Source organism: Talpa europaea (assembly GCF_964194135.1).
Source record: "Talpa europaea genome assembly, chromosome: 11".
NCBI lineage: Eukaryota > Metazoa > Chordata > Mammalia > Eulipotyphla > Talpidae > Talpa > Talpa europaea.
In genome coordinates, this window is record NC_140078.1 from 255,096 (window position 1) to 320,225 (window position 65,130).

Below are 65,130 nucleotides of genomic sequence, written 5' to 3' on the forward strand. Positions count from 1 at the left end.
CTGAGACTCGCCCCCAGGGAGGCCCTCTTGATCCGTTTAAAGGTGTCAGGTCCGAGACACCGCATCGCCCGTCAGGGAGCGAGCAGAGATGCCCGTTAATGCTGCTGAGTCGCCAGCGCTCCTAGGCCGCCTCTCGGCCTCGGTGATTTCGCCGCACCCGCCACCTCTCCGCAGGCGGCGCCATGGGAGGCCAGGCAGGCCCCGCGTGGCTGCTCCCGCACAGTGTTGCTCTGGCCTCCCGACCGCTGCCCACCACGCTCCCGAAGCTGGTCAGACTGTGGTTTGAGGGACAGCCCTCTGTCGTGGGGAGAGCTGCTCACCCTGGCATTGGTGGGGGCACCCCCGCCGGGGCATCCTCGCCCTTCCCCAGGACGGCTTGGGTCTGGGTGGTCACGGTCCCCGTCCTCGCCCGCAGGTATGGACGACCAGGGTGACCCGAGCGCTGAGGAGACGCCCAGGGCCGTCAAGCCCACGAGCAAGGAGTTCCGGAAGACGTGGGGCTTCCGCAGGACCACCATTGCCAAGCGCGAGGGGGCCGCGGATGCCGAGCTGGAGGCGCTGGAGCAGCAGCCCCCGCAGCAGAGCCTGTCCCTGCGGCGCAGCGGGCGGCAGCCCAAGCGCACGGAGCGCGTGGAGGAGTTCCTGACCACCGTGCGCCGCCGCGGCCGGAAGAGCGCGGCTGTGTCCCCCGAGGACTCCGGCGAGCCCACGTCCTGTCCGGTCACCGACGCGGAGACCGCCTCGGAGGGCAGCGTGGAGAGCGCGGGCGAGTTGAAGAGCGGGCTCCCGCCGGCGCCTCGGGGGGCCAAGGCCTCCCCAGAGTCCGCGGCAGCCAAGGCGGGCGGCGGCGAGGAGGACTCCTCAGACAGCGACAGCGACGGGCTGACGCTGAAGGAGCTTCAGAACCGCCTGCGGAGCAAGCGAGGGCAGGAGCCCTCTGAGAGGCCCCCGAAGGGCGGTGTCCAGAACCGCCTGCGGAGGCGGCGGCGCGAGGAGGATCCGCCGGAAGCCGAGGGCGGCGAGGCCGGGCGGCCCGCGGAGAACTCGGCGCCCGACCAGCCGGAGCCCGAGGCTGATCAGGGGCCCGGGGCCCAGGCGGCCCAGGAGGGCGGGGAGAGCCCAGCGGACGGGCAGGCGAGCCCAGGGCCGAAGGACGGAGAGGCCAGCAGGCCCAAGCCGGAGTGCGAGGCCTCCGACCCCGGCGCCCTGTACTGCATCTGCCGGCAGCCTCACAACAACAGGTGGGTGCGCGGGCATCCGCCGGCGCGGGGCAGCCTATGCAGAGGAGGCAGGTCCCGTGGAGGGCCACGGCCTGGCTGCTTTCTGGCGCGCGCGGGGGCCTGCCACGGGATGGTGGGGAAGGGTGGGGCGCTCACCCTGCGGAGGGCGCGGGCTGGCTTGGGCCCCCTCCCGCGTCTTCCCACGAAGGTGGCACCGGGCTGATGCGGTCTTCTGTTCCTGGAAACGCGTGGTGTGATTGCAGGTTCATGATCTGCTGCGATCGCTGTGAAGAATGGTTTCACGGCGACTGCGTGGGTATCTCCGAGGCCCGAGGCCGACTCCTGGAGAGGAACGGGGAGGACTACATTTGCCCGAACTGCACCATCCTGCAGGCGCAGGATGAGGCGGACCCCGAGGGTGCAGACCCGCAGGGGCCCAGGGCCGGGCCCACGGCTGCCGATGGCAGCGACGTCACGAGCATGGGGACCGTGGAGCAGAAGTCTGGCGAAGACCAGGGCATAAAGGGCAGGATCGAGAAAGCTGCAAATCCCAGTGGCAAGAAGAAGCTCAAGATCTTCCAGCCTGTAAGTGCTTGTCCCCGGGGGCTCTGGGCTCGGACATCAGCGCCCGCCTGCGAAGGGGGCACTGCCACCTGGGCCTGTGTGCTGTGGGCTGTGCTGGCCGTGGACGTGTTGGTCCGGCACCTGCAGGACCCGAACCTGCCTCCTAGGCTGTTGCGGCCGACTCGAGCCCCTGTAGTCAGTCAGTCTCTGCACAGAGGGCGGTGCCTGTGGGTCTTGGGCCTGTGTCTGCGCGCCCCAGGATAGTCAGAGCAGCTGCTACCAGGAGGATCTCGGGTGCCCTCGCACTATAGGTTGACGTCACCCATTTGCAGACATGTTCCCGTCAGCGCCTGCGTCGCGTGTCTTGAACCTGCAGAGCCTGGGTGGGGCCCTGGCAGGGGAGTCCAGTGGTTCAAGGGTGGCCTGGGACCTGCACCGTGGCCCAACGCAGCCCAAGCCCTAGTGTTCTGGGACTGCCTTATGGGAGACCCAGGTGTGCTGCGGACTGAGGAGGGGGCGAGAGGAGTTCCCCAGGGGCACCCCAGCACCTGAGGCCTCTGGCTGCCACTCTCACGTCCTCTGGGCCCCAGTGGCTCCTGCCCAGTCGTGTCCTCGGCCCGCACTCGTCTGTGCCCTTGGGGCCCTGGTCAGCGCCTTCTTCAGGCCTGTGGGAGCCCCACTGCAGGGGCGGGGCCTACCCTGGCGTAGGCCACTGCGGGTGGGAGTGCAGCCGGGCCACTATCCCATCCCACTGGCCGTAAAGGACTTGTGGGAGCAGGCGGGACTGGCCACTTCGTCCCATGCTTTCGTGCTCACGTGTGACACCGTGCAGGCTTAATCTTGGATTCTGAGCGCAGCTCGGTTTCACGGGCAGGAAGATAACGGCCGCAGAGACCTGGGAAAAGAGACGTTGCTTGAGCGCGTCTGAGGAATGCGCTCCATGGCAGTCCGAGCGGCGGGTCACACCTTGGCCGTCGTGGATAGAAGCAGCCGTGGTTGGCGCTGCGGTGTGCTGGCCTCCCCTGCGGCGGGCAGGCAGCTGTCATCTGGGGGCAGTGTTGGGGCAGCGGAGCTGGGGTTTGGCCTGGCCTCTCTGCAGGGTCTGCCCAGAAGGGTGTCCTGGCCCCGTGTGGCGCTCTCAACGCCATTCATCAATTCTCCAAAAGCAGATGCCCGGGGTCTTCTCTGGCACACTGCTCAAGGCGGGCCGTGGGCAGCCCTTGTCCCCGGGCCATTTGCTGCTTTAAAACCAGCAGCGGGGTCTCCTCTCTGGAAGGTCTGGGCCCACCGGACGAAGCCAGGTCTTTTTGATGGATTCAGGATCCCTTGGGCCTGAATTGTGGCACATGTGCCGGTCATGGACCCGAGCGTGGCCGACAGCCCATCGGGTCCACAGAGCATGGGGGCGCACCAGGCAGCCCTGGAGCCCTGCCCCAGAGGAGCAGAGGGGCGGGAGGGGTAGAGGTCCATCTCGCTCGTGGTCACGTACTTGGCTCCATCTCCGCTTGAAAGCGGGGGACTTGAAGCTACAGGAGGCGGCTCGCAGAGGGCCTCCTCGCTGAACCCGGCGAGTCGTGGTCCGAAGCCACGTGTCTCTCCACAGGCTGTCGAGGCTCCTGGCACCGCTCGGTGCATCGGGCCTGGGTGCTCGAGCGCGGCACAGCCTGACTCCGTGTACTGCAGCAGCGACTGCATCCTGAAGCACGCCGCGGCCACCATGCGCTCCTTGAGCTCGGGTAGAGACCAGAAGCCAAAACAGAAGGAGAAGAGCAAGGCGAAGCCGGAAAAGCCGAGTCTCCTCAAGTGCAGCGTCCAGGTGCGTGTCTGGTGGGACCGGTAGGGACGCCGGGTGGATGCCCCCCCAGCATGGCTGGGGGCCCCATGCCATCCCCGGTGGGAGACACTCGTGATGTGAGAAGGGGAACGGTGGAGGCGGGCGGCCGCTGCTCATCGACTTCCCCGTCGCGCTGACTGCGGCCGTGTCCATGGCTGGGGCCGTGGAGCCACTGTTTCAAGTGTGGTCTTAGCCTGCGTGGCCAGTGGTTGTGAGTTAGCGCTGTTGCTGCTGCTGCACTCAGCGAGCGGTGCCGGCCCCCAGCCCTTGCGGGAGCACGGTGCACCCACCTGCCCGGGACCCTGGGCTGTGCTCAGGCCTCGGCTGCACTGGCTGCCCCGTGCCTCAGCAGTGGCGGGTGGTTCTGGGTCTGCAGTCTAGTGTCGCTCAGATGGTGGGGGTGGGTGCCACGTAACTATGGCATCAGGGTGCTGGGGTCCCCAGGTGCGCCCGGCAGCACCCCAGCTCAGGAGGCGGGGGCTCGAAATGTTCTTCGTTGTAAAGTGAAACGAGTAGAGACGTTCTTCCGACCCTGACCTTTGGGGTTTTGCTGCTTTTCTAGGCAGGTGTTAAAGTTTCTTCTGTGCACAAGAGACCAGCTCCAGACAGGAAAGAAAATGCCATGAAGAAGGCGGTGGTGGCTCTCCCAAGGAACGAGGGCCTTGTGAAGGAGGCCCCCTGCGAAAGCAGCACCCCGTCCTGGGCAAGCGACCACAACTACAACGCTGTCAAGCCAGAAAGGACCCCCGCCCTCTGGCCGGCCCTGGTGTGCGCATGTATGTATCTCCCAGGGCGCCCTCCCAGACCCCTCCCACCGCGGCCGGCCACTCGGCCCGTCCAGCACATGCCCAAGCCCCATCTGCCGCCACTGCTGCCTGTGCCCTGAGGCCGTGCCCGGCTTCTGCTGGCTCGTCCCTGGCCCTGGGTCTCTCTAACCTGTTTTTGTTACCAGGCTGCGGTAAGTATTCGGATTCCTGCCAGCAGACCGAGCAGGCCCGCGGCCCGGCTCCTCGCCTGCCTCCCCAGGGGCCGTGCGGCCTGGAGCCAGCCCCGTGGCAGGAGCGTCCCCACAGCCTGCCCCAGCACATGCATCTGCTCTGTCGAGTGTGGCGGGCCTCCTCCAACACGCACCTTAGTCAGGCCCCCGCGGCCCAGCTACATTTGGTGGGACAGGATAGTTTCAGTTCAGTTCACATGCTGCGCCCACGCGCGCGCGCACACACACACACACACACACACACACACTTTCCCTCCGCTCCCCGGGGCGAAGGTAAGTGGGCATGGGCGCAGGCTTCCCAGGCGTGCCCTGACCACGGGCAGCTGCCAGGAGAGGGGCCTTGTGGCTCCCCCAAGTGTGGGGCTGTGAGCCCAGCCCTGCCCAAGTGGCCACGAGCAGGCTTGAGCTATTTCCCGTAGATCGTGTGATGTTCTAGAGCGGGCCTGCGGCTTGGGTTTGTCTCCTTGTTTCTCAGCCTAACTTTCCGAGATTAAATTACATAAATTTAAATTGACCTGTGGGACACTCTCATTCTGCTAAGATGGCTTCCTACTCAGCGTTACGCGCTCTGTACCGTTTGTGCCTTTTTAAAAAGCACAAGTGACTAGGCGGGCCCGCGTGCCAAGGCTGGGAGGTGCTGCTGTCCCCCCCCCTCCCCGCCCCACTACGGCCTTGCCTGGGGAGGCGCTCCTGCAGGGCGCTGGACCTGGCGACATCAGCGCCGGACACCACGCTGTCCTCGAGCGACTAAGTGGACAAGGTCAAGACCTCAGAAATGGAGTCTCGCGCGAATGGCAGGGGAGCTGGGGGCGGGGGGGGCTTTGTTTTTGTACTTCTAGGAGTGAGGTGTTAAACACAGTCATGACCGCCGTGCGGGGGCTCGGCACGCGGTAGGGTTAGCCCCCCGCAACACGCCTCGCCTCCGCCAGCCCAGCCCCTCTGCACGGTGACCGAGCACAAATGACACACTTAAACATAAGCCTGGCCTGCTGCGCGCGGGCGGGGTGCTGCCTCGGACCACGGTGCCGGTGTGCCCCGAGCTCGCTGTGGGCGCGCAGACGAGGGGACGCGGCCCAGCCACAGTCCAGGTAACGGCGGGTCGAGCTCAGCCCCACTTGCCTCTGTGTGGACCAGACCCCCGGCTGCCACAGACTCGTGGGTGGCGCGCTAGGAGGCGCGGGGCCCAGCGGGGGCAGGAGGAACCTGGGCAGATGGGAAGGGTGGGTGCTTGCCTCTGGAAGTCCAGCCCTGTCTCCCTGGGGGGCGGGGGGCTGCGGAGGCCTGTGTCGGCTCCCTGGGGGGCCTCTGACCCTCACTATGGAGGCAGACATCCCTGCCCCCCACACCATTCCTTGCACTCAAGGCAGCGACTGCGCTGGGCAGGGGTGGGCAGGCACCGCACACACTGAGCAGGACCGGCACCCCCAGGAGAACCTTGGCGCACCCCTGCCCATCCCATGGGCTGCAGACAACCCCTTCCCCTCATCAGCTCCTCCCTGAAGCTGCTGCGTGCGATTTGAGGTGGCAAATTTGGGACCAAGGACACTTGTCACTCTCCAGGGCAGGCCTGCCCAGCCGGGGGGCTGCAGGAGACCACGGCACAGCGCACAGGAGGGGCCTTGCTTTGGACTAGCAGCTGCTGCCCAATTTTTTGTTGTCCCAGAAAGGTCCTTTTCCCTAGAGATGGCAGGGCTGGGGGCATAGGGTGGGGGCTGGGTCCCTTTGGCAGGGGTGGGTGGTGCACAGCGGGTCTCTGAGGTGCGCTCCATGCTGCTCCTGGGGCTCTCTACCCACGTCCACTCAGAGAAGGGGTAGGCTTTTCTCTCCCCCCAGGATCATGCTGTTAACTCTGGGGTCCTACAGTCATCCTTTACGGTGTTCATCGCTGCTCGGTGCCCGCCGCGGCTGCAATGCCCAAGGAGGGGTGCAGGCGGGTCTAGGACATGGGCCCCTGACAGGCTCATAGGGCAACCTCAGACACTGGGGAGGCACTAATGCAGCTCCATGTGGCCTGAGGGTGGAGCAGACCCTGAGCCCGCGGGTAGCTTGGGTGCTGGCAGGCCTGTCCCTGGGCTGAGGCCCCGGCCTGGGTGGAGCGCATGGTCCTGGGCTAGCAGCCCCAGGAGTGGGCCCAAGGTTGAGGCCTGCCCTTGGCCATCAGGGAGCCGCTCGAGATGGCGCTGACACCAGTCGCCTCAGGGGTGCCCAGGTTGTTGCTGAGGGAAGGACACGGGCCTTGTCAGGCCTCTGTGTGGGGTTTCTCTCCTGTCAGCGACACGCTAGTGCCCCAGAGTGCACTTTCCACGAATAACAGCCACCAGCTGAGGCCAGGCTAGGCGGCTTCACATGCACACAGACCTCATGCAGGGAAGCGTGTGCTGCCACACACTGACCTCCAGGCCCTCCTGGAAGGACCCAGCCTCAGAAGTGGCCAGGGGTGTCCTGGGGCCTTGTAGAACTGGGTCCTTCCTGGGCAGTGGAAGGTGCCGTCACCCCCCACCTGGCATAGTGGCGCCCTCCGCAGAGCGTCTAGCTCGGGCTTGTGTGTCCATGCCCTGTGCAGTTCCAGCCGTAGCTCCTGGAAATTAAGAGTAGAAGTGTGACGAGCACATTTGCCACTTTCACTTAATGAAGGTTGGGGCAGCTTTGAGGCCGAGGCCCAGTGGGTTCAGCAAGGGCCTGGAGGTGACCATGTAGCCGTGGCCAGGCCACTCACTGCCACCAGCGGGGTTTGTGCTGAGGCAGACCCTGGGGGCTCAGTCCTCCCAGGGGAGAGTAGACGGGCCTCCCACCTGGGCCTGTACTTGCGTTGTCGCTCGGAGCTGTGGCTGGGCGCCTGGCCCCGGGGCCCCTCGGGCCTCGACCGCCTTCCATTCCGGTGGCCGACGAAGCACACCGGCCAGTCCATAGGCAGCCAGCCCAGCCGGGCGTTGCTTTACCTTGAGCCGTGTACGCATGTCAAGGTGCAGGCGGCGCCCAGCGCAAGGGTACAGTCCCCTGGTGGGATGAAAGCCGCTTGGACCGGACGCCAGGAGGAACAGCGCCCGCTGGGGAGCACCCGCAGCCCCAGCTACCATGCCCTGGTGGGGAGCCTCCAGGCTGTAGCGCCCGCGGTGTCTGGAATCACATCTTGGAGGTAAAAGCAAGTCAGTTCTTGCGTGTGCTTCTAGAAGAACAATCCACCTCAGCGCGTGTCAGCCAGGGCACGGGAGCAAGATGGTTGCTGCTGCCTGTACGCTAGGGCAGACCTGGTGGTCATGGGGAGGGGCCATGCTGCCCGCGAGCCCCTCTGGTCCAGGCACTGGGGAACTTCACCCCGCGGAGGGGGATGGGGGCACTGGTGCCCCACAGTGGCCACTGCAGCCTCATGTTTGGGCTGCCCAGGGTGAAGGGGCGGGTGCCAGGGAGACACAGCTAGGGGACCGCGTGCCGTCCTGAGCTGCCTCTGCAGCTGCAGGCAGCGGGGGCTGGGCAACCGGCTCCTGCTGTCACCTCGGCCTGCAGGGCCTCCACCCAGGAGGCGGCCGCAGTCCCTGTGGCGCCCTGTGTCCACACGTTGTATGTGAGGCCCGCCAGTGCCACCCAGTGGCCACGGGCTGCAGCGCCCCCAGCCTCGCCTGCCAGGCCCAGGTCTGCTGCTTCTGCCCCCTACGCGGCCTGCGTGTGCTCTGCTGGCATCAACCCAGCAGCTCACTCCCGTTGCTGACAGGCAGGCGCGTATGTGAGCCCCTCCGCGGCAGCTCGTCCTCCGAGCGCACGGGCTCCCCCGGCTGGCCCAGCACGTGGCTGCCCAAGGAGCCCGCACTGGACGGCAGCCAGGGCCCTCTCCCAGGCCTGGCCTTGGGCCCTCCAGGACCACCACAGGCATGGAACGTGGGGCGGCAGCGCCCTCTGCTCTGGTACCAATCTAGTGCCCCCTCCCCTGCACAGAGCACTGGGCCCCTGGAGCCCCCAAGGGCCGTGCCACACTGCTCTAGCACAGGCTCTTGTGGCTGGTCACCAAGATGCCTTGTCCTGCCGTTTTATTCATGACTTCGTACAGCACAAGTGGGTTTGCGTGGTCTTGCAGCTGGACGCAGTTCTCCTGGCAGCGCTGGGTTTCTCCCCCACGGGATACCTGGCACTAGTGGGTGGTGGCGGCAGCTCACGTAGTTCCAGTCGGGACCAGACGGACTGAATTCCGACTAGTGTCTGCATCTTAGCTGCTGCTGCGTGAGACACACAAGGGTGTGCCCGTGCGATGCCAGAGCCCCCGCCCTCAGGGTTTGCCACAGGTTTATCTGGCTCATTTTCCCACTTGTGGGTTCAGCTGGGATGGGTGAAGAAAGTTGACTTTAAAGACAAGCAATTCATTGTGGAAAGGCCAGAGGCTCAGGGAAGTCACCCGTGCCTGTTGGGCCCAGGGTTGAGGCCTATGGCGTGCCCTGCTGTTAGGCCCAGCTGGGCCCCCCTGCGTGGGGAGCGGGCTTGGATGTTGCTGGGGGTCATGGGCGCAGACCTGGAGCGAACGCCCTAAAGGCAGCGCGGAGCCTGCAGTCTGGAGCCTGGGGTGGGGCCGCTAGGCCAGTCGGGGTCCTCGCACTGCCTCCTGCCTGTCTGGAGTCGGTTGCGTTGTCGGGGTTTCTGGGGGCATCTAGGCCGGCTTTTAAAGTTACAAAAGGACACCACTAGACCCTCAGCAAAGACGAGCTTGTCGGCAGTGAGCAGGCCAAGGTCAGCCCCGGCCGCTTGCTTTTCCTGCCCGAGGTCAGCCCCCGCCGGCGCCTACCATTCTGCCCGGTGCCGCGGGGCTTCAGGCGTGAGCTCAGCCCCGCCCTCCGTCCTTGCCCCAGGAGAGGGGTGTCTGGAAATTTGGTGGAGGCTGAACACTAGCAGTACCTGGAGCTAGAGGCCACGGGCCTTGCAGGCCAAATCTGAGGGTAAAGGTACGTCGGCATGGACAGGCGTCGCGGCCTCAGTCGAAGCATCTGCGCAGGAGCGGGGGGGGGGGGGTTACCCTTCAGGCCCTGGTTTCCACTGTCAGGGTTTCGAGTCTCCATTTGTGCAGACGGCCGAGCCCCACACAGCCCTGTCTCGCATCCTGTTGCTGCTGTGGATCTTGTAAAGCTCAGTGACATGTGCACGCACACAGGAACATGGGCCCTGCACACGTGCTGGGGCCCTGGGGCACGGCTGCTGTTAGGGCCCTGCAGAACCTGGCCGCAGGCCCCCCACTTCGCAGGAGACTGGAGGGTTATGGTTGCTGGTGCTTGGTGTTTTAAGCCTTGGGGGAAAGTGAGGGTCTCTGTGCCGGCACAGCCACCTCCCTAGACGGCCACCCACGGGCGTGCCACGGCCCCCGTCCTGCACCGCAGCTGCTCTGAGGGCACCCCTGGGGCCTCAGTCCTTGCTCCAAGACATAGTTAGATTCAGCCACAGAGCGAGCTGCTGCGTGAAGGTCTGAGCAGGTCGAGGGGCTCTGGTCCCATAGGCTGCGGCGTGACCAGAGCCCCTGTCGGAGCAGCGCGGCGTCAGTGAAGGCCTCCACGCGCTGGCCCCACATAATTGCCGTCGTGCGTTTCCCACCAAGGTGGGCACCCTCCCCAGTTGGGATTCCCGTTGGTGGCCCTGGCGGCATGTGCTCTGCCGACCCCTATCCGAGGCAGTCGCCAGGCCTTCCGGAGGCCAGGCCTCCAGCCGGCCTTTGGTGCACACGCGACCCGCGCCAAGAGGACTCTCTCCCCGCCCTGAGCAGAGCCGCAAGCTTGTGCGTGAGAAATACTTTTTTTTTTTAAGATTCACTTTTATGTATGTATGCATACAAGAACTGGGGTGTAGGCCAGAGGTGTGGGGAGGGGTTGAGAAGACTTCCCAGAGACGGTGGGAAGCAGAACAGGAGGATCCACTGAAATACACAACTGAGGGGGCAGCGGGGAGACGGGAGAGGTCTGCCGTGCCCTTTGGGTCAGCTCCCTGGCCCGGGATGGATGCAGGCTGCAGTGGCTGCTGATCGCTCTACAGCGCTGAGACTCACCCCTTGGGCCTCCCCTGGTGGTGCAGGCGGTTGAGCACAGCGCTGTGGAGCTGTCCACAACCTCTGTAGCGCTGGTTCGATCCCGGCCAGCCGGCGAGGGTCCCACGTGGCGCGGCAGACCTCTCCTGTCTCATCCGCGGCTCCCCTCAGCAGTGTATTTCAGTCCATCTGCCTGTTCTGTTCCTCGCTCTGTCTCTGGTGAATCCTCACCCTCCCGAGCATCTGGCCTGTACCGATTCTTGTATAAATAAATAAATAAATCTTTAAAAAAGACAATAAAGAGGGAGCCTCAGCTTCGGTTAACTTTCACTGACGATGTAGGTGAGGCCTCGGGAGCTGGTCCCAGTGTCCTTCCCTCTGGTCTGCGCCCGGGCAGGACCTGGGGGCTGCCGCAGGCCCGCGGTGCGTGTCCGCATGCTGGAGCCACGCTCATGCAGTCTGTGGGTTTCCTTTGCAGCCACAAAGGACGACAGGCGAGCGGAGGAGACCTCAGCCGTCGCAGCAGCGGTGCCCAAGAAATTGGCCCCTCCAGGATCCTCGGCGGGCGGGAAGCAAGCTTCACCCAGAAATCTCCTCCCAAAGAAGACGCCTCTCACCAGCGTGGCTACAGCCAAACCATCCTTAAAGAAATCGCCGTCTGGGTTCACGGGCGCCATCCCCAAGAGGCCATGGCTGTCGGGAGGGGCCGGCGGGGCCAGGCCGGCGGGGCTGGCTCCGGGGGCCACCGCGTCTGCTCCCCGGAAGTTGCCTGCTTCTGCTGCTGTGGTGGGGGCCGCACGGAAGTCCGGGGCCGCCACCACGCCCTTGGCGTCTCCAGCTCCTGGACGCCTGGGGGGCTCGGGCCCAGCCCCCTCACAGCCAAATTCGCAAATTCGGCAAAATATCAGGCGCTCCCTGAAGGAGATTTTGTGGAAAAGGTGGGCTCTTTGTCCTGAGCGTGTCCATTAACAGGGCAGGCTTGCCCGGGGCCCGGGTCGGGGTGAGGGACCCTGACGTGGCGTGTCCCCCCAGGGTCAGCGACAGCGATGACCTGGCCATGACGGAGGCGGAGGTGGGCAAGGTCGCGCTGCACATCGAGAAGGAGCTGTTCAGCCTGTTCCGCGGCACCGACACCCGCTACAAGAGCAAGTACCGCAGCATCATGTTCAACCTCAAGGACCCAAAGAACCAGGTGTGCGCTCCGCCCAGCCCTGGGCGCCCCACACCCTCCCCGCTGCACCTCGCCAGGAGCCTCTCCCTGGCCCTGGCGTCCACCCCACTTCACCAGGTGACCCCTTCTGAGCGGGCCTGGGGACCGACTCCCTGCACGGCCAGTGGGCCTGCACGCGGCGCCCTTGGCTTCCTGACGGGGACCTTGGGGAGGGGGCGCGGCCTCGGGGCGGCTGGTGGTGGATGGGAAAGGCGCGCTGGAGAAGGGCCGGGACCTGCCGGCCTGGCTTCCATGTCCTGCGCCCGTTGCCCTCAAGCTGGGTGGTGCATGATGACCGTCCCCGCGCCGGCGTCCTGCCTCTGTCCCCGCCACGCGCCATCCAGAGTGGGTCTCGTCTCCTCGGGGGTGGCCTCTTTAGCCACCTGGCCTGGAAGCCCAGCTCTGGTCTCTGCTGTCCCGCAGGGGCATCTGGGGGAGCTGGGCAGCACCCCCCGCCCAGCATGCCCCAGGCACCGCGTCCCCAGCCCTGTCTGGGGAGCCCGTGCAGCGCCTGAGGGCAGACCCCGGGTGGAGTGGTGACAAGGTGCTCATCCCCAGGGCCTCTTCCATCGCGTCCTGCGCGAAGAGATCTCCTTGGCCAAACTCGTGAGGATGAAGCCAGAAGAGCTGGTGTCCAAGGAGCTGTCCATGTGGAAAGAGAGACCCGTGAGATCCGTGAGTGCGGGTGGGGCGGCGCTGTTGGGGCCCCCAACGCCCCTGTTCTGGGGGTGGCTCCCCTGGAGAGCGGGGCTGACACGGGCATGCCTTCTCCCGTAGGTGGCAGAGCCCCGAGCCCGGCCGCGCGGGGAGAGCAGGAAGACGGCCGCCAAGCCGGAGCCCCTCCCCGACATGGAGGACTCGCCGCCTGTGTCAGACTCCGACGTAAGCCTGGGGCCCGGCCGTGGCCACCCAGCCAGACGGGCGGCCCTGCGGGTGGGCGCTCGCCACAATGGGGTTCTGGGCTGTGACTGCCTGGCGGGCGGATGGCGCCATGTGACCGGCTGGCGTTTGTGTCCCTGGCCAGGAGCAGGAGTCCGCCCGGGCAGCCCCCGAGAAGAGCGCGGCGCCCGCCCTGGACGTCTTCAGCAGCATGCTGACGGACACCACAGGCCAGCACCGGGCGCATCTGTTCGACCTGAACTGCAAAATCTGCACCGGTGAGCGTGGCCGGCGTGCGCGTCCTCCCTCCCCTGGCAGCGGGCCTGGCCGCACACTGGGGCTGTGCCGCGGCCTTGTCCTGGCGGCCGTGCCCACCTAGCGCAGCTGCGTTGGGAAGAGGCCGGGCCTGGAGCCGTTGTTGTTTGGAAGATGAGAAAGTAAAGACAAGGGGCCCGCCCCCAGGGAGGCCTTTCTCGGCCGCCTGTGCGTGGCCACCCCAACCGGTGTGTCTTCTGGCTGCCCCGCTTCTCCTCGGCCGCTGCACATGGGCCCCTACTCGGGACGGAGCAGCGGCCACAGCTGTGAACCCTGGCGCCCGAGCGGGGCCCCGGCCCCGGGTCGAGTGTGGCCGCGGCAGGGACACGGGCCGCTCTTCGATAAGGCGTTCACAGGCTGAGGCTGAAGTGGGTCCTGTGGCCAGTCCCCGGCCTGTGGCGGAGCGTGTGTCAGCCATGCCCTGCCCAGTGTTGCTCCCTTACCATGCCATTCCTGTGTCTTAGGCCAGCTGCCCTCCTCGGAAGACGAGCCAGCTCCCAAGAAGCAGAAGCTCTCCATGCCTGCCAGGAGGGAGGACTCGAGGCCCAAGCGGGAGGGCCACACCCCGGAGCCTGGGCTCAGCCCTGCAGACGACGCACCGCCGGAGACCACAGCCGAGAGCGCCCCCGAGCCCGATCGGAGCAGTGCACCCCGGCCACTCCTGGAGAAGAAGGCCTTCCCTGGTCCACCGGGGGACCCCGAGTCCTCCACCCCGGAAGGCGCCTCCTGCGGGGCTGGGGTGCTCACCACCGTCACGGTGTCGGGCCGGGACCCCAGGACAGCCCCCGGCAGCACGTGCGCGGCCCCGGCTCCCTCCGCCGCCCGCCCAGACGGCACCCACGCAGTAGAGCCCCGACCTGACGCAATGAAGCCTCCCGTGACCTCTGTGACGCTGCCCAAGTCCATCCTGGCCAAGCCATCGTCCTCGCCCGAGCCTCGATACCTGCTGTCCGTGCCCCCGTCGCCAGGCCTCGGGTGCGTCCCCGTGCAGCCACGGGGCTGGGGGTCAGGCGGCCTGCCCCTGGGGTAGGGGCCTGGGGCTCGGCTTCCTGGCCACTTTCTTGGTGCCAGCTTTTCCTCCTGAGCCAGAACGTTCACTTCATCATGATGGGTTGATTTGAAGAAGCGAACCCCCACGGCTCACCGGGCTCAGGCCCTGACGTGCCGCCCCACGCTGGAGGGCTTTTACCAGAGAGGCTGACCGGCCCCCTCTGCTTTCCACAGAGCCTCGGAGCCTCGGTCCCCGCCCGAAGGGGACACGACCCTCTTTCTGTCTCGACTCAGCACCATCTGGAAGGGCTTCATCAACATGCAGAGTGTGGCAAAGTTCGTGACGAAGGCATACCCCGTGTCCGGGAGCTTCGACTACCTCAGCGAGGTCAGCAGGGTCTGGCTGTGGGTTCCCCAGGGCCCGAGCTTGGCCCAGACGCAGACTTTCCCGAGGGCAGGTGGAGGGCCCTGTCCCGGGGGTGCGGGCGCCCCTGTGGGGGGCCCATGGCGCTGTCCTGCCCTTACTGCAGGGACACTGGGCTCTGGGGGCTTGTGACACGGCTCCGGCCTTTGTGGCGAGTAGTGCAGGGCCAGTGCTGTGGGGGCAGGCGGGCGAGTCCCCCCCGGGGGGCCGGCGCTGAGTGCCACCGGCCTGGAGTCCGCTCCTGTGCCCGCCCGGAGCTGGCCCGTTCCTGACCCGTGCCCGTGTTCAGGACCTGCCCGACACCATCCACATCGGCGGGAGGATCGCCCCGAGGACCGTCTGGGACTATGTTGGCAAGCTCAGGTCTTCCGTGTCTAAGGTACCTGCTCGGCTGCCCGCCCCCATGGAAGGTGGCATCTGTCGTCCTGCTGGGGACGCGGGCACCTGGGCGTGCTGGCCGGGGGCGGTGGGTGCGGCCGGAGCCCCTTGCCCGCCCTCAGCCCTGGGAGCCAGGCCAGACCCGCTGGCCAACGCTCTGCCCTGTCTGTGTCGTAGGAGCTGAGCCTGGTGCGCTTCCACCCCGCCACTGAGGAGGAGGAGGTGGCCTACATCTCCCTCTACTCCTACTTCAGCAGCCGCGGCCGCTTCGGCGTGGTGGCCAACAACAGCCGGCACGTGAAGGACCTCTACCTGATCCCGCTGAGCGCCAAGGACCCCGTCCCCTCCAAGCTCCTGCCCTTCGAGGGCCCAGGTGAGCATGGGCGAGGCGGCGCAGCGTCCTCCTGGCCGAACGCGAGGCTCTGTCTCGGGGCTGGCTCCGGGCGGCGTCCCGGCGCGGCACCATGCGCTGTGGAATGGCTTCCAGCGGGCGGCTCAGGGGGCCGTCCTGGCGGCGTCAGCTGTCTCAGACGCGCTCGGTGCAGAAGGACGCCTCACGAGCCTGGCCTCCGCGAGGCTGGGCTGCCGTCCCGCCCGAGAGTGCGCCTGTCGCAGAGCAAGGGCCGTGGCCACGGCCCCTAGTCTCCAGCTGAGGAAGACGCGGCGTCCCCTCCCTGCAGCGCTGGCCCGTGGAAAGGCCGGGGGCAGTGGCGAGGCGTCCTGCTCGCTCTCCCTGGGGCGCCACTCCCTGGCCTCGCAGGCTGTCTTGCCCCGAGGCGGTGGGTGCTGGCACGCGCAGCAGCCACCCTGGCCCTCTGGCCGGGCCCCACCTCTCCCTGCTCTTTGGGATGCGCCGTGCAGGGCTGAGTGGTGTCGGGGCTGTGGGGCGCCTTTCACAGCATGACCTGAGGGGTCTTGGTGCCAGAGACCCAGTAATGGCAGGCCCTCCAGAGGGCCCCTCACTGTCCCTTGGGCGAGCGCCTAGTGGACGGCACTGGCCAGCCCCTGGGGGAGCATGAGGGGGGCAGCCAGCGTGCTGGGCAGAGCACAGAAGAGCTCACTCCCTCAGACCGGGAAGTCCTGGCCCAGAGCTTGGGCTGGCCCTGGGCATGTGGTCGATCCTCCATGGGGCAGGGCGGTTTCTTGTCTCTGGAAATTCACGCCAGGGGAGCCGGCCTCTCTGAGAAAGCGGAAGTCCCTTCCCTTTGGGGCGTGCGACAGGTGCTGGTGGGGTGGCTGCGTCATGCCTTATGAGGGTGGAGTGTGGGGGTGAGCTTCGGAGATGGGCCTGGCCATTGGGCCACTTGCCGCCTGCAGCCCCAAGGTCTGTACCTCCCAGTCGGGCACCCAGAGGCCCCACTGTCAGCACCAGGCGGCGTGAGCGTCTGGCTGCAGCCGCCAGGGCCTCGGAGCTGTGGTGGGCGCCACTGCTCCCGCTCTGCAGGTTTCTCTAAGGGCTTCTTAGACCCGAGCTTGCTGCCACAGTGCCTTTAAACTCCCCACTGTGCCTGCTTGTGCGACGCTTACGCCCTTCCCAGCCTAGCACCTGCTCTCCCGGTGGGCGCCCGCCCGGCCTTGCTGTGCGGCGTGCCTGTGTGTCGTGGGAGGGCGCAGGGCAGGCATGGGCCTGCCCTTGTATAGCACGCCTGGGCAGCCCTGCAGACAGCAGGTGCGGTACCCACTGCCCAGTGAGCTTTGGCAAGGTGCCGTCGCCCGAGGTCAGTGGGGCCTGGCTTCAGGGCGGCCCCCGCGTGACAGGTGAGCATGTCCGTGGCCTGGGAGCGGTAGCCGCATGCAGACTCTGACCCAGGCCAGGAGGCGCGTGCCGAGGCCAGAGGGCCCTTCCTCCTGCTTCGAGATCAATAAACGCATTCCTGCAAACCGGTCGTGGCGTGTCTGAATCCGAACCCCTCTGTAGCTCCCGGTGCCTGCCACGCCCCCCACAGAGGACGGTGTCTCCGCTCTCGCCGACTGTGCCGGGCCCACAGGTGGGGCTGCTTGCAGGGCCGGCTGGACACGTGTGGTTCTCGCAGTGAGTCGGCGCTGCGGGGCCAGTGGGCGTGGGGGCAAGAGCAGCTTTGTGTCGTGGGCCTCAGGGTTGAGCGGTCCCTTGAGGCATCTGCCCAGGGCACAGCTCCTTCCCCGCGAGACCATGCAGGGCCGCACGCCTTGCACGCCCTGCTGCCGCCCTGCCTGCCTCTGGGCCTGCCTCAGCCGTCAGCGCCTTTCTGGTGGATCCCTGTTCCTGGCGTCCCCACACCCCCTCAGGGCCCCTGAAGACTCGGCCCGTCCACGCAGCCAGAGGCCGCCTTCGACCCCAGCACGGCTGTGAACACATGCGCCCCCACCTGTGAGGGCGTCACGCCCACGCCCTGTCCCAAACGGCCCCTCGCCTTGGATGGAGGCCGGCACATGCACTCCTGCTGCCCGGTGCTCCCTGCTTGCAGCGCCCTCCCGCCGGCCCAGAGCAGTGCCTGGCTGCCTGGCTGCGGTGGGCCCCGCTCTCTGCCCGGCCTCACGCCCCGCCGCTGCACGTCTGAGGCCACGCTTCCCGGGTGCCCTTGCAGGGGCCCAGACGGCCCTGGTCGGGGCCTGGCTGTGTGCCTGCTGCTCAGGTGTCTGCCTGCCCAGCAGGGCTGCCCAAAGGCCAAGGCCCGGGCGCCGGGCCCCAGGCACTGCTGACTTTTTGGACCTCCCGCAGCCGCACACGCGCCCTGCCTCGGGTGCCGCCTGTCTGGGGCGCACCCACGTGGCTGTGTGCTCGTGGCCCTGGGGCTCTGCGCGGGCGCCGGCATCGCTGGCCTTTGTTCTCCACGCAGAGGTGACCGCACAGCTGGCGTGGCCTCGCCCGCGGTGAACTTGAGGACGGCCTGTTTGCTCAGAGGTGCCTGGGAGCCCAGGCCGTGGAGGGTGTCTTCAGGGTGGGGCTTCCTCACCAGGGGCCTGCCCCACCCTGGCCTTCTGCCCGCTGGGCAGCATTGCTTGGCTCTGGGCACCCCGACAGCCCGACGCTGGCCCAGAAGGCCAGAGCTTTTCCGAGCCAAACCGCCCTTAGTTCACACTCGGGGGAATTGATGGCTCGCCCGGCTGCTGCTGAGGGCTGGGGGGATGCTGTCCAACGAGGCGGGGTGAGGGTGTGTCAGGGGTGCACCGCGGGAGGGCGATGCCACCCACTGTCCTCCCGGGCCGGGCCTCTGCCTGTCAGCCGCCCGCTGGCCTCGGGGAGGCCGGGCGCCCCGTCCCTCGGACCGCGCCTCAGAGCCGGGCGCGGCGCCAAGGAATGGGGAGTTTGGCCTGTTTTCCTTTTTAGTGACTGAAACGGCAAAGGGCCACCCGTGTGTCTCGGCAGCACGGCGGGCGCCCCGAAGCCATAGTGTGGCTGCCCTAGGCGGCCTGAGGCTGCCCGAGGCGGCCTGCCCTCTGTGCTCTGGGAGGGGCGCGCCGGGCCCACCCTGGAGTTCTGGGCTCGTGAATGGGGCTGGAAACGGACAGTCCCGGCAGGACGGCTGGTGGAGTGACCGCCTGTGTGGACGCCAGCCCCGCTCCTCCCGCTCCCGCCGGCCGCCTCTCCGCGGGCGCCCCCGGTGGCAGCTGGCGGCTGCGCAGCCTCAGGGCGGGGCAGGCCTCTGACCCTGCGGGCACCGCTGTCTTCCTGCCTCCGGTGGAGGCCCGGGGCTGTCTGCCTGGCGGGCAGCGAGGGAAGCCATGGCTTCACCGCGTTCCAGGTTGAGCTGCGGGCCACCAGGGGCCCCCCGGCTGCGCCTCTGCTCAGGGTCACGGGCCGCGTGGACCCTGGCTCTGGCCTCAGCTGCTCCCCAGAAGAAGCCCGTCGAGGTGGGCAGCTGGGCATGCTCGCGGCCCGCAGGACCCTTCCGGCTCTCGCTTCTGTCTTGCCGCAGGATTTCGCCCCTGCCTGGGGACGCGCCCCCGGGACGCCTGGCCGGCGCCTCTAAAGTGGCCACAAATGTTTTGTTTTTCAGGCCTTGAGTCACCACGTCCAAACCTGATCCTGGGGCTGGTGATCTGCCAGAAAACCAAGCGTCCCGCGGCCGCCGGAGAGCCGGACAAGCCAGATGAGAAGCGGGCCCGGCCGCAGGTGCCTGAGGACGCAGACACCCCCAAAGCGCCAGTCGCCCCGCCATCTGACAAGAAGGGCCCCAAGTACCAGCTTGGTCCTGGGGAACCGGCCAGCAGCACCCCCCCACAGTCCCCACCCCCGCCGCCGCCTCTCCCAGAACCACCCACGCCTGCCCCCTCGTCGGTGCTCAAGTTCCTGTCGTCCCTCAAGCCCGGTGCCTCCAGCGCCGCTGCACCGCCCACCACGCCGCCTGCGGCCCCCGCGGCCGCGTCCTCCACCACCGCTGCCCCCAAGACGGCCTCCCCGCTGGAGCACATCCTGCAGACGCTCTTCGGGAAGAAGAAAGCCTTTGACCCTTCCGCCAGGGAGCCTGTGGACTCGGCCCCGGCCTCCCACCCCGACGGCAAAGGCAAGGCCGAGGGCGGGCTGCCTGCAGCGCCCCTGCTCGACCCCATCGTCCAGCAGTTCGGCCAGCTCTCGAAGGACAAGGCTCTGGAGGAGGAGGAGGACGACCGGCCCTATGACCCCGAGGAGGAGTACGGGCCCGAGCGAGCCTTTGGGGTCCCGCTTGGCGATGGGGGGCGGCGCCCCGACACCGACCCGGCGCCCGAGCCCGCGGAGCGCGAGGAGGTGGCCTATGACCCTGAGGACGAGACCATCCTGGAGGAGGCCAAGGTGACCATTGACGACCTGCCCGGCCGCATGTGCGCCGACCTGCGCGGGGGCCCCGCCGCCCCCTCGCTCGTGGAGCAGCAGCAGATGCTGGAGGAGCTGAACAAGCAGATCGAGGAGCAGCAGCGGCAGCTGGAGGAGCAGGAGGAGGCGCTCCGCCAGCAGAGGGCCGCCGCCGGCGCCTCCATGGCCCACTTCTCCGTGTCAGACGCGCTCATGTCCCCGCCGCCCCGGCCGGCCCTGCCTAGGGCCGAGCTCTTCCCACCAGAGCAGCCGGCCGCAGGCAGGCCTGCCGCGCTCCCCGCCCCCGGGCCACCCGCCGGAGACTCCAGACCCAGCAGGGACCCCCGGCAGGCCCGGCGCCTGGCGGCCGAGAGCAGCGAGGCCGAGGCTGGCCCCAAGGCTGCCGCCAGGGAGGCACCCGGAGCGGCCGCCCAGGACGAGCAGGAGCTGGGGCCCCCGCCCTGGGCGCCAGGCGACGGGGCTCTGCCGCCCGCCCAGCAGGACGGGTCCGCGGGCGTGCCCATGGAGAGCCCCCCCGCCCCGCTGCCTGGCGATCCCCCTCACCCCCCGGCGGGGGAGGCGGCAGCTCGGCCCGCCCGTAGGGTGCTGCTGCCCACGCCCCCCAGCACGGCCTTCCAGCCCAGCCCCCCACTGCAGCCGGATGGCCCCGGGGGGAGGCCCCCGTTCCCTGGCCCTGGGCCAGCGGCGCAAGAGGGGGCACTCGGCCCCTCCCCGTACGACGGTCCACGACACCCTCATTTTGCCGACAGAAGCGATGGTCCCGTCCCCGACGCTGAAGGGGACAGAGGCAGACCCGGGGAGGGACCCCCTCTGTTCCTGCCCTCCGGGCCCAAGGGGGGAGGGCCTCTGCCCCAGCTGCAGGGCTCGCGAGAGCCAGCCCCACGCCCCTTCGGGGTGCCAGGGCTCCACAGCCCCGCTTTCCCAGGACCCAGGGGCCCGGCCCCTCCGTTCCCAGAAGACAGCGTGACTCCTAGTAACGACGGGCCCAGGGGGCCCCTGCCGGCCAGGTTTGGGGCCCAGAAGGGGCCCATCCCGTCCCTGTTCTCAGGGCAGCACGGGCCATCTCCTTATGGAGACCCTAGGGGCGCTGCCCCCTCCTACCTGGGGGGCCCCAGAGGAGCAGTACCCCCCACATTGGAGGAACGCAAGGACCCCCACGGGGACAAGCGGGAATTCCAGGACCCCCCTTATAATGAGGTGGCAGGGCCTCCTGGCCAGTTTGAAGGGCCTGAGCCGGCCCAGTTCCTGGGGAGCAGAGGGCCCACCCCCTTCCAGTTTGGAGGCCAGAGGCGGCCTCTGCTGTCTCAGTTTAAAGGGCCCCGGGGGGGGCCTCCTCCCGCTCAGTTTGGAGGTCAGCGGGGCCCCCCACCTGGCCACTTTGTGGGCCCCCGGGGGCCACACCCCCCTCAATTTGAAACTGCCCGGGGCCCCCACCCCAATCAGTTCGAAGGACCCAGAGGCCAAGCACCCAGCTTCATGCCGGGGCCCCGGGGGATGCAGCCTCAGCAGTTCGAGGAGCAGAGGGTCAACTCGCCCCCGCGGTTCGCGAATCAGAGGGCGCCCGCGCCCCTTCCCTTCGGGGGACCCAGGGCCTCGGCTCCGTTTCCCGAAGGCAGCGAGCCGGCACCCCCACGCTTCCACTTCCAGGGCCCTCCGGCGGGGAAGCTGGGCCCTCGGCCCCTGCTGGAGCTGCCCAGCCACCCCCCGCAGCACCGCAAGGACCGCTGGGACGAGGGGGGCCCGGCCCCTGCCCCTCCCACAGGTGCCCCCGGGCCGGGGCCCGGGCCCGAGACCGACGCCCAGTGGGCCGCAGCCGAGTGCCGCGAGGGCCAGGGCCACGAGTACCGGGGCCAGGCCTTCGAGGGGCGGCCGCGGGAGCGCTTCGAGGCGGCGCCCAAGGAGAAGCCGGCGGAGGAGCCCGAGGGCCCGCTGCCCGACTGCCGGCCGGGCCGGGCCCTGGAGGAGCGCAGGCGCGACCGGGAGCACGGCAAGCCCTGGGAGCGGGAGCGCAGCCGGGCCTGGAGCCGGGAGCGGGACTGGGACCGGGGCCGCGAGTGGGACCGGCACCGGGAGAAGGACGCGGGCCGCGAGTGGGAGCGGGGCAAGGAGCGGGGCGCCGGCCGCGACAAGGACCGCGAGTGGGGGCGCAGCCGGGAGCACAGCCGGAACCGGGAGCGGGACCGGGACCGCAGGCGCGGCCGGGACAGGTCCCGCAGCAGGGACCGGGACCGGGACGGGGACCGGGGCCGGGCCCGGGAGCGCGAGCGGGGCCGCGACCGCCAGGACCGCAGCAAGAGCAAGGAGGGCGCCCGGGAGCCCAAGGCCGAGGCGCCCCGGGCCGCCGCCGCCGCCCCCGCCCCGAGCTAGGCGGGCCGGGGCGGCGACTCTGTAAATGTCGTGTATGACGGTTTCCTACCAGGATTTTACACCTTTGTGGCCACGCTTTTTTAAAAACAGAAAACACAACAGTATTTCCATTTGAAGTCACTGAAATGGGAAGTGTCGACAGAAGCATATTGCTTTCTCCGGGTTCCGGGCCGTCTGCGGGGCGCGGGGCTGGCGCGGGCTTTCCCCTCTCGTGGGCGTGGGTCGCAAATTCCAGTCGAGAAAGCAGACGCCTCCGAGTCCCGCTCGGTTCCCGCGCGCGGCCGTGGCGCGGCCTTCAGGAGCGAGGCGCCGCCTGGCCCCAAGAGACGCTCCCGGCGCGCCGCTGGCGGGGGATGCGTTGTTGTCATTGAAAATGACGCCGGGTCCGTGTCCGGGCGCGGCAGGGCGAGCGCCGGGACCTCCGCCTGCCCCTGCGCGGGTGCGTCCTGAATGTGAAACGTGGGAACCTAATTTATTCGACTGTACAAATACACTTTGGTCCTTTTTTTTATGTTTTCATAAACTTACTTTTGCAAATGTAACATCAGAGACTCCGTTTGTCCTGTGGCGCCCTCGCCGTGCCCGTCGCTGCGGGTCTCTCAGCCCGGCACCGGCGGGCACGCGGAGGGACGGCCGCCCGCCCGGCCCCGCGACCAGCCAGCCGGCAGGGCACGCCGGGTCGAGCGCCAGCATCTAATAGGATGGGAGGTTTTTACATGTGAGACAGATTTTTCTAATTTAAATACACAAATGGAAAACTCGTGTTTCCGTAGGGTTATTGGTGGGGATTCCTGGGAGCTGTGTTTTCTATGGCAGAGTCTTCTAGCAGCGCACCTTGCGAGGAGGCGCAGCCTAGGTTTTGTTACTTGAGGTAGAATAAACCTCTCAGAAGGCCGTCGGTCTCCGCGTGTCCCTGGGGCTCTCCGTGGGCACCCCCAGCTCGGGGCCAGCTTAACCCGCAGCGCCCATGGCACAGCCTCCCTCCACCCATCAGGCCCTTCTGGGCACCGCCAGGCGCTGCCGACCCTGGAGCTGCAGCTCCAGCAGCCCGGGGCTGTGCAGGGAGAGCGGGGAGTCAGCAGCCAGTGCTGGGCTCTCCCCAAAGTCCACTGCTGCTGGGCTCAAAGAGCGCAGGCTCCGCCCTGAGCCGACTAGCGCCCGGGGGTGGGGCAGTGGTGGACAGGGCCGTCAGGCCCAGGGGAGCAGCTGCTCCCATGCCGGCACGGCCGCTGCGGACGGAGAGGACTCTCGCGGTGCTGGCCTTGGCTTTCAGACGGTCAGTGGCTCCGCGCGCTGGCCTCAAGCTGGCAGCCAGTGCCAGGGGGTAGCTTCTTAACAGCACCTGCGCCCCTCCCTGCCAGGAGCCGAACCCGCAAGCACCAGCAGCCAGGCCCAGGGCTTCTAACGGGGGGCACAGCGGACGAGGGGGAGTCCTCGAAAGGAGGCAAGCGAAGGGGGGCCGGCAGGGCCAGCACAGGGCCGCTGCACCGCCCACAGACTATTGTCAGAGAAACTGCTGTCCAGGTGCGCGCTGGAGCCCCCAAAGCCACGGAGGCCGGCCCCGGCCGAATGCAGCACCAGGGAGCCTGAGCACACGGGCCCTCGCAGTCTACAGCCAGGGCCCCGGCCAGCGGCTCCCCTTCAGCAGCCCAGGTGCCCCGAGAGCACAGGCCCCCACCAGCCATGTGCACCCCAAGGGGGTCTGGGCACCTGGTACTGCCCCCCCCCCCTTTCTCTTTCTCTCTGGTGCGGGTGCCCTGCGGGTTCAAGGCCAGGCTTTGCTCCTCTGGGCCAGCCGCACCCATGCAGGCTCTCTGCCCCTGTGGCCTCTGACCTGCGGGAGCTCGCAGGTGTGCCTTCAGCTGCCAAGTGTGTGAGGGTTGTCCCAGCAGCTTCAGCGACCTGTGATGGGCTCAACCTGTGGTTGAGGGTGTGTGGGCCGCTGGGCCTGGAGCTCTGGGGCCGAGCGCGCCTGCTGGGCGCTAGGACGGTGGGCACATCGCTGGGAGCCCCAAGCTGGCTGCGCTGGACCAGCTCCCGCGGGCGCCTCAGCCTCAAGGTTGCCCTGGCAGCACCTTGGTCTTGGGGGCAGGCAGGTTGGAAGATGGGCAGGTCAGGTTGGAGGGGGCGTCCCCTGAAGGGGGCTACGAGCAGAGACCTCAGGGGGATGCTCAGCCTGAGGAGGAAAACCATCGAGACGCGTGGGCTGCCTGGGGAGGCACGAGAGGCTGGACAGGCCCTCTCAGCCTGGGGGCCTTGGCAGGAGGCCGACCTGGGCTCCAGGTGTGTGGCTGGGCCAGGCGGCCTCCATAGCCTGGACACCCTGTGGCCACAGGTTGGGGATCCCGGCGCTCCAGGCCCCTCCTGCCACCAGGTCGGGCTCCACTGCTGGGCTTTGCCTGTTTCTCCTGGCCCGGAATTGGCATCTGGCTTCCCTGCCCCACAGAGCCCCCCACCCCCCACCCCCCACCCCCCACCTCGCTGAGGCTGCACTGACCCCCGCACGCCTGGAAACGCCTTTATTTGCTGCTGCTGCTGCTGCTGCTGCTGCTGCCACTGGGAGGGGCGGGCGGGCAGATTTCTTCCCTCGGCTCCACAGGGCCAGCCTGTCCTGCCCGTTGCCAGCTGGGGCTGGCCCTGCCCCTCCGACGTCTCTGATGCCGAGTGTTTGTGACGAGATGGTGTCTTTCTCTTCGTGTTCTTGCACAGGAGGCCTCATGGCTGGGTCTGTGGGTTTGCAGCTTTCACAACACTTGGGAGACTTTGCACCACGGTCCACGGTGCCCTCCTCCTGCACGTCTAGGCCGGCACCCTGGGCCACCCACCTGCCGGCCTCTCCCGTGTCACCCTGGACAAGTCCTTTCATGCTGCGAGTCCACCCGTTTTGCCCTGAACAATGCACCGCATGCAGGCGAGGAGCCGAGGTGGCCACGGCCACCCTGCAGGGAATGGAGCCTCAGCGGGGACGGGCCGGCCCGGGCGTGGTTGGGAACGGGCCTGGCTTAGCGGCGGCTGGTCGTGAGCAAGGACGGCTCAGCTCCTGGGAGATGAAGGGGGCCTTGGGGGTCCTTGTCACTGCAGGAGTCTTCTTTTTTTTTTTTTTTAAGATTTATTTATTTATTCATACAAGCCCTGGTTACAGTCAGAAGAGCGGAGGGCGAGAGAATCCACCAGAGCCAGAGCGGGAGCAGAGCAGGCAGAGGGACCGAAGGACACTGCTGAGGCGGCAGGAGGGGTCTGCGCGCCATGTGGGACCCTCGCCCGGTGGCCGGGATCGAACCGGCGCTGCAGAGGCCGTGGGCAGCTTCGCAGTCCAGCGCTCAACCGCTGTGCCACGGGGGGAGGCCTCTGCCTGAATCTTCTTGGAGAACTCTGGGTTTTTGTCAGATCCTGGTGCATCGGGGATGAGCATGGGCAGGTGGGGCCTCTCACCTGGTGCCCCTGCCCCTCACCTGACCCCCCACTCCTCACCTGACCGCCCACCCCGCCCCTCTCACCTGAGCTCTGCCAGAGCTGCAGAGGGGCCTGCCCAGGGCGTCACCCAGTTGGCCTGGGAAGGCCCTTCTGCTGTTGTCCTCACGTTGTCTTCTTTCTATTCAAATGGGGTGCACTGGGCAGCAGCGCCACGCCGGGGCTGGGGCTCACGAGCACCAGGGCTCAGGGTCCCCCAGCTTGCCGACCGCTCCCCAGGAAGGTGGCGGGCGGCGCGGGTGTCCTGCTGAGAGCTCTAGGAGCCCATCAGTGGCGCTGGCCTCGCGGTGACCGCACAACCTTGCCCTGTAGCGCAGGCGTTTCAGTCCCTGGAACCACCTCGCGCGTGGGGGTGACGGGCGCTCGGGCAATTTTCCCGCGGGGCTCCCGCCGCCCTGACGCGCTCCGTGGACCGAGGGGCACGTGCGCTGGGAGACGGGAAAGCGGCCGACGACATGCGAGGGTGCGCTTGCGTCTGCCGGAAAAAAAGACACCGCAAAAGCGGGGGTTGCGCCCCAAAGACAAGTGGGTCCCGGGGTCACGGGCGAGCAGAGGCAGCGCTGGCCAGCGCGGGCCCCGAGGACGGCGGCGGGGGGGAGCGAGGGGCGGCCCCCGAGGACGGCGGGGGGGGGGCGAGGGGCGGCCCCCGAGGACGGCGGGGGGGGGCCGCGCGGGGCGGGCGGGCGCGGGGCGGCTCACCTGGCGCCCGCGGGTGTCCCCGCCGGTGTCCCCAGCCGCCCGCTCCGCCCCGGCCCGCGCCTGGCTCTGGGCTGTCACTGGGCGACCCTGGGGGCGTGGGAGACTCGGAGACCCCGGCCGGGCCCCCGGCCCCCTCCCCCCCTCCCCGCGGCTCGCCCCGCCCACGCCCCTCCCGCGCCCCGCCCACTCCCCGCCCACTCCCCGCCCCGCCCCGGAGCTGCGCGCGCACCCGGCGGCGGGCGGGCGGTTGGCCGGGCGGGCGCGCCGGGGGCGGGGCGCCGGGCGGGCGGGGCGGGGCTACCGTTGCGGGGCGGGGCGGCGCCTGCGCACTGCGCGGCCAGCGGTTTCCGCCCCCAACGGCGCCCCGGAGGCCGCGCCGTCCCGCTGGGCGTCGCCCGCCCCTCCGCGCCCTCGGGCCGCGCCGCGCGCCCCGCCGTTGGCCGGCATGTCGGCGCCCGGGCCGCGGGAGGCGCCGCAGGCGGGCGGGCCGGCGGGCCCCGAGGGCGCGGACGCGGCGCCGGGCGAGGCGGGCGCGGCGGCCGACCTGAGCCTGGTGGAGATGACGGAGGTGGAGTACGCGCAGCTGCAGCACCTGCTGTGCGCGCACCTGGACGCCGACGCCGAGCTGGACGCGCGCCTCGGCCCGGCCTTCCTGGCGGCCGCGCCCGGGGCGGGGGGCGCGGGGCCCGCGGCGGGCGCGCCGCTCTTCCCGGTGCTGTGCCCGCCCGCGCTGGCGGACGGCGGCTTCGCGGGCGCCGCGCCCTGCCTGGGCCACGTCGACTTCCAGGAGCTGCGCATGATGCTGCTGAGCGAGGCGGGCCCCGCCGACCGCGCGCCGCCCGCGCCCCCCGCGCCGCCCGCGCCGCCCGCGCCGCCCGCGCCCGCCCGCGCCCGGCCCGACGCCGCCTGCAAGGAGAACGCGGCGGCCGACGCGCCCGAGGCGCGGGCCAAGCCGGCCGTGCGCGTCCGCCTGGAGGACCGCTTCGGCAGCCCGGCCGAGCCCGCGCCCGCGCCCGCGCCCGCCCCGCGCGCCGCCGAGGCCCCCGAGCCCGGCCTGGCGCTCGGCAAGTGCGTGCGCCCCGCGGCCCCGGGCGGCGCTGCGGGGAGCGGGGGACGGGGGGGGCGGCGCTGCGGGGAGCGGGGGACCCCGGGGGCGGCGCTGCGGGGAGCGGGGGACCCCGGGGGCGGCGCTGCGGGGAGCGGGGGACGGGGGGGGGGGCGGCGCTGCGGGGAGCGGGGGACCCCGGGGGCGGCGCTGCGGGGAGCGGGGGACGGGGGGGGGGGCGGCGCTGCGGGGATGGGGGACCCCCGGGGGCGGCGCTGCGGGGAGCGGCCCCCCACATGCGGCCCGGGAGAGTGGGCCCCCCAGAGGGCGGCGTGGGAGAGTGGGGGCCCCCCAGGCGCGTCGTGGGAGAGCGGGGCCCCAGAGGGCGGCGCTGCCAGGGAGCCTCTCCTCAGAGGGCAGCTCTGCCGGGGGTCCTCCCCCCAGGGGGTGGTACGGGGGCTCGGGGGCCCCCAGAGGGCAGCTCCGCCAGGGGGCAGGGAGGACAGCCTTTTTCACAGAGGGCGGGCGGGCGGGCGCCGTCCTGCAGGGGGACCCGGGACCAGCCAGCCGCCCGGCCCTCACCTTTGGGGTGCTTTGTCTCGGCAGCTTGGTGACCCTCATTCGGCACCCGTCGGAGTTAATGAACGTTCCTCTGCACCAGCCGCAAAGCAAGTGCACGACGCTGGTGAAGAACAAGACGGCCGCGGCCACCGCCGCCCTGCAGTTCACCTACCCGCTCTTCTCCGCCAACGCCTGCTCTGCCGGCGCCTCCGGCCTGCCCCAGGCTCAGGTGGGGCCCGCGGCCCGGGGTCGCCCTCCCGGCCGGTGGCGGCGCCCTCGCCGGTCACGTGCGGAGGCAATTCTGCTGCTTCGCCTTTTCCAGAGTTCTAGCAGCTCGTGCTCCATACTTGAGGCTGCCAAGCACCAGGACCTCGGGCTGCCCAGAGCGTTTTCGTTCTGCTACCAGCAAGAGATCGAGTCCACCAAGCAGGCTTTGGGCGGCAGGAACAAAGCGCTGCCCGAGCAGGTTTGGATTAAAGTGGGAGGTAAGCCACGCAGCAGGGGCCGGGGCGGCTTCTGGAACGGGGCGTGAGCTTTTGTCTGGGGCCCTGCCAGCCTCCCCGCAGCCCCATGTGGACACTCGCTGCGGGCACGGGGCGGGGCTGCTCTGTTTTAGGGCCTACAGACACAGGGAGGAGCCCCCGCCACCCGCCTTGGCGGTGCTGTCCATCAGCCCTGTCAGTTTACACTGGGAGGGCGAGGCGGGGCCCGGAGCTCGCAGCCCCAGGAGACCCTCCGCAGGGCCAGGGTTGTGCTGGGAGGGTGAGACCCTCGGGGTTTGGGAAGCTTCCGAAGTGAAGAAACCGCCAAAGGCGAGCTCGACTTACCCGGACAGGACCCCTCGGCCCCTCTCTCCTTGCAGCCAAGTCCCCTTCAGTCGCTCAGACGCAGCAGCAGCAGCAGCAGCAGCGTCCCCCCAGCTTGGCAGGGCTGGGGGTGTGGAGGGAGGCCGCTCCTCCCCCAGGCCGATAGCTGCTGCTCCCCTGCTCGGGCGTTCGGGCAAAGGCGGGTGTTAGCGTCTGTGAGGTCAACACCAGGCCGGCGCCTGCGCTGCCCTCCTGGGGGGCGGCTGCCCCGGCGGGGGCCCGCCTGTGGCCGCCTTTGCCCTGGGCACCCCGGGCCTGCCCGTCCCGGGCGGAGGAGGCCTCTGTCGTGCTGCAGCGGAAATGCTGCGGGCAGAGTCGCTGAGGGGAGGCTGCCTTGGGCGTGCGCCTGTCCGGAGCAGCCCGCGCGGCCGCTGTGGTGTTGGTGTGTGTGTCAGGAAGGCCTTTCTGAGAAGAATTTGCAGCTTTTTTTTTTCCGCTTTGAAATCAGAAATCTTGAGCAGCTTCTTGGTTTCTCTGTTCATCCGGGACAGTTGGCGCGCGTTGATTAGGTAGGGGACTCGTGACAAGGTCACGCGGGTGACTCGCCCGGGGGTCTGCGTAGCTGTGGGGCTGCCGGCGGGCGGGCAGCCTGAGCCCAGGCGCCTTCTCGCTGCTCAACAGCTGGAGATCACGTTCGGCGCTCACGGGATCCGTGTTACAAAGAATGAAAAATTAAAATACCGTGTTTTCCTTCTTTTGCAAAGAAGAAGCGCTATGTAAACAAGCAATAAATAAGAGGAATCGGAGTAGAATCCGCCAGCTGGACACAAGCGTAGAGCGAAGGGCCCTTGGAGAGATTCAGAACGTGGGCGAAGGCGCCCCGGCCGCACAGGGCGCCTGGCAGGCGGCGGAGGCCTCGCAGTCCAGCCTGGGGGAGCAGAGCCAGAGCGGGCCGCAGGGAGGAAGGTCCCAGCGTAGGGAGAGGCACAACCGCATGGAGAGAGACAGAAGGTAACGCTCCGGGCGCCAGGCCCGCCGCCGGCCGCGCTGAGACTCGGCCTGGGCCGCGCCAGCAGGAGCGGGCCAGCCTGCCGCCAGGCGGAAAGGACGGGCCGGTGCTTAGTGTTGCTGGCCGGGCCAGCCCCGCCCCCAGATTAGAGGATTCCTGGGGACTGATTTGGTCGTGGAGAAGGGACAGGCAGCGTGAGCAGAGACTTGGGGAGCAGCCCAGGGTGCGCCCGACTCCCAGGGGCCGCCCTGGCCCTCCCTCCCTCCCTGGCTCCCAGCCGAACCCCAGACTTCCAGAAGGAAAGTGGCCGCGCCCGGAATGGCCCATCTTGTCTGCCCAGAGGCCTGGGGCGCTCCTGGCCGACAGTGGGGAGCACCCCCACCAAGGAAGTCTTAGGCTCCTGGTGCCAGTCAGGCCCCCACGAGCGGGGAGAGGCACGCGCCGCCCCTGGGTCCCACTTGGCTGTCAGGTGCGCAGGAGGAGGAGGAGCTGGCGCTGCCGTCCATCGCCGCCCCGTGGCCTTGCTGTGCGGGACAGTCGAGCTGGCCGGCCGCACTGGGGGACTTGGCCAGCTCTGTTTGGGGCTCAGCCCAGAGCAGCGCAGTCGGCCCTGGCGCTGCAGGGGCGGCACGTCCCTCTGGGAGGGCTGCTGGGCCCGCCTGAGCCGCGGGTCCGGGCCTCCTTCCTGCCTTGGCCTCTGTGTGTCCTGAGCATTCACCGGGCGCCCGCTGTGCTCTGTGTGGATGGTGAAAGTTTGCTTTCTCGCTCTGCCACGCGCCAGTTCACCGCTCCCTGCGAGCTCGTCCCCTCACCCCGGGTCCCGGCCGTCTGGCAGCTGGAGTTGCGCGGGCGCCGTGCCCAGGGCCCGCTCTGGCCACTCTGCACGGCTGTCCAGCTGGCCACAGCTGGAAGCATGGCGAGGCGTGCGTGGGGGCGGCGCGGCGCTGGCCGTGAGATGGGAGGCCGCGGTGGTCTAGCGGCCAGCACCGGTCGGGGCAGTGGCGGGCAGGCTCGGCCCCGCTGCCCGGGCCTGGGGCAAGCTCCGCGCAGCTGCGGGCTGAGCGCTTTGGCGGGCCCCACGCACGCTTCTGCCTGCAGTCTCGGGGTTTGGACCCGGCCTAGCCTGGAGACTTCCTTGCTCCCGGCCTGTGAGAGGCAAACAGGGAAACTCCCCAGGGGCCGCGGGGCGTGGCTGCGAGGGCCGCAGCGCCGGGCCCGGCGACCCAGACCTCTTGGCGCCGTGTCGGTGTCCCGGCTCGGCTCTGTGTGACGCTTCGGGTTTGGTCCACAGGCGCAGAATCCGCATCTGCTGCGACGAGCTGAACCTGCTCGTCCCGTTCTGCAACGCCGAGACCGACAAGGCCACGACGCTGCAGTGGACCACGGCCTTCCTGAAGTACATCCAGGAGCGGCACGGGGACTCTCTGAAGAAGGTGGGTGCGCCGCGGGCGCTGGCCCGGGCCCGGCCGGGGTGAGGTGCTGTGGCCGAGTCGCGCAGCTCTGCTCCCCGAAGGCATGGCTGGTCGCCGCCAGGGTCGGGGCCACGGCCATCCACAGCCTGCGGCCCGTGCCTGCCCTGGCGGCGCCTGGAGCCGGGCTTGAGGCGCGTGGGAGGGAGGCGGTGAGGCCGGAGCGCGGGGAGCAGAGCAGAGTGAAAGCGGCGTTTAAAGCTGACGCGGGTTAACAGTCGGGACGGCGCTGCCCCGAAGGCAGGGACGGGGTGTTCCCCGGTTGCTGGGGGACTGGGCCGGGCTGGTGCCCTGGGGCGACGGAGGCCTGGGAGCCAGCTGCTCCTGGGGCCCCTGGGAGCGAGGCCCTCACCGTCCGCGCCAGGCTGCAGCCGGCCGGTGGGGCTGGCCGTCGGCGACGGGCACCGAGCGCCGCCTGCGTGGGTGCGGGGCCCGGCCTGCGCTCTGCCCTTGGCGGACACTGGCGCCCGCGCGACGCTCCTGTCCTCCCCGTGCGCTCAGGCGACTCTTCCCGCCGGGCGGGGCTGGGCCTGCCCAGCCGGGGCGTCTGGGCCAGGAGCGGCCCCCGTCCTCTGAGCTCAAGGTGGTCGTCGTCACAAAGCCCGCACCCGGCTGTGCTGGGGAGAACGCGGCTGGGCCTGCTCGGCACCGGGGGCTCGTGGCCCGTGTTTCATTTTCCCTGCTCTGCCCCTCGCTCCCCTCCGGCCTGTCGCTCGCCTGTGATCATTTTGCCTTGTCAGTTCCTGTCTGTTTGCTGACGCCCGTCTCACCCACGGGCACGTAACGTGAAGCGCCTGTCCGCCGCCGCTGCCCACAGGCCCCCCAGTGCCTCCCCCCCACCCCCCGAGCGGCGCCCTTGGTCTTCCCCGGGACGACCTGCCCGCGGCGGACAGACCTCCCGGCCCGGCCCCCCTCCGCCCGCGGCGCGGGTGACCCCTGTGGCCCCCGGCCGCTCTGGGCGGTGATGGCCTCGGTCCCGGGTCGCTGCCCGGAGGGGGCGCCGGGCCGCCCGGTGGCTCCGGTCTTGGGTGTTGAGGTAAATCCAGGTGGTCCCACCCGCGGTGTCTCGGGTGCCCCCCCGGTGAGTTGTCTGTCAGGGTCTGTGGGCCGTTCACGAGCCGGGCTGCCGGGGTCTTGCTGTCCAGCGGAGAGCTCGCCGTGTGTCTCGGGCGCTGACCGTCGCTTGCGCGGCGCGTGGTTCCCCCCGCTGGGCCGTCCTGTCAGGCTGCTGTGTTCTCTTCCTTCCGAGGCCGTCCCGGCCGCTCATTTCATTTCACCGGAGAGCGGGGCTTCGCCCTTGTTCCCGTGGCGTCACCTCTGGTTACGCCGCCGTCCCCCTACCGCTCTCTGCTCGAGGCAGGCCCCTGGGTTTAATAAAGCAAGAATTTCTATTTTTTAAAACGACTGATCGTCTGGCCTGTGTCCCGTCAGCGGTGAGTCCTCCGCCCGCGGCCGCGTCCTTCCAGCGCGCCGCCTCTCGGTGAGAGCTGCAGGCGCGGCGGCTCTGCCACAGGCCTGGGGGAAGCGGCCCGGCTGCCGCCCCCGGGCCCTCAGCCCCCAGGGGTAACCGCTCAGAGGCCGGGGCTATGCTTGCGGGGCCGAGCCTGTGGCGCTGGTCTGTGTCTCCCGCCCGCCAGCCCGGCGCTTCCTGGCGTCTGACCCGAACCCCCCGCTGAGGCAGTTTCCTGCCCGCTGTGGAGGCCACCTGGGCCGACAGCCTCTCGTGGGGTTGCGGTAAGTGGTAGGGCCAGGGGGCCCCGCGTGGGGCCGTTTGGGAAGTGGCTCCAGGGACCGCCTGTCTGCAGAACGGCGATTGTTTTCCCGATTCAGCCCGTCCCCTAGGCACAGCCGCCTCGCCAGGTGCATGAGGCCCGGGGGCAGGCGTCCCCACGTGGCTCCCGTGGACGGCGGCTGGACCGGGACGCGGGAGGGGGCCTGCACCCGAGCCCCACCTCCTGCCCCACCTCCCTGCCTGCCACCCTCGGACGAGGCTCCCGCATGGGTCAGGGGCGCCAGGAGACTCACCCCGAGAACCCCGGGAAGGCTCTCAGCAGTTGGCTGCTGCGGTCAGGACAGGCACTGGGCAGCGAGGGGCCCAGCCACTGGGGCAGATGAGCAGGCGTGGAGGTGCTGTCCGCCCACACTGGCTCTGGGTCTGCGCCCCAAGAACTGAAACCAGGGCCCAGCAAGTGCTTGCAGGTGCGAATGTTCACGGCATCCCGGAAAGCCTTACTGTCCAGCGGCCGACGGCGCCCGGCACAGCTGGACGCAGGGCCCTGGGGGACTCTGGCCGCAGCAGCGGAAAGTCGGTGCAGGGCCAGGTGCGGGTCCGTGGGGTGACAGAGGGGTGCAGAAGCAGGCGATGGCGCCCCCGCCGAGTGGGCTTGGTGCTAGGGGACGTCCCGAGGGCAGAGCTTGTGACTTTGCCACCGGAAACGCATGTGAACCTGGACCTCGTGACCCACGGATGCTGCGCTTTCGAGAAAGCCGTGTGCACTTGTCACGCCGGCACAGAAACGGAGAGAACGGGCGGGGGCCCACCCCGCACTCCCACCCTGTGACCCCGTCGTCTCTGCACCTCGGAGAGTGCGTCCGGCCGGGGCTGTGCCTGGGCTTGCGCCTCGCGGGTGCCCATCCTGTCGTGCGAGGTGGCGCTGGCCGCGGGCTTGGGCTCAGCCTGACCGGCCACTGAAATTGAGGCCTTTGAGGAAGTGCCTGCAGTGGGGCAGCCGGAAGCAGAGGGCTGAGGTCTGGGCCCTGCCGGCTGGGGTGCTTGCGGGGTGGGGCGTGCGGTGCACGTGCACATGTAACGGGCGGTGTCGGGGGCTGGGGGGGAGTCCTGCCGTCAGCGGTGGCCATGGTCGCACCACAGTGGGTGCCCCTAGCCTTCCACGCCCGCCGGGTCGGGTGGCCACCATCCATGGTGGCTGTGCCTGCCGCACCACCCAGAGCCCCAGAGGCCGTGGAGCCGCAGGTGGGTCAGACGCGTGGGCAGCCGAGGCACTGCCGGACGGGCGGGAGGCGAGGCGGCTGGAGGACAGCCTGCGCCAAACCTGTCCTGGCCGCCCTGGGCAGGGCCCAGGCGGGGTGGCGCGGCCTGAGCAGCAGCCCTGCTGCCCAGAGGCCGGACGCGCCGACGCCCGCGGAGGACACTCGGACGGCAGCACCGGGGTGACCTTGTTGGGCTGGCGGCGGCCAGGATGCTGCTTTGTCGTGGTCGTCGGGACTGAAGGTGCCGGCTGAAGAGAGGCCGGGCCGCTGGGCTGGGGCCACGTGTGCGGCCGGCCGCTTAACGCTGCTTTCTTGACTCTAGGAATTTGAGAGCGTATTTTGCGGTAAAACTGGCAGGAGGCTAAAGCTGACCAGACCAGACTCCTTGGTGACTTGCCCCGCGCAGGAGAGTCTGCAGAGCGGCCCCGCCGTGGACATGGAGTGACCGGACCTGGCCCGGGCCCCACAGCCGGGACGCCAGAGGGGACTTTGAAAGCCCATTTTGTGACAAGATTTATCTAGAACGAAATGCTTGTCCACTCAGGTCCTCAGACCATTTGAGGATGAAGACATCTGGGCGATTAGTAAGTAACTTTTCAATCATCTGTCTGATTCTATCATGTTTTCAGGACATGATGCCTCAAAAATGAACTTCCTTTGTGATTTCTTCAGCCTTACGAGCTACGTAGCTTTCCCTTGTTTTATTCACCTTTCACACACGCCCCTTAGCAGCTGGAACAAGTTAAATTGTTCCCCCAGCAGTAGTTTGGAGCTTTTATTTCGCTTGTCTGTTGCCTGCGCGTGTGGCGCCCGCCCTGTCCCGACCGTGCGCTGGAGGCTCCCGCGGCGTCCTCGGCTGCATCTCCCCGGGGCTGCAGCCCTTGTCCCCTGTGCAGCCATTGCTTCCTGTGCAATAAACGGCAGTGTTTGGAACTGAGCTTTTCACATGAGTGACTTTATTTATCACGACAGACAACACCGCAGCTGCAGGGGCGCCAGGTCATGGCTGCAAAGGCCGCTCGCGGGCGCAGCCTTGGCCAGGGGCGCCCAGCAACTCCGCCCGGGCCCTCAGCCTCGGCGTAAACGCCGTGTAGACGGTGCGGGCTGTGTCTGTCTTGGGCGTCGAGCAGATGCCACACGTGTGCTGGGGCGGCGCACACTGGTGGCCGAGGTCCGTGCGGCCCGTGGCGATGGCGGGATGGCACCGTGGACGGCGGCACGGCGGGTGCTCCGGGGATCGGTGTCCGGTGCTGCCGTCGGGGTGTGGAGGGCGGCCAGGAGGCTCTCGGCCCAGCCCTGCGGCGCGGCTCCGGCGCCCTGTCTCACTTCAGTTATGTTCTAGGAGCTTCTAGGAGCTGACTTTTCCCCGCCCCCTCCTACCACGGCTCCCTGGCAGGCCGAGCTGTCGCAGATGCCCGGGGTCCCCTGAGCACCAGCAGCACCGGGAAGGCCGGGATCTCCAGGAAGGCCGGGCTCACCGAGGGCCCCGTCACGGCCGTCTCTGCTGGCGCCAGGCACGCCCTGCGGTCCTGGGACAGAGCAGGTGAGGTCAGAGCGGGGGGTGGGGGATGGGGCAGCACGTCCCTGCCCGGTGGCCCCTGGGTGGGAGAGTGAGCTGCACCCAGGAGGGCCCGGGTGACCGACTATCCTCCCTCCGGGCAGAGCGCTGCTAGCCCCCCCCAGGCGACCCACGCTCACTTGAGCTGTCTGTCCCGAGACCGAGTCTTTGATGGGCATCCCCAACCCCGCTGACGCCCCTCTGTTCCCAGCCCTGCTTTGTCAGGAGGTGCGGCCTTCGGGACCCAAGAGCGTGCTGGGGCCGACCCTGCGCCGACCCGCGAGGACCAGGACCACGGCGGCGACCGAGACGGCGTACCTTGGAGCCCCTGGCCTCCGTCAGGCCCATCCAGGCCCACGCCAGCTGCGCCCTTGTCTCCTCGGTCCCCCTGCGCCCCTGTCGGGGATGGAACACGCACCAGGTTAGGACCCGGCTCTGCGGGCGCCAGCACCACAGCCTGGCACGGCCATGCCCACCTCCCGCCCTGCTGGCTCGGGGCAACGGCCCCCTCGGCCCGCGAGTGAGCACGGCCGCTCTGGAGCCGGGCCTGGCCGCTCGAGGGGGCTCGGTCTGTCCTGCCCGGCCAGCCTGTCACTGTCTTTGTCGCCCCCACAGCCTGTCAGCAGCGGGCCCTGTGGTGGCCGTAGTCACGAGGCCCGTCGGGGCACTGGAGCTGGCACTGCCCGGCCCCAGGCAGCACCCGACTGCGTCCCCAGCAGGGAGCCTCTGCCCGCAGCCCCGCCTCGTTGCGCTCTGCTACGTGTCTGGAGAACCAATAAAAGTGGTAAATGCCGCCTCCGAGGTCTGTCTCCAGGGCTCCTGCCGAGGGCCCAGCGCGGGCCGAGCGCCCGGTGGCCGCAGCAGCGCCGGGCATCACACTCGGCTTCATGGATGAAGAAGGGGACTCGCGCGGCGACGTCTCCCCTTGACACTTCCGCTCAGAGGTTATTTTCCAAACGGGGAATCACCCGGTCGGGGCTGGACGCCCGGGCCCAGAGCCCGCGTCCGGGGTGTGCCTGGGCCGGCATGCGGCTACGGGAGGCCGCTGAGGCCCGTGTGTGTGTCCTCGCTCCCCTGGGCGTCGTCCCGGGGGCCCCGGTGCCGCCCGACACCCGTGACATGAGCACAGCAGGTGGCCCCTCAGGGCCCCTCATCTAAACCGCCTCCTGCTCCCCCCAGTCCCGGGCTGGGCCGTGGCGAGGGGCGCCGAGTTTCCTGGCCTCCACAGCAGACGCGCTCCCGCCACTCGGCACCCCCCAAGCTGGTTCCCTGTGGGCGCCATGGGGCCCTGGCGCCAGCCTGAATGCACAGGCCCCAGCACAGGGCTCTGCGGGCGCCCAGACGGCGTGTGGGCGCAGCGACACCGACAGGGTTGCTGGGGCGCACGGCAGTGGGTGGGACCAGGCCCCCACCCCAGTCCTGGGGCGTCTGCAGGGAGACCGGGCTCTACCCAGGGGTGGGGCTCCCGCCACAGAGGGACTCGCCACTCTCACCTCTAGGGCCGGGGTCCCCCAGCTCTCCAGTGGGACCACGATATCCAGGGGGCCCTCGGGCACCAGGGTGGCCAATGGAGCCAGGGGGCCCCGGAGGGCCGGGGGGCCCCGCTGGGCCAGGCCGGCCGATGGAGCCGGGCGCCAAGGGCTTCCTCAGGTGTGCGGCCAGCTGCGCGACTTGTTCTTTGGGGGAACAGAGGGCAGACGCTCACGCAGGCAGCCTGGCAGGGCGCTGTGCCTGATGCTGCCAGCAGGCGCCAGGCAGGGAACGTTCTGCTGGGCAACGCCACGAGGCCCAGGGATACAGAGGGTCGGGTCCGTTCCCCAGGACTGTCGTGGCCACGAGAGGCCAGACCGGCTGGCGGCGGAGCAAGGGGCTGGGCCCGCCGGGACTCACCGCTGATGAGGCCCCCGCACAGCTCCCGCACGTGCTGCTCGCTGGCTTCCTTCCCCTGCAACGCCCCCGTGAGCCCATCAGCACCTCAGGCCTGTGGGCCCCGACCCCCCGCCGAGGATGCCCCGGGTCTGGACAGGGTGAGCCGAGCCCAGCAGAGCCGGAGCCAGGAGACACGCACCGGGATGCCAGGCCTCCCCGTGATGCCGGGCACGCCCCGCGGCCCCTGGAGGCCCATGGGGCCGGGGGGCCCAGGGACGCCCTCCACGCCGCTGGTGCCGTTGGGGCCCTGGATGCCTTTCGGGCCCAGCTCCCCTCGGCTGCCGGACTGGAGAGAGCAGGACGGGTCAGGGCCAGCACCCCTGTGCCTGCCACCCGCCGGCCACAGCTCCAGGCACCCACCTCTCCTTTGGGTCCCACGGGGCCGCTGGGTCCCTAGAAACGGAGGCGTGGTGTTGGGCCGGGGGGGTGTGGGGTCCCCAGTCCATGGAGACGCGGGCCGCTACCCTGTCCTCACTTGGTGTTGCTGGGGTGGCCGCCGGCCCTGCTCGGACCCCCAGCACCCAGGGCCCCGGGGCGCAGCGTGGGGGCCAGCCCTCCCGGTCCCCCGGGAGCCAGCGCGGGGCTGCTTCCTGGATGCCCAGAATCCATCCATTGGGGCTGCCTCAGAACGGGCCAAGACCCACCGCGTGCCCTGAGGGCTGGTGGGGGGCCGGGGCTCGCCAGGTTCCATGTTGGGCCCGGCTTGGCCAGTGCCCGGGACAGCAGCGCCTTCCCTGAGACTGCCCTGCGTGTGGCCAGCACCGACGGCCACCTCCCCATGCACAGTGTCCACCTTCAGCTGGCCTCGGCCCTCGGAGACCTCCTGCCCTGCGCGAGCCGGGGGTACCTGTGCAGCAGGGGACTGGACGCCACACTCACCAGGTCTCCCTTGTCCCCGGGCAGGCCATCGGAGCCCGCGAGGCCCTGCAAGGGACACCAGCGTCACCGGCACCCGCACCCACCCTGGGGCCCAGCTCCAGACCTGCCCCAGCAGACAGGGGCCGCGGGCCAGAGGGGCAGCGCCTGCGTGTGCCCAGGGCGCCCGGTCAGGGCCGCTCCTGCTGACCACACTCACCTGGTCTCCCTTGGGACCCGCAGCTCCTCCCGCACCCTGGGGAGAGAGCAGGGTTAGGGGGCCGTGACCGGGCAGGGGAGTGGTGCACACCCCCACATGCCTGCCCCATGCCAGCTCCAGACGGCAGCCTCCTCCGCCACGCCTGCGCCTGGGGCCGGGGTGTTCCCCGGAGGCCTCCTTCAGGGTCCTGAGCACCAGGCACCCGGGCCCACGCCAGCTAGCAATCCCATGTGGGCAGCCAGGCCTTGCCACACCTGGGGGTGCTTGGGGTGTGCACGCGCTCCGGGGGCGTGGGGCGGCAGCTGCTCAACCCCTGGCAGCGTGTGAGCACAGCAGTGGGGCGTGCGGGAGGACGGAGCAGGTGGGAGCGGGCCTGGTGTCGCCGGCCCCAGCCCTGGCATTTCCTGCCTGGAGGCCGAGAAAAGACCCACTGTCCAGGCCACGGGCCGCCTTCAGGAGTGCCCGGGGGTGCCGGGGCTGCAGATCCACCCGTCCGTGGCTGCCTGGGGCGGGTGTGGCTCGCCTGGCACCCCTTGGGCAGAGGGCCCAGCGGGCAGGCGGGCAGCGCCCAGGAAACCCATGGGGTCTGCAAGGACCTGGTGCGGCATGGCCAGGTCAGGGGACGCATGGCCCGCGTCAGGAGGAGCAGGGCTGTGCGGAGGCCGCTGGAGGCCCGGGGAGCTGGGGCAGGGCCAGTGGCTGCCGCGCGGAAGGAGCAGGCGGCCTGTGCCGGGGAAAGCCTCCCAGGAGCCGACAGGTGGGTCCTGGCGCCAGGCGTGGCCGCCCCTGGGGTTTGCGGGGCCTGTGCCCACGGGACGGTGGGGAACCCCCAGACACTTACTCTGTCCCCCACGCCGCCTCGGAGGCCCTGCGGGCCCGGCAGGCCGGAGTCCCCCATGCTGCCCTTCCGGCCCTGCAGACAAGGTCCAGCTTGTCAGCACCCACAAGGGAGCCCAGGGCGGCCAGCCCCGCCCTGCGGCCCACTGGACCCCGGAGCCTCACCCTCACTCACCTGGAAGCCGCGGACGCCGGGCGTCCCAGGAGGGCCTTGTGGGCCCAGAGGCCCCTGGAAGACACAAGAGGGCCCGAGTCCCGCTCCACCCCGGAGACCAGGGCGCGGTTGGGGTCCCCGAGGCACGCCCAGCCCTGGACTCACGCCCGCTCCCACCAGGGCTGCGGCTGCAGAGTTGCCCCCTGTCCAGAGGGGCTCCGAGCCGGAGAGCCCCCGCTCCCGTGCAGGCGCAGCCACAGCCCCTGCCCCTGCCGCGCGCCCACTCACCGCCGAGCCCCGGTGGCCAGCCTCGCCGCGCTCCCCAGCCTCGCCGGCGACTCCCTGCACACAGAGGGGCGTCAGCAGGACCCGGGGCGCTGGGGGCGGGGGGCGGGGGCTGCCATACTCACGGGCACGCCGGGCTCTCCGGAAGGCCCCGCCTCGCCCAGCTCTCCGGCTCTACCCTGCAGGGAAGGGGGCCTGAGAGCCGCGCCCGCCCGCCCGCCGCCCTGCCCCCGCCCGCCCGCCCTTCTCCCCACCTACCAGTTCTCCCTTCTCGCCCTTGGACCCTGCTCGTCCAGGGAGGCCCTGCAGGACAGAGGTCGGGGGCAGAGCTGCCGGGTGACAGGCAGCAGCAGCCACGGGCTCGGGGCCCAGCAGGAGCCCGAGGACCCGCGGACTGGCCAGGAGGCCTGCTTACCGGCAGCCCGTCGGGACCCTTCTCTCCAGGGGCTCCGCCACGGCCTGCTTCTCCCTGTGGGGGGATGGGTGGGCCGAGCTGGAGGCTGCCCCCCTCCCGGACCCCCCTTGGCCCGGCCAGCACCAACCTTGTCGCCATCCAGTCCAGGCACGCCGTCTCGGCCGTCCTCACCCGGCAGGCCCTGGGGACCCGGCCCGTGAGAGGCGCGTCCTGTGGGCCCCCCACGCCCCCGCCTCACACGGCCTGCCCCCCACCAGGGGCCCTGGACCCCCCCGGGGCCCCTGAGGTCTCCTGGCGCAGTGCCTCGGGCTGGCCTGAGGCCACACAGGCCGGAGGCGAGGCACAGGACGGGGCGCCCGGTCCCGAGGAGCCAGCGCTCCCACAGGCGGGGCAGGACAGAGCTTGGACTCAGCCCCAGGCAAACAGGGCTTGTGCTCGGGGAGGAGGGGCGGGGGCAGCACCAAGGCAGCCAGGGGCACCCACCCTCCCGGCACTCACCGGCTCCCCGCCTGGCCCGGCGGCTCCGGGGACTCCTTTGAGGCCGGGTCTGCCCTGGAAGACACAGGCCACACAGCTGGGGGCAGCTCCCCCTGGTGGTCTCACGAGCCAGTGCCCCCAACCCCGCTGGGCAGGGCTGACGCTGGCCAGTCCAGCAGCTGGGCCGACAGCCAGCCAGGGTCCCGTCCTGGGCAGACAGGTGGCTCTGGGGGTGGCCAGCGGCCACGTCAGCTCGGGCAGGCCACCCGCGTGGGCTCCCCAGCCGCCGCGTCAGCCTCTGCTGTGTCTGCTGCGCCGCCGCGGCCAGCTGAGGCCGAGTCCACTGCCAGGCCCCAGGGGCACCTCGCCCACAGGCATGGCTGGGGAGGCCAAGGCTCGGGCCAGTGGAGGCCTGCCTGGACAGGGGCCACGCTGGACACCCCAGCCCGCCTGCCCACGGCCCAGCATGTCGGGGGCCCCAGGCCAGGTCCTCCCGCAGAAAGACCCCCAGAGAGCCTCCTACTTACAAGGTCACCCTTGGGGCCTCGGAACCCCTCGGGGCCCCGCTCGCCTCTATCGCCCTGAAACGACAAGGGTGGGGGCGGAGCTAAGAGCGCCAGAAGGCAAGAGGGGCAGCTAAGGGCCCCGAGCCCAGACGAGCTGACCCCAGCGCCTGTCTCCCGCCCAAACACACCCTGCTAAGCTCACCCCAGGTGCGCCCCCACAAGCCCGGGCGCCTGCCCCAAGCGGGCACCGGGAAGCTCAGCCGGACCGGCCGGCAGCAGCCCGCACGTCCCGGTGAGGCAGGGGAGGGGACGGGGCTGAGCCCGCCGGGCCTCCTCCCCCAGACACACGTACCACTTTCCCGGGTGCTCCTGGGATCCCGGGGGGGCCTCGGAACCCGGTGGGGCCCTGGGGAGCACAGGGGACGTCTGCTCGCGCCAGGAGCCGGCTCCTCCCCAAGAGGCCGCCGCGCCCTGGCGCCCCCAGCCCGCCCCCGGCCCGGCAGATGTCACCCCACGGGCCAGACACAAAGGCCCCCCGGGCCGGGGGTAGCCCTGTCTGCCGCCGCCGCCGGCCGGGCCCAGGCCACGCGCACCTGACAGCGCAGGCGGCTCCCAAGGGCCTTGGCTGGCCACAGCCCCAGGGGCAAGCAGTGGGGGGGCACTTACCCGGTCCCCGGGGGGCCCGAGTGGCCCTTGCAGTCCGCGGAGCCCCCGAGGGCCCTGTGGGGAGAGAGCTGGGGAGGCAGGGCCACGTGGGCCAGGACTGTGCCCGCACTAGGGCCCGGCCTCAGGCAGGCTCTGGGGGGCGGGTGCAGCCCTGGGGCCAGCGCCTCGCAGAGGCTCTGCCCCTGCCACCCGCAGCAGGGACGGCTGTCCAGGGCCTCCTCTGTCCTCGCCCACCCAGCCCCTCCCCGCCTCACCTGCAGCCCCATGGTGCCCGGGATGCCGGCGGGCCCCGGGGGGCCAGGGTTGCCCTGCGAAGGAGGAGGATGTGGTGGTGAGGTCAGCCCTGAGCCCTTGGGTCACTGCTGGAGGGTCCCGGGCAGGGGCATGGCCCCCCCAGCGCAGCCCTGCTCTGCCCAGAGGCCGCCTCCTGGCCCTCTCCGTCCCTCTGTGCCCTCCCGCCAGGCCAAGGGCCGGCCTCGCCCCCACGTGGGCCCCAGGGACCATGGGATCCTCTGGGTCTGTCCAGAGCCCACCGGCTCCGCTGCCCGGAGGCTGCGCCGTTACCTTCTCGCCGTCCTTGCCGACCTCTCCTTGCTCCCCCTTGTAGCCGGAGGGCCCCTGAAAACCAGCAGTGGGAGGGGTCAAGCCCGCCCCAGCAGCCCAGCCCAGCTCTCCTGGCCCCCAGTGCGGCAGGAGCCAGGCCCATGGTGGATGCAGGGCCGGGCTGGGGAGGGGCCAGCGGGCCGTTCCCGTGACCCATGGTCCCCCAGGCCAGCCCCCCAGGGCCCCTATGTGGGAAGTCGTGGGGAGGTCGGTCCCCTGCTCGCTGGGCCCGTCACCCCAGGACCCACAGCCCTGGGCCAGGCTGCCTCCTGCCAGAGGGTGCCAGCTCTGGGGCCACCCGCCCTGTGCTCACCTTGAACCCTGGCATTCCTGGGGGTCCGGGGGGGCCCGGCGGACAGATGGCCGGGCACTGTCAGGAAACAGAGTGGTCAGTCCGTCCCGGACCAACGGGGGCTCCTGAGCATTCCGTGGCAGGTCTGGCGCAAGGCCTGCCCTCTGCACCTGGACGCTGGTGAGGCCAGCGGCTGCACCGGGGCGTCCAGTTGGCTGCCTCGAGCACAGCCACTCCCCAGGGGCCCCAGGGGATCCCAGTGCCAGGGCAGCGGGAGGGCACGGGAGGGCGCGGGCAGGGAGGGGCTCTCTACCGCGGGTCTCAGATGGAGGAGAGGAGCCCCAGGCTGCAGCCCAGGCCCGCCCCCACAACCCAACCCCGCCCGCCCCGCCCCCGGGAGGCTGAGCACCGCTCCTGGCTGTGCTCGGCTCCCCTCAGACAGCGCCAGCCTCTGCGGGAGACCAGGGCAGAGCCCAGCGGCTCGAGTGCCCACCTGAAGGTCCGTGGCGCCTTCGGGCAGGACGCCGGGGTGACCCTGGAATGCAGAGACAGTGCGTCTGAGCCCCCGGGCCGCGCCACCTGTGCCAGCCCTTTACCCCCCCGGGCAGCGCCGGCTGGAGGCTCAGCCTGTCACAGCTGCTGGACTCTGCCAGCCTGGGGCTGCGCCGGGATCACAGGGCCCAGGGACGGGTCGGCCCCACGCAGTCCTCATGTCCCACAGACAATACTTACGGGGGGTCCGGGGGGCCCTGGGGGTCCAGGAAGGCCTGGCAGTCCTGAGGGTCCCTGGGGGAGGGGCCACAACTTAGACCGAATGGGACCATCCCATTGAGGTGAAGACCCTCCAGCCTGAGCCCTCGGGGACCCCACCCAGCACCCCGTGCTGATGTCCGTGTGTCCAGGGGCCAGTCTGCCCAGGACTTCTCTTCAGGCCCATCACGAGAGCAGGGAGGAGGGAGCAGAGGAGAAAAGGGGGGGCCTTGGGGGTGAATTGGGGCGTCCTGGCAGGCGGGGCACCTGTTCTGAGCAGGAGGGTGGCATGGTCACCACTCACCGGGGGGCCTCGGAGGCCAACGCCGCCTGGCAGGCCGCTCACTCCAGCCTCTCCCTGGGGAAGGAAGGGAGGGGTCTGTCCCCCGTGGGCGGGCTCCCCAGGAAGCTGGACCCTGCCCCGAGTCCCCAAGCAGGCGGGGCCTGCAGGGGGTCAGGCTGCTGTCCCCAGGCCTGCTTTGGGGCACACAGCCCAGGTGGCTTCGGGGGCGCCGCCCAGGGTGGGGGCCTCGCGTGTCAGCAATACTCACGGGGGGTCCAGGGAGGCCTTTGCCCTGTGGAGACAAGCAGGAGGAGGGGACTCACTGGGCTGGGAGGCCCGGCCCTGCCCCTCCCCCAAATCGGTCAGGAGGTGCAAGAGACCCTTCTGGGGATAGGGGCACAGCCCAGGGCCACCCCCAGCAGAGGTCTCAGGGGGTCCCCACAGGACGCCCACTGGGCTGACCCTCCACCTCCTTGTGGGAGGGACGCACTTACCCCCAAGCCGGGAGGTCCCGGGGGTCCCAGACTTCCCTGGGGAAGGAAGACAGGTGTGGGGGGCTGGCCCAGGCCCCCCCCGCAAGCTCCCCCCAGGCCATCCTATGCCTCCCAACAGCCTGTCCCCAACAGCTGCAGGAGCAGCAGGGCTGGCTGCGGGCACCCAGAGCCCCCCAGGAAACCTCCCTGTCGTGAGGGGCCTGGGCGTGGGGCGACCCGCAAGTCTCCCGCTTCCTACAGCGGTTCTGGGCCGTGGGCAGCTCTTGCCTCAGCAGAGCCCTGAAGGCAGGGCGTGTCCCTCCACCCCACCAGGCCTCTGAACCTCAGGGGTGGTCAGCTCTAGGGCTGGGAGGGGGTCAGAAAGGGGCAGCAGCTCACCCGGCGGGGCCACAGGGTCATCCCCTCAACACCAGTCCTGGTCCGGATGCCAGGGCCACTCCGACCAGCGGTGGGCAGGGCTGGGCAGGCGCGGGTGGGGGCTGTCCGCTCGCCACCGGGGCCCGCGCTCCTGCCCCTCCACCCCGTCTCAGGGTGGCGCCAGCGTGGAGGGGTCAGGCCCGGCTGCCCCGGCCAGGACCTGGCCTTGGGCCAAGGCCACCAAACCTGGTGCAGCCGCTTACCCGTTCTCCGGGGGCACCCTTGGGCCCAGGGGGCCCCTCCCTTCCGGTCAGGCCCTGGGGAAGGAGGCGCGAGAGGTGGATTTGAGGGGCCGCGTGGGAAGGACTTCCCGGCAGGGGGAGGCCGGTCCTGGGGCTCCCTCCATTAGGCCGGGCCCAGACATGCAGAGAAGACCCCAGTCTGGTCACCCATCTCTGGCAGGGGCGCCCCAAAGCCGGGGCCAGGCCCCTAACGCCCCATCCCCCCTGTGGCGGGCTCTGCCCCCGCCCTGGGCGAAGGCTGAGGGACCCCGCTGGGGGCGCAGGGGCTCTGGGACGGGCGTCCTGCTTGAGTGGGCACAGGGTTAGCCCTGGCCGGAGGCCAGGAGGGCAGCGGTTGGGGGGGCTCCTGGGCCAGCACACTCACGTCTACGCCGGGCAGTCCTGGAAGCCCGGCCTCTCCTGGCCGCCCTGGCTTCCCTGGGCCTCCTTTCGGTCCCTGTGGGGGCAGGGGCGTGAGGAGGGGCCACCCTGGCAGGCCTTCCTGGCGTCTGCAATGGCCTCCTCCAGCCGGCGCTGCCCGCACCCCAGCCCAGGAGGCTCCATCCCGTCTGCCGGCCCCACCTGCGCCCTCGGCCTCCCAGCCGGCACCGGAGGGTCTCCCTGTGGGGCCCCTCAATTCCTGGGCCTGACTGAGGGGAGCAGGAGCCAGTCCAAAGGGCTCTGACGGGCTGCACGGACCCCCACCCTGGCTGGCCGGGCACGGACCCAAAGAAAGCTCCAGAAACAGACCCTGCCCAGCCGCAGGGCCCACGCCCCTCCCACCTCCCCGCCCAGGCCGCCCCTCGGTACAGAATGACCCTCTGTTCTGGGCGTGCCCCTCCCCCCACAGCCACTCACCGGGGGCCCCGGCAGACCTGGCGGGCCGGCTTCTCCCTGCGGGGGCAGAGCCCACATGAGCCCCAGTGTGCCCGGCCCCAGCACCGCAGCCTCAGCCCCGTCCGCACCGGGTGTGTGTGTGTGTGTGTGTGTGTGTGTGTGCGTGCGCGCGCTGGGGCCTGGCGAGGGGTTCTGCCCCGAGGGCCACACTCCAAAGCCGTGAAGCTTCAGAAAGGCAGCCGTGAGGCCGTGAGGGCCCCTCTCCCTGGCGGGAGGCAGGAGGTCCCCAGGGACGCCCAGAACAGGACCTCACGCCTCGGGACATGGGGGATGAGGCGCCCCGGCCAGGGGGCCACGTCTGCGGACTCAGAGGGAAGCTGAGGACGGTGCAGGGCCGCCTGTCGGGGGGACTCTTCCCCTGCCCAGTCTCCTCAGGTGCTCCCTGGGAGGGACCAGGGCCTGGGGCACCCCCGGGGAAGTCCTCCCTGGGGCCAGCGACCCCCCAGCCCCCAAAGGCAACAAGACCCACCCAGAGGGACCGGCTCCCCCACCGCAGGCCCCTCCAGGGACCCAGAGACACGCCCTGTGGCCGCATTTCCAGGCCAAAGACCACTGTGCACCCCACCCCCTTCTGGGGATGTGATCCCTGTGGCGGGTGCCCCAAGAAGGTGCTGGCTCATCGTCCCAGCCTGGGGGGGCTGGGTTTGCTCCCCACAGAGCCTTCCAAGCCCCCCCAGCAGCCAAACTCACATCAATGCCGTCCTTGCCTGGCTTCCCAGGTGGCCCTTGGGGACCAGGGGGGCCTCGAAGTCCCATTTTCTGCAATGGAGAAATGTGGTTAGGGAGCTGCACCCCGCCTCTGGCTGGCCCCTGTGCTGGTCCAGAGCAGCAGTGGGGACCGTCACAGGGGCCGGCAACCCCAGCCACCTCAGGGACCCCCAAAGCCTCCCCCAGATCCTGTCTGGCTCAGACTGCACCCCGGGGAGGGCGAGCGAGTGCGGGGAACAGAGGCTGCATTGTGTCCGCCTGCACCCGCGGGAGTGGGGGTGGAGGGCGCCAGACCCTGGAGGGCGAGGACAACCTGGTCCCGGCAGCCTCTTGGGGACCTCCCCAGCCCCGGCGTCCCCGGGGACCCAGGCTGCGCCCGCCGGGCACCCGCGCCCCACCGCGGCGGGCTGCTGCTGGGGCGAGAGCCGGGTGGTTCCCCGCTCGCCCGCCGCTCCGCGCCCACCTGGGGCGTCCCCGGAGCGCCTCTCACCTGCGCCGCGGAGGCGGCCAGGAGCTGCGCGAGCAGGAGCAGGACCAGCGTGGGGGCTCCGGCCATGGCTGCGCTGCTCTGAGCCGGCCGCGGGGCGCGCGGGGCCGGGCCGGGGCGGCGGGGGCGGCGCCAGCTCCCGCCCAGGCGCACAAGACCCCCATTCAGCAGGGCCCACCGCGCCGCCCGCGCATCCCGGGGGCGGGGAGGGGGAGGAGAAAGAAACCCAGTGCATTTGGGGGGCCCAGCCTCCGAGTGAAATTCCCTCAGGACTGCTGGGCTGCGCGCCCACACCTTCTGGAGAAAAGCAGCCTTTTCTGCGCTGCCCACCGTGCGGGAGGAGTCGCACACTGAAGGGGCAGGAGTGGGGGCCGCTCCCCAAGGCCCTGGCAGACTCAGACTGCCCAAGGCCTGGGAAGCCCCCAAGAGGCTGAGCTCCTGAGCTAGGGTCAGGGTATGTTCCGCCCAGCCCCGCTTCCCGGGACAAGCCTGGGCCGGGGTGCCCTGTGGGGACACCTCCTGCTCCCTGCAGGAGCCCTCAGCCCCACCTGGCCTACCCTGGGCCGGCCCCCACAGCAGGCCCCAGCTTGGCCCAGGGACGCCCACCCCACCCACGGGAGCCACGGAGGCCGCGGGGAAGATGGGGCCTCCGGGGAGCTTCAGTCCAGGCTGGTGTGGCTCCCACCACTCCCAGCGGGGCAGCCGGTGGGGCCTCCACACCCTCAGGCAGCTCCAGGCCTTGCACCCCAACACTGCTCTAGGACCTGCAGTGCTGCCCCCCCCACCCCCGGGGCTGTGGGTTCAGGCTCCCAGTAAGGAGTCTGGTGACACAGCCGGCTCCTGAGCACTGGGTGAAGCCACGCTGTGGGGGCAGCGAGTACCGGCGGGGTTCGGAGATGGGTGAAGGGAGCAGGGCCCTCGTGGATTTTTTTCAGGCTTTTTTTTTTTTTTAAGATTTATTTATTTATGCACACAGGTACTGGGGTGCAGACCAGAGGTGCGGGGATGGGTGTGTGTGAGTGGACTCCCCAGAGACAGAGTGGGGAGCAGAACAGGCGGATCCACTGAAACCCACTGCTGAGGGGAGCAGCGGGGAGACAGGAGGGGTCTGCTGCGCCCTGGCCGGGGATCGAACTTGTGCTGCAGAGGCTGCTGAGAGCTTCACAGCGCTGCGACTGAACCCCTGCGCCACCAGGGAGGCCCTTTTCAGGCTTTAATGTTCTCTATGCCAGTTGTGGGGCAAGCATGCAGGCCCGCTGGCCGGAGGCTGGCTGGGGCGGGTCCCACTGGCCTGCAGGGCTGGAGGCGGGTCTTTACTCTTCCTCTTTGGGCTCTCCCTGGTGCCGAGTCCTGCCTCTCTGTGCTCTCCTCCCGGTAGCTGCTCTACCCGGCACCATTTCTGTCTAAGTGACGCAGCCCTTACAGCCCCGCCCCAGGCCCAGGCGCACCAACTCCGCGCAGGGCCGCGCAGCACCCCAGGTGCCCACCCTCAGGCGCGTGCCCCTGCGCCCAGCCCCCAGCACCTCCTGCATTCAGGGCCCGCAGCCTCACAGCCTGACCACCCCTCACCCGACATGGCCTGTGCAGCGCACACCTGCGGGGCCAGCCCCCCGGGGCAGCAGCTGGGAGGCGAGAGCGGGTCCGTGGGCTGAGGGGCCACTGACCGGTGCGGCTTGCTGTGAAGCGCCTTAGAACAGGCCCACAGCGTGTGGGCCTCCCCTCAGGAAGACCCCTCTCGGGAGACCCCTGGGGCACTGGGCATCAGGAGCGCCCCAGAGGGGCATTAATGCCCGCAGCTCTGGCCAGCGGCCCCTCACCTTCTCAGGCCCCCAATGCCACGTCAACCGCGCCCTCCCCAGGGGGAGCGCCCCTCAAGGAGGCAGGGCTTCCTCCTCACCCTCCCCGACGGCGTCGGCTTCTTCCCAGCTTCTGGCCCTGCTAGTGGCTGGACCTTCCTCGAAGGGCGCCTGGCCCTGCCCAGAAGCTCCGCGGGTCATTCTGCAGCGGCTGCAGCGCTGCCAGCCGGCCCCTGCCCCATGCTCAGGGGGGTGAGCGGCGTGGCCCTCCTGTCCTTCCTTGGCAGCCGGGCGGCCGAGCCAACTTCAGGACAGGAGCCCCTCACCCCATGCTGCCAGGCCCGCCGGCCTTCACCCCGAGATGCCTGGAGCCCAGCAAGGCGTGCTGCAGCCGGCCACGCCACTTGGCACTCAGAGGGGCCCTGGTTCACGCCGCTGGCCCCGCTGCACACCCAAACACACTCCAAGTTGAATGGGTTTATTCAGAAAAGGCCTTGGCACCAGACTTAGAAAATGAGCCCTCGCCCCCACGCCCAGAACCGGACGGGCCAGCGGCAGAGGGGCGAGGCGAGGATCCTGAGTCCCGGCCCAGTGGCCACTGCAGTGGCCGCCAGGGAGCGGTCAGCAGCGCAGGCTGCTGGGTGCAGCGGGCAGCACGCTCTGCAGCCCGGGGCGGGCTGAGCTGCCGTGGCCGCTGCTTTAAGGCTGTCCGGCGTGGGCAGGGGGCTGGGGCTGGGGCTCCGGGCACACCGCTTCCTCAGGGGCCGCCGCTCCCGCCGGGCTCTGGGGGGCTGCCGGCTCCGGCCCGTCCTGGCCTGCTTCCTCCTCGACCCCCCGCTCGTCCTCTCCGGCCTCGGGGCGGCAGGACTGGGCAGAGGATTGCAGAGGGGTGCAGGGGGCGGCTGACTCCTCAGGACCACCCCCAGGGGCGCCTGGGTCCACCTTCCTCCGCTTCCTCACCTCAGCGGCCACCTTGGCCCCGGGGGGCGGGGGGCGGGGCTCCTCCACTGCCCCGGGGTCCCCGCTGCCAGAGTCCCGGGGCCCTGCGCCAAGGCTGCCCGGACCGAGGGCGCAGCCCTCCAGGTTCAGGGCGATCTTCTCCACGTCGGCGGCACTCTGGGGGGCCGGCTCCCCTGGGGCTTGCTCCGGGCGGCTCAGCTCCAGCTTCCGCTTCTTGGTCTCCTTGAGGCCCTGCGGCTCCGCAGCCTCCTCAGCCTCCTCGCCCGCGTCCCTCTGCAGGGCCCCGGCATCCTGGGGGGACGCGCCTGCGGGCACCCCGTCCCCACCCCGCCCCCTCGCGGGCCCACCGGCCGGGGCCTGGGCGCCAGTCTCACGGAGGGGGTCCCCGGGGCCGGCCTCCCCCTCCGGGGGCGCCGACAGGGGCGTGCGGGGCAGGGCCGGCGGCCGGAGCCTCCGCAGCTTGTCGTGGGGCCCCCAGACGAAGTCGCGGCGCGGCCGGTAGTGCTCCCAGGCGAAGCGCAGCAGCTGGCGCCGCTGGCGCGGGCAGCGCACAGTGAACACGAAGTAGTCCAGGGCGCTCTGCCGCACGGCCGGCAGCTCCTTGTGCACCAGCGTCTCCTCCAGGAAGAAGCGCGCCAGCGGCGCCTGGTAGCCCTCCAGGCCCAGCTCCCCCAGCGACTTGAGGATGCGCGTGATGCGGAGGTTGTTGTGGCTGTGCCTGCGCGGGGCGGAGCCAGGAAGGGCGGCCAGGTGAGGGGCGGAGCCAGGAAGGGCGGCCAGGTGAGGGGCGGAGCCAGGAAGGGCGGCCAGGTGAGGGGCGGAGCCAGGAAGGGCGGGCCAGGTGAGGGGCGGAGCCAGGAAGGGCGGCCAGGTGAGGGGCGGAGCCAGGAAGGGCGGCCAGGTGAGGGGCGGAGCCAGGAAGGGCGGGCCAGGTGAGGGGCGGAGCCAGGAAGGGCGGCCAGGTGAGGGGCGGAGCCAGGAAGGGCGGCCAGGTGAGGGGCGGAGCCAGGAAGGGCGGCCAGGTGAGGGGCTGGGAGGGCAGTGCAGCTGAGGGAGGCTGTGTGTAGGGTGTCCCTGCCGCCACTCTGGCCCATGCCCTCCACCCCCAGTCCCGAAGAAGAGCCCCTGGGCCTGACGGTGGTGGGGGGCGGTGAGGCATCCTCCAAGGGGTGACAGCCAGAGTCCCAGGGCCTGGCGGTGGGGCTGGAGGAGCAGGGGCCCACCACAGGGGCCCCAGTGCAGGGTGGGGGGCTGCACTGTTAGCAGATGCAGCCCTTGCACCCTTCCCTGCGTAGGGAGAGCACGACCCTAGCTGGGGGGCCACTTCACCCCTCAGGTGGGGGGGCAGGGGCCCATCCGCCTGGACCCCGCGGGCTGTCCTCCCCAGCCTGAGCAGGGCGTGCAGACCCGGCCCGGGGGCAGGCGGGGCTTGAGGAGGGTGGGGCGCAAAGGCCTCACCGGTTGAGGTTCTGGAAGCGTTTCTGGTAGTTCTGCGCTCGGCAGACCTGGCCGGTGCGGTGGTCCTGGAGCTGGATCCCGTAGAAGCCCAGCATGAGCTCGTAGGCCTGGACCAGCCGCCGCCGGACCTCCTTGGAGCTTTTAAAAGCCTGAAGAAGCAAGTGGAGAGCCTGGTGGCCACGCGGGCACGCAGGGCAGCCCGCGGGCCCGACTCAGCCAGATCGAGGACTCGGCCGTGTGGGGAGGCGTCTCCCCGCCCCCACTCGGGCGCCCAGGCCGGGCAGAGGCAGGCATCTCCTCCACGGCCCGCAGCCCGGACGCCCCCCACCCGGCCAGCGCTGGGAGCTCACCTCCACCTCCTGCAGCGTGAGGGGCTTGGCGTGCCAGTTCACTCCCGGCTCCCGCAGAGGGAACAGCCTGGGGAGAAGGGCCGGCGGCATGTGGCAGGGCCGGGCAGCCCAACCCCCGGTTCCCGCTCAAGCCTCAGGGCCACAGGTGGGCCCTGCGCCCCCTTCGAAGGCTCTCTCTTGCACCACCCGGCCCTCACAGGCAGGCTGCCGGCAGGGGCCTAAGGCAGCTGTACCCAGGGGCCCCCCGTGCCCTGGGAAGCCTGTCACCGCGCCACCCCCGTGGCCTCAGCTCCCGCCCCACCTCAGGACAGGCCCAGCACCTCGCCCTCTGCAGGGCACACCTCACCCTTGGCAGCTGCCCCAGGTCTGGGCTGCAGCCCCCACCCCGGGCTGGTGGGCCATGGAGGCCTTCGGGAGTGTCAGGGCGCACGTGCCGGGAAGCGCGGGGGCCTCACCACTGGATGTAGGAGTGGTTGTCCTCCAGGCGGCCATAGTCGTCCCTCCAGTGCTGCAGGAAGTCCTCGATGAGGCAGCCTAGGCCGGGAGGGAAGTGGGGCTGCCAGGCCGATCGGCCCTGCCCGCCCCGCCCGCCCCTGGGGCTCACACCCTGGAAGCCACCCTCACTGCTGATGACAGCCAGCCTGCTGGCCCCGGAGGCCCAGACTCACACCCTGCCTTTGGGGAGGGGCCTCGCTCTCCCGATGATGCCGCACAACCAGCAGAGCCTGAGCCAGCCCCCCGCCCGCCCCTGCTGGGGCCGCCACCTCTGCGCCTGCCCGGGGCAGGCGCGCCTTCCCAGCGCCCCCAGCTGCGGGGCGGCCAGGCACGCACCGTTGGGGAGGAAGCAGGTCTCGTTCCTGTAGAAGCTCAGGTTGGGCATGTCCTCGTCCGCCTCGCCTTCCACCAGGTCCTGCCGGGCCAGAGAGGCGGCGGCTGGGACACTCTGCAGGCCAGCACCACCCTCCCCTCCCCGCCGATGGGGCCAGGCTGGGAGAGCCCCTCTGTCCGCACCCCAAAGGCAGCACAGGGGTTGCCCGAGATCCCGGGTGCAGAGGGCAGGGCTGGGGGCAAGGGAAGCTCGCGGTGGGCCGCTGCTGGCAGGCCCGGGGTGCTGATGAGGGGCGGAAGGGGCAAATGTCCAGCTGGCTCCTCTCGACGGCGGGCAAGAGGGTTTCACCCAGGCAGGGCCACGTACCGGGTAGCGGTGCCGGTACCTGCACGTGTCCTGCATGGCTCGCCAGTTCCGGGCCCCTGTCGTCCTGGACTGGGAGGGGAGGGCGAGGGGTGAGTCCCCGTGCTGGCCAGGGCAGCCGGCACCAGCCAGCGGTCAGCCCTCCAGGCCTCAGGACCTGGTAGACATGCGCTCGTGGGGTGCAGCCTCCCTCAGCTGCCCTCTCCATGTTCGCTGCACCCCCCCCTTGTAGCCCCTCAAGCCCCTCAGCTGTCCCCCCAGCTGTCTGATTTCTAAGTCATGCTCTCGCCAAAGTCCATCGAGAAACCGAAACTCAGCCGCCAGGCCCTGCCCCGGCCACTCCCTCTTCCTCCTGGGGCAGGCGTGGCTCTGGGTGGCCCGAGACCATGGGCCTGGACACACCAGGTGGCCTTGCCAGGCCCAAGGGCTGGCAGTCGGGGAGGCGACCAGAGTCCGAGGGGGGGCTGGGTCTTGGCGGAGGGTACCCGCGGGGCGCAGTGCTCGCTTCAGGGGAGCACCTGGGAGTCCCCGAGCCGGGGCAGCCGCAGCGACGCCCGGCCCGGCCCGGCCCACCGTGCCAAGCCGTGGACCCTGCCCGCAAGCGCCAGGCTGCGCTGGGGCCCACGGCCTCCGGGAGAGCCACAGGGCACGCCAGGTACCTCCCCCGAGGGCCAGGGGCTCCCGCAGGTGAGGGGCTCGGAGGGCGCCGGGGCTCGGCCGCGGGGCGGCGGCAGAAGTGACCGCTGGGGGCGGCGGCCGCACAGCAGGGCGGGCAGGGCCGCGGGTGCCCCGCCGAGGCGCCCGCACGAGGGGCGCGCTCGCCGCGGGGCGCAGGCTGGGGGCTCCGGGCGGCGGCCTCGCGGGTCTGGGGCGCGGGTGCCCCCGGCGGCGCCCCTCGAGGAGACCCACCCCGGCGCGGCCCGGGGGTCCCGGGGGCGGGGGGCCGGGCAGGCTGGGCGGCGGCGCGCGGGGGGCACCTGGGGCGCGCGGGGCCGCGCCCCGTCCTCCGCGTCGGCGTCCTCGTCGTCCGCGTCCCCCGGGGCGCCGTCCCCGCCGCCCCCCGCGGCCCCCGCGCCCGGGCCCGCGTCCTCGTCGTCGTCGTCCTCCCAGGTCGAGTCGCGGTCCGGGTCGTCCATGCCGGCGGCGCGGCGGAAGCGAAAGCGAAAGAGGAAGGAAGCGCGGGGCGCGGGCGGGCGGGGCGGGCGGGGCGGGGGGGCGGGGCTCGGGCTCGGGGCGCGCGGCGGGGGGGGCGGGCTCGGGGCGCGCCGGGGGCGGGGCGCGGGCGGGGCGGGCTCGGGGCTCGGGGCGCGCCGGGGGCGGGGCGCGGGCGGGGCGGGCTCGGGGCGCGCCGGGGGCGGGGCGCGGGCGGGGCGGGCTCGGGGCGCGGGCGGATGCCCCTGGGAGGACCCCCACAGGACGCCCGGGCGGGCCCGCCTGCGCGCTGTCCCCCAGCCGCCGACCAGCCACCCCTCCGGGCCGCCCCGGGAGCGGCTCTGCGCTCCGCCCACCCACGCGGGCAGGTGTCCGGCCAGCCCAGCGAGGCCAGGCCCCACGGCGCGCCCCGGCCATGCGAGCGAGCGCCCTGCTCAGCTGCTGCCTTGGACACCGGCCCGGCGGCCCCGGGGGCGGGCGGCGGCCCCACCAGCGCGGGGGCGCGGGCGCGTCGGGGCTGCGGCTCCATCACAGTTGCCCAAAGCCCGCTAAGGCCCGGGTGACGTCAGACTTGGCGCGGGGTGCTCCCGGAGAGCCGCGGGGGCAGGACGGCAGTCGGATGGCCAGGGCCGCGCAGGCCTCAGCAGGAGGCTGGGGGTCCCCAAAGAGCAGGACCAGCAGTGGCATCTGGCAGGGCCAGGTGGACAGTCTGCCCATGCCGGGCAAACCGCAGGCCACTGGCCAGAACCTTCCCCTCCTGTCAGTCCTGGGCGCAGCGCTCCGTGCAGCCAGGCGGCCTCGGGGCCTTTGGGGCAGACCCCACTCAGCTGCAGGAGCAGGCCGCAGCACAGATGCTGAGGCTGCCCCCACAATCCTGGGACCAAATTTATGGGGGCATTTTCCTAAGGCCCATGTGGCCAGGCCCCAAGGCTGGGAGGGCCGAGACACCTGCACATGGTCAGCTGCGTGGCCCGGCCTTTTGGGAGCTGGGCCCAAGGCCGGGAGGGCCGGTGTCAGGGCATGGGGAGCCCGCTGGACCAGGCACGGGGCTGGGGCACACCAAAAAGTGGCCGAAAGGAGGCAGGTTCCCTCCAGGCAAGTGGGGCCTGCGGGATCTGGCGGGAAGGGCTGTCCCAACAAAGTAACCAGCGGCTGTTACTGTTTCAGGTGGTACCTGCAAGCAGGCTGCGCCACCAGGGGACAAACTCCCTGCTGGGCAGAGGGACAGACCCCACCCCCCACCCGGAGCAGGAGGGGCAGGGGAGTGGGGGCGCAGGGGAAAGCAGGGGGCCAAGGGGGGCAGTGGGGAGCAGGGCGGGGGAGGGCAGGGCAGTTGCAGAGCCCCGCCATGAAGTGTGAAGATGATCCACAGCTGGTGCCCCCGCGACACGGAAGCTGCCAGAGGGCCTTGGCAGCCACCGTAACACAGAGCATCTCAGGAAAAGGACAACACGGGCTCAGCTGCTGTAGGATTTGTTTCATATAAAACGCTAGTAAAATAGGTCTCTTAAAAATTAAATATCGAAACACCAACCGGATTATATACATCGTTGCAGCACGGCTGCGAGGGGCAGGGAGGGGCAGCGGTGGCGCCTTGTGCGTGGCGGGAGGCTGGGAGGGCGGGCCCAGTCGTGCCCGCTTGCCGCCGGCTGCCGAGGAGTCCCGCCACCCAGGCCCCGGCCCCTGCACGTGCGGGAGCCCGGCCACACGGTGTCCACACGGGCGAGTCCACCGGGCCGTGGGCCACGTGGAGGCCTCTGGAGTCCGAGGGCCAGCGTGGCCCTGCCTGCCCAGCCAGCCGCCTATGTCCGGCGCCGCTTAGCAGCGCTGGGGCTGGAGGGGTTGCTGTTGGCGGTCAGCACCTTGTCGGTGGCCCGGCTGCGCTTGCGCTTGTCCGCCCCGTCCTTGGCGCCCAGCTCTGAGGAGTTCTTGTCTTTGTCTTTGCTGGACTTTTCTGCAGCTTTCCCCAAACTTCCTGAAGATGGAAAAACTGGGAGACAAAATCATTTGGCTGAAACAGAATATCCAGAATTTTACTTTGTCTCCTGCTCAGACGTCAGGCCTGTCCCTGCAAACGTGAGACCCGAGCCCCCACCCCTGCATGGCCACCGGGCTCTGAGGTGGGGGGGGGGGCGCCAGGCACGGTGGCCGCACCCAAGGGGCTGGGGTGCCTATGGGGCCCCGTGGGGGCGCCACACTTACCGTCATCAGCCCCGTTGTGGGGGTCCACGTCTTCTTTCATCTCCTCTTTCATCTCCTCCTCGATGATGACTTTGCCTGCAGGGGACCAGAGGCCTTTACCACGCTGGCCACGCCCGCCGGGCCTCCCCAAGGGGCCTGTGCCCCACCTGCCCCCACCCTGCGCCATGCACCTCCCTACCTTCTCGGACTTCTTGGATGATTTCTTCTGGAAGGACGAAGTTCCTCTCTGGATTCGGGAATGGGAGGATCTCGGATTCGTGCTGAGGCAAAGAGAACGTCTTTAAATTGAGAAACAAAAAGGGAACGTGCTTCCTGCCGCTAACTGCCCCTCCGGGACTTGGGAGGCGCCTGCTGCCCCTGGCCCCGGGCCAGAGGGTCAGGGAGGTGGGAACCCTGTCAGTGCGCACCGCACCGCCTGCTGCTCCGGGCGGTCCAGGGACCCCTGCAGTATAAGGCCCCACACTCTGGCATTGGCCCTGGGTGCTGGGGCCCAAGGAGGTTGTGCCCCCTGAAGTCTGGGCCCCGCTGGGAAGAGGAAGGAAGGGGAGAGCGCCTGTCCTGGGCCAGAGCTCGTGGGGCCGGGTGGGCCACAGCTCCCTGGGTGTCTCGTGGGTCCTGCGACCTGGCAACTGTCCCCCACCACACAGCTTCCACATTATAGGGCCCCCACAGGCCTCATCTCCGAGTCCTACTTCTGCTCCAGCGGCCACCAGACCCAGGCAGCAGCTGAACATGGGTGATCTGTGCACTGCCCGCCTGACCCCGGCCAGGAGAGGTCCCTCCGGGGAGGCCCAGGGTTGAGCCGTTTACCCCGGACATGGCTGCTTTCAGCTGCAGCAGTGGCAGTGGTGGCCTGAGTCCCCATGGTGCTGGCTGTGGCCAGTGATCAGTGCCCAGCAGTGTCACCATCACCCCCTTCCTGCACCGCTCTGCAGCAAGGAGGCCCAACGGGGACAGGAAGCCGGGGCAGCCCTGGACACAGGCGATGGGGGCTCGGCGTCCCTGACAGCAGCACCTGGCCCCAGCCCTTTCAGCCAACATGCCCCGCGGTGCATGCCCTCCCTGAGGAACCACCCACCGCCAGGCCCTGCCACCGGCCGCCCCTCGCTGGGCACCGCAGGCTCCTCTGGTGGCCTGGTTGCGGGCTCCTGGGAGCAGGTGGCTCAGGGTGCTGGGGGCCGGGACCTGCTCTGCCAGCCAAGCGCCCCGGGGGTCTCAGCCCCATCTCCCCGACAGACAGCCGACCCCCGACCCCTAGCGACCGGCCGCCGGGGTAGCTGCCTGCAGAGTGGCCTGCGGGCCTGGCCGCGCGCCTGGGGGACGCAGGGTCCCTGGGGCAGGCTCTGGGCCAGACCCGGGGCGGGCGAGGCCGGCTCACCAGCGCCTGCATGTCGTACATGGTGCTCAGGTGGTCCCAGATGACCTTGGAGGGCACCTGCCGGCCGATGTTCTGGCTGAACTTGTCCCTGATGCAGATCATGTGGAAGTGGCGGTTCACGCCTGCGGGGGAAGGCGGCGGGAGGCGCGGGCGGGCGGGACGCGGGCGGGGGGCGCGGGCCGGGGGTGGGGTGCGGGGCCGCCCGCCGCCCGCCGCCCGCCCCGACGGTTGCCCGCGCCCCGCCCCCACCGGCTCACCGACGGGCTTGTGGCCCAGCATGGCGTGGAAGAGGCACACCTCCACCTCGGGGCTCCACACCACCGTCTCCTCGGCCGGGCTGGTGGCCGCCTCCCCCGGGCCCTTGTCGCCCGCCGCCCCGCCGCCGCCCACCTCCGCCTCCCCCATGGCCGGCCGGCTGCGACGAGCCCGGCCGGAGCGGGCGCGGCCTGGGGCTCGGCGCAGGCGCAGTCGGGCGGGCGCGCGCGGCCGGGCCCGCGCGGCGCAGGCGCAGTGAGCACGCGGGCGGGCGGCGCCCCCTGGCGGCGGGCGGGCGGGGCCGCGCGGCGGGCAGGTGTGACGCGAAGGCGGCGCGACGCTGGGGACCCCCACGGAACTGCGGGTCGCGCCCCAAAGAGCGCTGAGGCGGAAAGTACCAGCAACAGACAATTCCTGCGGGCGTGCGTCCCGGAGGGCTGCGGGTGCCCGCTTGGCCTCCCGCGCGGGCGCCGCACGGGGCTGCCGGGCCTCGGGGGCGGGGCGCGGGCGGGGCGTGTCCACCGCAGTCAACGCCCGGGTATTACTGCGGGGCGGGGCCTGAGGCGGGGCGGGGCCTGGGGCGGGGCGGGGCGGGGCGCGTCGACCACCGCCGTCAACCCTCGGACAGTGGGGCGGGGCGGGGCCGGCTCGGGGGCGGGGCCTGGGCGCGGGGGCGGGGCGACCTACGACCACGCCCTCCCACGAGGCCGCGCCCACCGCGGGACCCCGCCCCGCCCCGCCCCGCCCCGCCCGCTGCCCGAGCGCCCCCCTCGCGCGGGAGGCTCTGCGGCCGCCGCGGTGGGCAGCGCCCGGCGCTGGTGCTCCTGGCCTCAGTCTCCTCTCCGCGCGGCGGGCCAGCGGCAGCGGCCACTCCCGGGCACCGAGGGGGCGGCCTGCGCGCGCCCGGAGCCGAGGCCGAGAGCGCTGCCCCGGGCCGGGCGGCCGCCGTCCTCTGCTCCCCGCGGCCGGCGCGCGGCTCCGGAGCCCCTGCAGGCGGCCCAGCCGGGACAGACGCGGGTCGCGCGGGCTGCCCGCCGCCTGGGCTCTGCCCACGACCCGCCCTCGCGCGGCCCTGGGCGCCGCTGGGGCCGCGGGGGCAGGGCCCGCAGGGCGGCCGGGGAGCGCCAGCGCCGGCGGGGTGGGCGCCGTCCGGGGAGCTTCCCGGGGCAGCGGGCTCCGCAGCGAGGCGGGGCGGGGGCCGGAGGGGCGCGCGGCCCGCGCGGCACAGGCTGAGCTGACCCTGACCCTCAGCCGCGGGGGCCGGCGCGGGAGGCTGGAGCCCGAGAGCCGCGGGGGCGCCTCCTGGCCCGGTGATGGGGGGGGCGCGGCAGCCGGGCCACGCTCCCTGGACACGGGCGGGGCCGGAGGCCGGCAGGGCAGGTCCCTCCTGCCCGCGTGCATCCGCTGGCCGCGGCCCCAGGACAGCCGCGCTGCCCACTCGCGGCGGGGGCTCGGCATGGCCCGGCTCGGGCTCCGGCAACACGCCCCGCCGCTGGGGCGCGCGCACCCGCCGCCTGGACCCACGGCGGCAGCCCCCGGGCCCCCAGCCCCCAGCCCCGCGCGGCGCCCGGGGCCTCGGCTGGGCGGTGAGCAGTGGCTGAGGGGCCGGGGCCGCTGTCGCTGCCGGAGTCCCCTGGGCCGCCCCTGAGCTGCGGAGCGCGGGCCCTCGGGCGCTCGGCTCCGGCTGCGCCTCGGTGGAGAGAGCCTCGTGCAGGAGCGGCGGGCACGGGGCACCGCAGGGCGCTAGATGGGGAGACCAGGCCTTGGCGTCCCAGGGGTTGGCTCTGAGGAGCAGAGGACGCTCTAGGGCCCGGCATGGCCCGAAGGACCCCTGCGGTGCCTGTCCAGGACTCCTGCACTGCCCAGGCTGGGGGTGTGTGTGTGAGGGGTGGGGGTTACATTGGCATGGGCCTGGGTGTCTTGGGGTGCCCTCCCCACAGCCCTGACACCCCCTGGAACCCGTCAGGTGCAGGTTCTGCGACACCTCTGCAGTGCATGTGCATGGTCGCTACACCCGCAAGCTTGGAGCACAGCCCGCTGAGCAGCGCCCTCCAAGCCTTGGACCCCACCACGCGCCCCTGGCCTGCCTGCGCGGAGTGCCACTGGGCGCCTGGCGGAGCTGGGGGCTCTCACTTCCTAGCTTCGTTGGGGAGACCAGGCTCTGGTCTCAGGCTGCCACGGCCGCGCGGCTGTGTACCCCTCGGGGTCAGGGCAGGATCTGCTGGGGGCCTCTGCCAGCGGCTATGGGGTGCGCCCCCCCTGTGACAGCGGGGCCCACACTGCCCATCAGTGAGGGGCTCCCCAGCTGCTCCTGTAACAGCCCCTCTGTGGGGGGAAGCCAAGGCTCAGGAGAGCCGGTCATGGCCCACCACACCAGCTACCCGTGTGACCCGAGTGCCAGACCCCGCTCTCTCATCTTCTCTGGAGTGGGGTACCCAATGTTACAGGTCAGGGAGAGGGGCAGCCCAGGCCCGCAAACCTGCCTTCTCCAGATAGGTTCTGCCATCCGCCGCATCAGCACAAAACATACGAGACTTCAGTGGGAAGGAGCTTTAATACAGTTAGTGACCAACACAGGAAAGACAGAGAACCTCGTTTCTAAGTCAGGTACCCAGAGGGACCCGTCCCCTCGCGGGTCAAAGCCCACCCGAGCAGGACCGGCCCAGAGCGAGGCCCCAAAGCTGCCATGAGTCTAAAGCACCTCCCAGGGGGACCCACAGAAAAGCGTCAGAGACAGACAGACAAGTCTGGGAGGAAAAGAGCAACATCAACGTCAAGACAAAAGCCGCCCTCGCCCCCTCCCCGCGGGTCTCTCCCACGTCGGAGCCGCCCCGTCCACGCCCGCCAGGCCAGCGCGGCGGCTTCTTCACGCGTCTCTGCTCCATGCGCCTCCCCCAGGCTCCTTCTGGCTCATCCTGCTCCTTCCTTCTCAGTCTCCTCTGCAGCTGCTTCTCCCTGCTCAGCTCCACCCTCCTTGGGTGGGGCAGGGAGCCTGGAACCTCCCCCTTTCCTGGGGACCCCCCTGTTACACCATGGCACACCCCTTTTCCCTGCTGGGACCGATCAATTTGTCTCCCCCAGCCCCTGGCCCAGTGAACCTGTGGACCAGCCCACAGGGGTCCCCTTCTCCGGAACGGACGCCCCAACAGGGCAGTGAGGGGGCGCCCGCCCCAGCTCTGATGCTCGAGGACCCATGGGCCCTGTTCTTGGCCTCCTCACTGGGTCCCTGTGGCCCCCCGGGGTGCCTGGAGGTGGGTGTTTCATCGGGGGTGGGCATGAAGGAGAACCGGGGCTGGGAGAACACCCGGTGGCATCATGTGGGACACTCTAGGTCCCACGTGTCGGGGTGCCTCATGCTGGGAAGCAGAACTAGATCAGCCCGTCCTAGAGAGAGGCGGGAGGGCCTTGAGGCACAGGGCTGGGGACCTGCAGGGCAGCTCGCCTCTGGCTGCGGCGGGGGGCCACACAGCCCCCACCACAGGCTGACCTCTGCGCACGGCACTGCCCAGGGCACGGCAGCAGGGCTCTCTCAGCAGGCCGGGGCTCTGTGGAGGCCTCATCCTACCTGCCACCCAGGGGCCCGCCTCCCCTCCCTCTCTGGGTGGCTCCAGGGCTGCAGCAGGATGCCCTGGGGCCGCTCTGTCCCTCTGGGGGTGGCCTGTCTTCCCTCAGAAGGGTTTCCAGTGAGGTGGAAGAAAGTATGGGGGGCTCGAGCTTTGGTTTCTTCCTGCTTCCCAGTCCCCGCCTCACCCCCCCCCCCCGCTCTTAGGGGCTGCTGCTGAGCAACAGCGTAGCCAGGAGGGTCCCCCATGGACAGGAGGGTCCCCCCCAAAGGAGGGCTTCCTCTGCGGGAACACTCACCACCGGCACTGGGGCGCCCTGTCCCCGGTCCGGCTGGGAGGGTTCCTTTCTAATGTAGACAGATAACCTGGCAGAGCACAGGCGCCAGCAACTGCTGGGGGAGGAACCGGTGATTAAGGGTAATTTAGGCCCAGGAGGCGTGATTGATGGGACAGGCGGGGCCCGCAATGGGCAGGCACGGCCTGCTGCTCCTGTGGGACACCAGGGTCCTACCCAAGGGCAGGCGACTCAGACGGGGTGGCTCAGAGGGCCCTGCCTGGCCCCTGCCCGGCTCTCCCTGCCTGCTGCGGCGTCATGTCCCCGTCACGCCAGAAGTGGGCTCCTCCAGCAGCTCCTCCAGCCACCTGAGTGACCCTGGGGGCCGGGGCCTGTGCTCCGAGCCCAGAGATGCATGCAGGGGGCGGGGGGGGGGGGCAGGGACATCAGGTGACCCCAGAAGGGGCAGGTGGGGGCATGGGGACTGGTGCAGTCGCAGGCCTCCAGCAGCCAGGGGCGCCGCGGAGCTCACCCCAGCACGCCCTTGAGGACCCCACACTCTCCGCCCGGCGCCCAGTGCTCCCGGCCATGTGCCCCTGCTGCCCTCACAGCGCGGTGGCCGAGCTGTGGCGGGGGTGCTGTCCTGTTCCGCGAGGCTGGCCCAGAGCCAGGGGCCGCCACTTCCTCAGGACCCTGCTGGCCCCCTGCGGGCTCGAGGCCAGCTGCGCCCCCAGCGCGCACCGCGTGGAGCTGCCCTGCTCGTGCCCAGCCGCGGGGGGAGGCCAGTCGGTGGGCTGCTGGGACTGAACCCAAAGGCTGCTGATCCCCGGGGGGACAGCCGGTTTCCGAGCCCCTGGCACTCCCCAGAGGACGGGGAGGGGTGGCAGGTCTGGAGGGCCCTGGTGGGCCGCCCGGGTGGGTGGGCCTTAGGGGCCTCTGTGTTGCACCCAAGGGTGGCCCTCGGTGGGAGGGGTGCGGCATGCGGGGTGTGCTGCGTGGGTGTGTCCACACATGTCTGCAGGACGGTTCCCACAGGCACCCGGCTCTGCTCTGGGCTCCTGGCGCCCCTTGGTCCCCTCCCGCCCCCACCCCCAGCCTGGCCTGGTTTCCATGGAGCCCTCATCAAAATTGGAGCTAGAAGCATAATTGAGGGGGGTGGGGTGGGGAAGGGAGTGGGGGGCGGAAGGGCCTGGGAGGGGGCAGGCGGGAAGTGGGGGAGGGGTGGAGGGAGGGAGAGGCGGGGAGGGGAGGGGGCGGGGAGGGCGGGGGTGGGGTCCTGTTCTCAGCCCCCTGGCGGGGCTGCCGCTGCCTTTCTTTAAAAGCTCTTGAAGAGCCGCTCTCGCTCTCGAGTCCTCCTCTGCCTGGCAACGCGGCGGCGCCGGGGGCTCTCCTCGGCAGTTCCCGTCCGGGCCAGGAGCTGGGCCGGCCCGGCTCAGAGGACCCGAGGGCCGGAGGGCCCTGTGCGGGGCTCGATGCTCTGGCCTCGGGATGGTGGTGCTGAGGCGCAGCCAGGGGGCCACCCTGTGTCCAGCAGGAGTTTCATTCCTTCGGACACTCGGGTGCAGGGCCGGCCACCTCTGGGCGCTTGGTCCCTGTGGTGAGGGCCTGACGGGCCCGGCTTCTGGGCGTGTGAGTCTGCCTGGCACGTCTCTGAGCAGGGCGGGGGCATTGGCTCTGAGGAGAGCAGGCCCAGGAGCCCCAGCGTAGGGAGGCCCGAGGCCAGGGCCTTTCTGGGCCTCCCGCCCCTGCCCGCCCGCCCTCCAGCGCAGGCCCCTCTGCAGCAGGCCAAGCAGAGGCCGGAGGCAGCATGGGGGACCCCAATTAAGGAGGCACCTCCATGGATGGCCCGTTCAGAGCCCTGGATGCTGGGCCCCTCAGGTGGGGGGGTAGAACCCCCCACCCTGGGGTCCCCACGGCCCCGAGGACGGGGCTGGCAGGAGCACGGCTGGGCCGGGCACAGACCCCCGTGCAGGGAGGTGAAATGGAGCCGGACGGACGCTGACCAGGCCCGGAGACGGAAGGCGGGCCGCGTGGGGGGCAGGGCCTGTTATTCTTAGTGGGTTTGCCGCGCGCTAGGGGTCGGTCAGGAGCCCCCGCGGCCTCCGGCATGGCTTGTCTGCGTCTCCTCTGTGTTTTGGGGGTGAAGAGGCGACTTTACTTCAGAGCAACAGATGGAATCTGCAGGGAAGCGGCAGGGGGGCAGGTGGGGGCAGGCCCGGGCCCCAGGACTCTAGCGTGGGGTCCCAGGACGCCGGGGGACTGCCTGGAGCGTGCGCCCTGCTGGCCCCACCCCGTCCTGGGCGCTGCGGCTGTCGCGGAGGGGGCAGAACCACCACGCTCTCTCGCCGCTGGGGCGTTTATTGGACAGAAGAAGCCGGAGCGAAAGCAGCTGCAGCGTTCTGGGGAGGAGTCACCGTCCGCGCCGAGCCGGAAGCCTGCGTGGGAGCAAGGGGGGGCCCCAGGCTGCGTGGGAGCAAGGGGGGCAGGGGCGCCGCTGTCCGGGGGCGGCTCCTCCGCGTCCCCGACGCCAGGTGCCGCTCTGTCCACCAGAGGCTCCCGGCAGGGGCCCTGGGCCGAGAAGTGGGGGCCAGAGTCAGAGCCGGACGCGGCAGGGCCCCAAGCCCCTTCCTCAGGCCTCCCTGTGGCCAGCTCCCAGGCCAGAGTGGGGCTCGGGGGCCACCGGCCTGGACCGGCCCCGGGCTGCGAGGGGTCAGCCCACGCCTTCTGCAGCAGCCCTCGGCTCCAGAGCCATGTCCTCTGCGGAGACCGGGGGTCGGTCTTGCCCACCGCAGGGCATGTGAGTGGGGCCGGCCCACGGCTGGACGCATCTCGAGGGACGTTCGCCACCAGCCTGACCACATGGGCTCCAGGCGTCACATGGGCCCTGCCTGGGGCGGCTGCAGGCTGCTGGCCGGGGTGGCCGGGGCGCTGCCTGCACCCACACGAGCGGGGCCCACTGCCCGTGCTGTCAGCCCCCAACCCCGACCCCGTCAATGCTTCCCTCCTCTGTCGTTTGGGGCTGGGTCCTCTTGCTCACACCAGGCCGGGCAGAGACTCCGAGGATGGCATGATGGGGAAACTGAGGCTCAGGAAGGATGGTGCCTGAGGTCCAGGAAAGCCAGGATGGGGGCCGAGCCCCCTCTCCAAAGCCACCCACCACCTCCGCTAATGTCTGGTGCCCACTCGAAGAGCAGGTCCGGGCTGGCCAAGCAGCCCCCGCCCAGCACGGCGCCTGTGGGGAGCTTTGGCTGGCCTCGCGCCTGGGGTCAGTAGCCCTGGCTCAGGGGGTCCTGCCTGGCCTGAGGACTGGCTGGAGCTCTGAGCCCGCCCCACCTAATTTAGTGGCCGGGGCTCTGACAGAGAGTTGGGGCTTCAATAGCCGCTCCTGGCCATGTGGGCATCCACGCCTGGAATGGCCGGGGCTGAGCCCCGCTGGCGCAGGCCTCAGTGGGCGCTGCCTCCTGGGCCATGTGCCCCTCCAGGGAGAGCAGAGACTGCGCG

The 65,130-nt window shown here is 70.5% G+C and overlaps 5 protein-coding genes and 1 long non-coding RNA gene across 7 annotated transcripts; 3 read left to right on the plus strand and 3 right to left on the minus strand.

Moving 5' to 3' along the window:
• Positions 1-417: 417 nt before the first annotated feature.
• On the plus strand, positions 418-21,944 carry DIDO1 (death inducer-obliterator 1; the record flags this gene model as incomplete). The annotated part of the gene is made up of 14 exons (XM_084246586.1): positions 418-1,241; positions 1,484-1,805; positions 3,388-3,600; positions 4,181-4,394; positions 11,086-11,545; positions 11,640-11,799; positions 12,376-12,492; positions 12,595-12,699; positions 12,842-12,974; positions 13,476-13,986; positions 14,236-14,389; positions 14,715-14,804; positions 14,981-15,176; positions 18,784-21,944. 14 exons carry the CDS (start codon positions 418-420, stop codon positions 21,942-21,944), a joined length of 6,660 nt encoding a protein of 2,219 aa, XP_084102712.1.
• A 4,615-nt stretch (positions 21,945-26,559) lies between these two features.
• Positions 26,560-34,440, plus strand: TCFL5 (transcription factor like 5; the record flags this gene model as incomplete). The annotated part of the gene is made up of 6 exons (XM_084246587.1): positions 26,560-27,182; positions 27,766-27,949; positions 28,043-28,205; positions 29,291-29,537; positions 30,827-30,968; positions 34,318-34,440. 6 exons carry the CDS (start codon positions 26,560-26,562, stop codon positions 34,438-34,440), a joined length of 1,482 nt encoding a protein of 493 aa, XP_084102713.1.
• Positions 34,441-34,562: 122 nt separating this feature from the next.
• On the plus strand, positions 34,563-36,296 carry LOC311180249. The gene is made up of 4 exons (XR_014617087.1): positions 34,563-34,579; positions 35,338-35,538; positions 35,765-35,974; positions 36,169-36,296. It is a non-coding gene; the product is annotated as an uncharacterized lncRNA (long non-coding RNA).
• On the minus strand, positions 35,334-47,127 carry COL9A3 (collagen type IX alpha 3 chain; the record flags this gene model as incomplete). Its single annotated transcript, XM_084247945.1, has 32 exons — positions 47,053-47,127; positions 46,545-46,613; positions 45,816-45,851; positions 45,343-45,414; positions 44,940-44,993; positions 44,320-44,355; positions 44,094-44,117; positions 43,847-43,900; positions 43,525-43,578; positions 43,286-43,327; positions 42,814-42,870; positions 42,462-42,515; positions 42,152-42,205; positions 41,898-41,951; positions 41,584-41,637; positions 41,253-41,306; positions 40,747-40,800; positions 40,376-40,429; positions 40,249-40,302; positions 40,092-40,136; positions 39,959-40,012; positions 39,837-39,890; positions 39,570-39,623; positions 39,399-39,470; positions 38,558-38,593; positions 38,362-38,406; positions 37,843-37,875; positions 37,622-37,768; positions 37,444-37,498; positions 37,047-37,229; positions 35,872-35,949; positions 35,334-35,524 (listed from the first exon to the last, which is right to left on the minus strand). The coding sequence occupies exons 1-32, from the start codon at positions 47,116-47,118 to the stop codon at positions 35,334-35,336; spliced, it is 2,043 nt and encodes a 680-aa protein (XP_084104071.1). The 5' UTR covers positions 47,119-47,127.
• Positions 47,128-49,327: 2,200 nt separating this feature from the next.
• Positions 49,328-52,865, minus strand: OGFR (opioid growth factor receptor). Its single transcript, XM_084248333.1, has 6 exons — positions 52,809-52,865; positions 52,445-52,523; positions 52,069-52,147; positions 51,614-51,680; positions 51,264-51,412; positions 49,328-50,523 (listed from the first exon to the last, which is right to left on the minus strand). The coding sequence occupies exons 1-6, from the start codon at positions 52,842-52,844 to the stop codon at positions 49,545-49,547; spliced, it is 1,389 nt and encodes a 462-aa protein (XP_084104459.1). The 5' UTR covers positions 52,845-52,865; the 3' UTR covers positions 49,328-49,544.
• A 2,894-nt stretch (positions 52,866-55,759) lies between these two features.
• Positions 55,760-57,942, minus strand: MRGBP (MRG domain binding protein; the record flags this gene model as incomplete). Of its 2 annotated transcripts, XM_084246900.1 has the most annotated exons (5): positions 55,760-55,947; positions 56,160-56,234; positions 56,338-56,419; positions 57,538-57,659; positions 57,795-57,942. In XM_084246900.1, 5 exons carry the CDS (start codon positions 57,940-57,942, stop codon positions 55,760-55,762), a joined length of 615 nt encoding a protein of 204 aa, XP_084103026.1. The 2 variants fall into 2 exon arrangements, with proteins under 2 accessions (XP_084103026.1, XP_084103027.1); XM_084246901.1 differs by lacking the exons at positions 56,338-56,419; positions 57,538-57,659.
• Between the last annotated feature and the right edge of the window lie 7,188 nt (positions 57,943-65,130).

Excerpts from the sequence above, each read along its gene's own strand:
- OGFR (XM_084248333.1), bottom strand. The coding sequence starts at position 52,844 with ATGCAGGACACGTGCAGGTACCGGCACCGCTACCCG. Across the intron at positions 52,524-52,808 it reads GGTACCGGCACCGCTACCCG|GACCTGGTGGAAGGCGAGGC; the intron begins GTACGTGGCCCT and ends CTGGCCCGGCAG. Across the intron at positions 51,413-51,613 it reads TCACGCTGCAGGAGGTGGAG|GCTTTTAAAAGCTCCAAGGA; the intron begins GTGAGCTCCCAG and ends TTGCTTCTTCAG.